General features: G+C 39.7%; 2 protein-coding genes across 4 annotated transcripts; one reads left to right on the top strand and one right to left on the bottom strand.

Moving 5' to 3' along the window:
• Positions 1–12,330: 12,330 nt before the first annotated feature.
• On the top strand, positions 12,331–12,987 carry LOC134585821 (ubiquitin-conjugating enzyme E2 A-like). Its single transcript, XM_063441290.1, has one exon. It carries the CDS (start codon positions 12,426–12,428, stop codon positions 12,855–12,857), a length of 432 nt encoding a protein of 143 aa, XP_063297360.1. The 5' UTR covers positions 12,331–12,425; the 3' UTR covers positions 12,858–12,987.
• Positions 12,988–35,037: 22,050 nt separating this feature from the next.
• On the bottom strand, positions 35,038–59,330 carry DDO (D-aspartate oxidase). Of its 3 annotated transcripts, none has more exons than XM_063441289.1 (5): positions 59,253–59,271; positions 40,443–40,654; positions 37,252–37,360; positions 36,673–36,849; positions 35,038–35,896 (listed from the first exon to the last, which is right to left on the bottom strand). In XM_063441289.1, the coding sequence occupies exons 2-5, from the start codon at positions 40,612–40,614 to the stop codon at positions 35,329–35,331; spliced, it is 1,026 nt and encodes a 341-aa protein (XP_063297359.1). In that variant the 5' UTR covers positions 40,615–40,654; positions 59,253–59,271; the 3' UTR covers positions 35,038–35,328. The 3 variants fall into 3 exon arrangements, with proteins under 3 accessions (XP_063297359.1, XP_063297358.1, XP_063297357.1); XM_063441288.1 differs by having other exon boundaries at positions 35,039–35,896; positions 59,264–59,330; XM_063441287.1 differs by lacking the exon at positions 59,253–59,271 and having other exon boundaries at positions 35,039–35,896; positions 40,443–40,700.
• Between the last annotated feature and the right edge of the window lie 12,759 nt (positions 59,331–72,089).

The raw sequence follows: 72,089 nt of genomic DNA, 5'->3' as shown, positions 1-72,089 counted from the left end.
CCTTTTGTTAATCTTAGTATGTGAGAGGAGTCTTTTATAGAAGATGTTGCTAAGTATACTTTTGTTACTTATGGGCTATAAATTCCAAGAGATGAGCTGTTATTGAGTTGATCCCACTTATAATTGGTCTCCATAGTAGTCTAGTTGGATTTTTATGCAGCATGCACATTTAGTTCCTGGATCACTGTGACATCACAGGAGGCGGAACGCGATACAGTGCTGAGGGACTTTGGTGCTGGAATCAAGTAAGTAAAAAAAAAAGGGGGGGGGGGTTTAACCCTTTATTTGCCAGGGGCACCGGGGCAGAGGAACATTACAGTGTTATGAATACACCTTTGTTCCAGTATTCATTTAAATGAATCCATATTCTTATTGGGGTTCATTTTCTTTTCTGAAAGGGTAGGGGACAACATTGTGGAAATATCTATTTTTCATTTTATTCAATGTTGAAAAAAGTATTTTGTTTTTTATTCTCTTTTCCTCTATGCATTTTTTTTCCCTACAATTTTGTATTTTGTTCTATGAAGTCTAGATTAGTAAGAAACAAACAAACAAACAAACAAACAAACAAACAAACAAAAACTTAAATTTTGTCACTGTCATATGAAAAGAAAACTTCACACCTTAAGAGCATTTTAGGGAAATATATCTGATAATTACCACATGCTTTTAAATCACTACCCTCCTATTGAACTTAATGCACCATGACAAATTTCTTTATGCATGTAACACTCTAAGGTCATTTGAAAAACCTTATTACACCGTTCTGTTGTGTGGCTCGCTCTTTCATCTTGACAAAACATTTTTTTAAACTCCCTACCCTAAAGGGACAGGGGTAACTGAGGGAGATTTATAGAAAAAAAAATTTAATTCTTTCAATAAACATGACCCTCTTTGTCTTTCTAAGATTTGCCCTGAAGGGTTCGTTTTAGATTCACCTCCGATTTATTTATTTATTTATTTGTGATAACAAACAACAATATATGTTATATATCACTCACAATATTTTACTCAAAATTAATATTTAGGATTTTGTCGAAAATTCAAATTTTTGAATCCCATTGGCCAATGCTGTGCAGGTCATGGATTAATGAATAATTGCTAGGGGGTAGATTATTATCTGAAACAGACTACTATAGATATAGACTGAGCACCATTAAGAATCATTCTGTAACTGTGTCAGTCTGTGAATTTAGTCTACTGAATACTTTTACAAACTTCACATATGAAGTAATTTACAAATGAAATTGTGTCATTGTAAAGTTATTTATTTATCTATTTTTAAATGCTCTATAAGTATTTGCGACATTTATCTCGGTAAGAGATAAAATTAGACCATTGTTTAACATTAAAGTTCAAGTTTAATTCTTTGTTTGTTAATTTTTATTAAATTCAGAAAAAAATGTAAAAAAAAAACAAATGTTTGCATAAAATGTGAATTATAAAAAAAATGAAATGTCTATTTTGAAACCTGTAATAAAAAGTTAGCACAGCATTCTGGTGCCTGCCAATCAATAGCGGTGCAGTAACCCCACGTACTGCCACTCTGCTCCCTTCAGCCCGCCTTCCCTTACCTCCGACCCCGTCTGGTGAGCTGGAGTGACATCAGCCTAGAAGGATCAGGCAGAGAAAGAGCTAAGATTAAACTCTTTTTTTTAAATTTGTTTTGAGAGTGTGGGGAGGAGATCCCTATAGACGGATTTATATATTAGGTGCTTTACAGGAACACAGAATTCTAAGGTGCCCACTGCAGAAAAAGGCAGCTAAAGTCAGTTTATAAATGTCTGAACTGGACATTGCAAGCATGAAAACATCTAACAATATATATTTATATTTGACAATTGCATTTGACTATATGTAAGTGTTTCTTTCTGCTTATAATGTATTGTATTTAAATCTGTGAGTATAGTGAATGCATTGCAGATGTGTAAATGCATTCAGGTCAAAGATAATGTTAGAAGTGGTTAGGGTATGAAGCATTGAATCAAGGCATCTCTATGGGGAGCATTCTCCATCTGGGTGCAGCACTGACCCAGATAGCACCTCTAGTGGCCGTCTAAACGACTGCTACTAGAGGTATTTCTAGGTAGTAATACAGTTTACATTAAAATGCCTGGAGGGACATACTATGCTCACCAGAAAAACTGCATTACACTGTAGTTGTTCCAGTGACTATAGTGCCCCTTTAAATCTGTGAGTATAGCGAGTGCAGTCCTGATATTCAAAAGGAGGGTTAAGAGACTTTTGTGCGGAGTGGGATGGTGGAGCAAAATTAACTTATCCAAAAATCCTTGCACTGCCCCTACTTGAACTTACCTTCCCACCAGCCCATGCACACGCCACAAAGTCACATGATAAGTGCTGAAAACAGATGTCCCTTACAGGACATGTGCCATTAGGCAGCTCCGTACTCTGCCGAATGGGAAATCTGGTTCTGGGCAGACCACCACAGAAAGGAGTACTCTAACCAAACTTATATTTTATAAAAACACTGTTTTTATTACTAAGATAAAGCCTTTAAATATAATTTATTCAATATATGTATTATAAAAAAGTATTTTTAAAATAAATTTTCAATATTACATTGCATTCCATAAAATAACATTAATGATTTCACAGGTTTCTCCTTGGATCAACAAGCTACCATAACAATATTAACTATTGCAGCCTGCTTTGTGAAAGGAAAAAAATATCCAGACCTTTTAAAAGGTATCTAGTGAATCTGAAAACAACAACCCCTAGGCTCAGAATTCCACATCTTTATTATTCTTACTGTAAAAAGTGTTTCCTTTGCCCAAGGCAAAATCTCCTGTTTTTAGTTCTCAATGGATGAATTTTGCAGCTTGGCTAATGAACAGGTCACGGAAAAGCTGTATGTATTGTCCATGTGTATAATAATATCTTATCCTTTTTAATCCCTTAAGGACACAGCTTCAGTTGGCTTGTTTTGTACTAAGGCATGCAAGCATTTTTAGAAGAACAACAAGGGCTTTTATTTAATGTGACATATACATATATGCATTCTCAATTATTATAATGGACAAAAAATGATGGGGGTTTAGTTACAATATATGATCATCCTTTTTTGCCTAGGTGAGGTGTTTTTAAATAAAACTATTACAATCTCGAAGATTTGAAATCACTGTTTAGTTAATAAGCGAGTGCGCTGGATTCTGTATTTTTTATATTTTGGCCCCAGCAGCATCCTATAATGTATGCATGTTCAGGTGAGTGCAGCCCTCTTGGTTTATTTTATATATTTGGGAGTCCCAGGCCAACTCCTTGGTTTTGCACCCCTCCCTGTCACAGGTGAGGTGCCTCATTCCAGGACCCTATTTAGTCTTGACTTGCAGAGAGTCCCAGTAAGGAAGTATTTCCCAAGTAAGTGGATTAATCTCATAAGAGCAAGCATTAGGCTGCTACTAGGATAGGACCTGCCGAAATGGGGTACTTTGACGTAGTTGGTAGGCTTATGCAATGTATGATCATATAATGTAACTAAACCCCCATCATTTTTTTGCCTAGGTGAGGTGTTTTTAAATAAAACTATTACAATCTCTAAGATTTGAAATCACTGTTTAGTTAATAAGCGAGTGTGCTGGATTCTGTATTTTGTATATTTTGGTGCCAGCAGCACCCTATAATGTATGCATGTTCAGGTGAGTGCAGCCCTCTTGGTTTCTTTTATATATATATATATATATAGTCTGATAAGGCAAACTCTTTTGACAGAGAATTCTACATCTTTGGTGTCCTTACTGCAAAGAACCTTTTTTTTTCTACTTTAATCGAAAACATTTTGTCTGTTGTATATTCCTGCTATTGAACAGGTTAGAACACAGAGGTTTGTACTGACCCTTTATAAATTTGGACAGTGCTACTATATTCCCCCTGGAAAGCCTTTTTTTTTTCCAAAGAAAACAACTAATGTTTTCTATCCCCCTTACTAATTTTGTAGTTAATCTCACCAGTGATGCAATATTCTTCTTTAAAACTGGTGCCCAAAATTGCACTGCATATTCAAGCTTGGGTCTTACTATTGATTTATAAAGAGGCAAAATTAAATTTTGATTGCATGAATCAATACTCCTTTTAATACACAAAAGCACCTTACTAGCTTTTGCAACAGCGGACCTGCATTACATACTGTTGCCTACTTCGTGATTTTTAATAATTGTTTCCAGGCCCTTTTTCTTTTAATGTTATCCATAACTTAACCGCATTTAATGTATAAGTGGCTTGTAAGTTCCTTATTCCAAAATGCATAACTTTACATTTATCTGTATTGAATCTCAATTGCCACCTACCTGACCTGTCCCCCCATGTATCCAAATCCCTCTGTAGTGCAGTTATATCATGTTCAGACTGTATTTTAATGTCATCTGCAAACACCGACAAATGACTTTCAATGTCCATTTCAAGATCATTATTAAACAGATTAAAGAGAAGTGGACCAGGGACAGAATTTTGTCCAATTTGAAAATTTTCAGTTTACAACTACTCTCTCCACTCCATCTTTAAGCCAGTGTACTATCAAAGAATGTCTAAACAAATTTTTATTACTATTCATTTGAACTTGAAACTTGTTACTGCACACTGCCAAAGTCCCTGAGGAAGTCCTGCAGACGGACGAAACGCCTAGGACCCCTGGTGGTGACTCAGAGATACTACACCCATTGTTTTAAACCTTGATGTAAGTGATTAAATTGTTTTTTATTACACTCCTGATTGTGCACTACAATTTTTATTTTTCTCTCTCTTGAGTACATATACTCCAGCCAACCCAGGGTGATTTGCATACAGATTGAAGAGTGAATCCCTAGAAGGATTTTATACTTAAGGCATTTTAACATCAGTGAAAGTGTGAGTGGCCATTTGCGAACACAGCACTTTAAGTTAATTCATATATACAGTTATACGCTATGGTTTTTGTTTGTTATTGATTTAGCAGATCATCCCCTATTTTTTGCATATATTTTTGTGAAAGACAGTAGGAAGTCTTTGGGGATACCGTTGAAAGCTTCACCTTGTACAGGGAAGTTTTTGTCTGCTTGCACCTTATTTGGCACTGATTGCACCTTTTGGTTTGTGTACACATTTATCTGTGGTTTCAGTTTTGCTAGTTAGCTTTTGTGTGGAACTGTATCAAATGCCTATTGGAACTGTATCAAATGTCTATTGGATCACCCTGATCTCTATTTCTACTAGGATCTTTATAGAACGCAATTAAGTTAGTTTGGCATGTCCTGTCTTTCATAAAACCATGTTGAGCCCTGCTAATGATATTTTTGATCATATGATTTTTTTTTAAATTATCCCTTAACAGCCCTTCAAATAATTTCCCAACCACAGATGTTAAGTTCACTTTTTACATAGCTATTTAACCGTCAATCTCTGCTAAATATTGTAGTAAAATAGTTTTTTTAATGTGCATTTTGCAAATATCAAATGTGCCACTAGGATCAAACCCTGCAAATTATACTCAGCAAACTCTGTTCAATAAACCAATGTATGCCTATTCCACTATCTTGTGAAGTTACAGTGCTATACTGGTTTTTGACAGTACAGTACTGATATCAATGGAGGGTCCCATGAAACAGTTTTTTTTCCTACAGCTGTCACTGGTGTCACCTAGGGAAAATGACAAGCTTGACAGCGGTAGCGCTGCCTTTTCGCCAAGCAAAGGAAAAATACTGAGATAAAACAGTCTGTAATTTGTGTCAGAATATCTCTTGAGTGTGTTGGAATTTAAGTGAAACTCCAACACAGTAAACCTATGGTTCCATATAAAATAATCTATACCAGTTTGCAATTTGGTTGTATCCTTTTTAGAAACCAACACTTTTAATATTTGAAAAATGAATATGATCCAGGGTTGCAAATTAATTTTTAGATGGGGTGGTTTCCCAAATATCCAATCTTGTATTAATAGAATATAATCAAGAGAGAAGAGTTTTGCTGAGCCTGCTCTACTATTGGACCCCCAAATAGCAGAAGTATTCTTGTGACACTCAGTCCTCATAACCTTCTTACGTGTGCCACATCTGCCTTCAACATATTAGAAGGACCGCTTACAACCTTTGTGCAACGTGAACATGTTCTACTGACTACTACTTTCTACTCTCTATCTTTAATTGTAATAAAACCAACTTATTACAATTAGTACATTAAATTTAGTAAATTTCTATATGAAATTGATGCCAACATCTTGTTTTGTAATGCAATCTAAAATTAAAATTTCACAAAAAAACATTCCATTTTTAGATTATAGTATCTTCTTAATTTAATCATCATTAATTGTATTTGTGGCGTGATAACACCTGTATCTGAAGCCATATCAAGTAGGTGGTGTTGCTCTGGCTTTCGCTATATTCTGGAATTGGCAGCAATCATCATTATTTATCTATTCACTTACTGGCATTAAGTGAATCTGTTTGAATTTATGGAAACTGCCCCATCTAGTTGCGTAATGATAAACAAACTTTAATCTAGATTCTAGAACCATAAATTGTTACACACACATATTTGCCCATTTTATGGGAATAGAAATCCATACATTTACTTTCTAACAAAAACTATAAATCGTTTTCATGTTTTCGGTGTGCTAGACAAACAATAATAAATTACAGGCAATCATAATCAAAGACAATTATTCCTGACTTTAAAAAAAGCAAATTACTACTGACCGTTGTTGAGAGTAATGTGCTTCTCTGGGTGTGCATAATTGACCTGGTTTGGCAGCCAACATAATCTTAAGTGGAGGCTGCCTTAGGCGGCAAGCTGCCTTCCCTTTGGAGAAATTGTAATTGTTTAATGAGTATATACTTTACAAAACTAACATCTGCAAAGCTGTGAGCATAAATCTCACAAGTAAAATTGCTGCATAATTACACTGACAAATGTGAATTGCTTTGGCAATTTTTTAAGTCCGGTGTGGGAAAGTATTAAATTTATCTTAGAAAATCTTTCCCTCTACATAGATTGAAAAATGGAGGTTTCCTAGCTAATCCATGTCAGCATCACCAGTGGGTTAAGCTCCTCCCTTTCAGCTTATTAGGACAGGATAAAATGGTTGACCAGAGAATCCCATTTACCCGGCCTATTAAGTGTCACTCCACATTATACTGACTGCCCAGTATATTTTCAGTCTCTCCGTTTTGCAGTTGGTTTTTAATGCTGTCAATTTTTTATTGCTGACAACACTGGAATGGCCAAGTCACAATACATTTTTATGACAATACAAGACTTGTGCCCATGTATCTTCCAAGGGCACAGGATAGGGAATGTTCCTCCATCTTTATTTAAAGATCCTTTATTAATGCCTTCTCACAGCAATGTCTCAGCTGATAATGGTTTTGTTAAAGTGAAACTATAGGGCCAGGAAAAAAAGTGGTTTTCCTGGCACTATAGCGCCCTCTAGTGCCCCCCTCCCACTCCATGGTTTACTATCCCTTCTGTCACTTACCTCAGTCCAGCGCCAATGTGTCACGATTCCGGGAACCCAACACGCTAACAGACACACACACACACAGAAAAGATGCCGTACCGGACCTTAGAGTGGCCGGGCTAAGCACCCACAGAATAGTCAGGAGACAAGCCGAGTCAGGGGAACCAGAAAACAGGATAACGATAAACAAGCCGAGGTCAAAGGGTAGGAGAAAGTCACAGAGTCAGATTAACAAGCCAGAGAGTACGTAACCAGAAATCACAAGTTCAGAATCAATACTATACAGCAAAGACCACAACAGGGCAGGGAGGAACAGGAAAGGTGAGTATAAATACCCTAGGTTAAATTCTGATTGGATAACTTCCAATCAGAATTAACAATCACACGTGGGAGATATCTAAGCCTCCCACTGTGATTGTGGTACTGTTGCTTTAACGCCGGGTCACTCACGTGACCCCGGCGTTTGCATAAATCAACGACCTTCCAGCGTGCAGCGTTATACATGCTGCCGCTGGGAGGCGTGACGGATGCGAGCGGCGAGCGGCGGAGAGGAGACGCCGCTCGCCGACAGGTAGGAGGAGGGGAGACCACGGGCGGCGATGGACTGAGGGTGAGTGCTGCGAGCTGCGAGCAGCCTCCCCTACTAGCCGCCCGCGGACCCCTGACACAATGTCCCTCAGAACTGGTTGGGCTTTGCCTCCACTCTTTCTCCGCCGACGTCAGCCTGCGGCACTGACCTAATGTGCATGCAAGGCAATGGCCGAACTCGCGTGAACTCGTGTGAGAACGTTCAGCGTCTGTTAGGCGACCAAAAGTCACCAGTCAGCCACTAGAGGTGGAGTAAACCCTGAATAGTAATTATTGCATTTTCTCAATAACTGCAATAATTACTATTGCAGGGTTAAGGGGCATGGAATATGCATCCAGACCACGTCAATGAGCTTACGTGGTATAGGTGCGTATAATGTCCCTTTAAGCTTCCAATCTCTTTGTGAATTTTATGTGATTTTACTTTTTTGTGTTAAAATTACTCAAAAAAATAAAATAAAAATATTTGTTTACTTTTAAAGCTCTGGAAAAAAAAACACATACATTTATGGAGCACAGCCTAACAGAATTTTTCATTAAATGAAAACAACAGGCTGTCGTCTGACAAATATCATCATTCACAGAGATAAAACCAGAACTTGCCTTCACACATGCCACACAAAATATGGGATTTTTGCAGCTTTCTTTTTGTATTAGCATAAAAAAAGCTTTTAGCGCCACCTTCTGACTTAGGAGTTAAAAAACTAAGAGCAGTCAACAGTTGTTCATAGACATGTGCAATTCGTTTCGGTCCGAATATGTATTCGGACGAATTTCGGACAATTCGGACATTCGGGTACTTCCGAATGTCAGAATTGCAGTGGTCCCGAAGTTCAGAAATAACCGAATTTGCCGAAGTGCCGAAGTTCCGTAGTGCCGAAGCACAGTATTGCCTAAGTACTAATATACTTACCCAGTGAAAGAAGATGAATGTTACATTGTAAATAATTTTAAATAAAAAGTATACAAACATAGCCAGGATTCAGCTGTAAGCATTTGCAACACTTACAACAATCAAGTAACATACATTCATATAAAATGTAAGTTACTCAGCCAGTCAATGTAATGACAGGAATGAATAAGTAGATAACTCCCCAATTCCCACGGTATTAGGGAGCTATCTACTAAAAGGCTGTAAGACCTAAATTGGTCTTTCAGCCAAATTTACTAATACTAAGTAAAGGTTACTTAGTATTAGTAAATTATGCCCCTACTCACTATACCGCGAGTATGGGCATGTCTATTAAACAGTGAGCAGCCTGTGGCTGCTCACTGTAACAAAAAAAAAGTTCCCCCCTCCCGAGCCCCTGGCCCCCACCCCTGAGCGGTGGGTGGGGGCCCTAAATTATAATAAGGGGGGACCTTATGTCCTCCCCCCTGACCCCCACCCCTGAGCGGCCCTAAATCAGAATAAGTGGGGGGACCTAATGTCCTCCCCCCTGGCCTCCACCCCTGAGCGGTGGGTGGGGGCCCTAAATTATAATAAGGGGGGACCTTATGTCCTCCCCCCTGACCCCCACCCCTGAGCGGTGGGTGGGGCCCTAAATACTAATAAGGGGGGAACCTAATGTCCTCCCCCCGCCCCCACCCCTGAGCGGTGGGTGGGGGCCCTACAGTAAAATAAGGGGGGGACCTAAGGTCCTCCCCCCTGGCCCCCGCCCCTGAGCGGTGGGTGGGGGCCCTAAATACTAATAAGGGGGGGTGACCTAATGTCCTCCCCCGGCCCCCACCCCTGAGCGGTGGGGGCCCTACAGTAAAATAATGGGGAGGACCTAAGGTCCTCCCCCCTGGCCCCCACCCCTGAGCGGCGGGTGGGGGCCCTAAATACTAATAAGGGGGGACCTAATGTCCTCCCCTTGGCCCCCACCCCTGAGCGGCAGATGGGGGCTCTAAATTGAAATAAGGGGGGGACCTAGTGTCCTCCCCCCTGGCCCCCACCCCTCAGTGGCGGGTGGGGGCCCTAAATACTAATAAGGGGGGGACCTAAGGTTCTCCCCCCTGGCCCCTACCCCTGAGCGGCCCCTACCCCTGAGCTCTGCAGGGCAGGGGAAGGCTTATAAAGCCTTGCACCACCCTGCAATTAGGCTCAGAGCACTCTAATTCAGGTAGGTCTCTACATTTACCTGTCACAGCACTCTGATTGGTTGGTTTGAAATCCACCAATCAGAGTGCTCTGTGTCATTTTACACAGCGTGGGAAAGTTCTTTGGAATTTTCCCACGCTGTGTAATTTGACTCATAACTCTCTGATTAGTGGATTAAGTAACCAATCAGAGAGTTATGAGTCAAATTACACAGCGTGGGAAAATTCCAAAGAACTTTCCCACGCTGTGTAAAATGACACAGAGCACTCTGATTAGTGGATTTCAAACCAACCAATCAGAGTGCTGTGACAGGTAAATGTCAGTCTCTTCATTTACCTGTCAGAGCACTCTGATTGGATGGCTTAAACCCACCAATCAGAGTGCTCTGAGCCTAATTGCAGGGCGGGGCAAGGCTTTATAAGCCTTCCCCCGCCCTGCAGAGCTCAGTCTGCGCGGAGCCCTCCATGGGTGAAGATGGATTATTATTTTTTGCGCTCTTTTTTTTTTTTATAATTGCGTCGGTAAGTATGTTTTTTTATTTGTCCTTTTTGGGGGTTGAAAAAAGAAGATTTGACAAGAAAGAAAACATCGAATGGTAAGTTTTATTTTTTACAGGTACTTAGTTAAAGGTCCCCCCCTCATTAGTTTTTAAGGTGAGGGGGGTAGGTAGGGGGATAATTTGTATTGGGGGGAGGGGGTGACTAGGGGTTTGGGGACCCCCTAGTCACCTGGGGGGAACATTTTTTTAGGGCCCCCACCCTCCGCTCAGGGGTGGGGGCCAGGGGGGAGGACCTTAGGTCCCCCCCCCATTAGTATTTAGGGCCCCCACCTGCCGCTCAGGGGTGGGGCCAGGGGGGAGGACATTAGGTCCCCCCCTTATTTTACTGTAGGGCCCCCACCCACCGCTCAGGGGTGGGGGCCATGGGTGAGGACATTAGGTCCCCTGCCTTATTATAATTCAGGGCCCCCACCCACCGCACAGGGTTGCGGGCCATGGGGGAGGACATTAGGTCCCCCCCTTATTCTGATTTAGGGCCCCCACCCGCCGCTCAGGGGTGGGGGTCAGGGAGGAGGACAATAGGTCCCCCCATCATTTTACGTTAGGGCCCCCACCCACCGCTCAGGGGTGGGGGCGGGGGGTTACTATTTATTTATTTTTAAACAGTGAGCAGTCACAGGCCTGCTGTCAGGCGTCTGTTCTGTGCCGGGGGATTGGCCGCCTCCCCCATACACATGGCCCCGTTCAGAGCTAGGCCGCATGGCCGGCCCGGGCGGTATCATGGCTTGTTCGTAAGGGACGGGTTTCCCCATGGTCCCAGTTAGTTTCTGCTTCGTTCTCCGGTCAGCCCGAGCTTCTTTGGATGTTGATTCCATCATTTATTGCTTATTTTTGCTCGTTTGTGCTGGAGCTCTGAGAAAGTGCTGCCGGCCATCTTGGCTTTCAGACCCCACCCCCAGGACATGACTTTTTTAACAGAGGAATTTTCCAAGACAATCAGGATACTTTGGATATTCAGATAATTAGAGAATATTTCACTCAGATACGTGTAAACCAACTCATGTACAACGTGCGAAACTGAAAACTCTGCAGATATCGACTTTCCAATGTGATATCCATTCATACCAAATGTAAAAGCAAATAATATCCTAAAGAATGGTGACAAAGTTGACTGCATTAGTTATAAAATAGAGATTTGCATTGGGGGAAATTTTGTTTTAGATCAATTTTGGGTCTGAAATTCTTAAAATATTGATTCGGATTAATCGAATTTCAATTCAGGAATTTGTTAATTTTTCGAATTTCGGGAAGGCCATTATTCCCTGTGGACAATAAAGGAAGGTGGTAGTCACAGAGTTACCAAGGAATGTACCAATATGGAGTTATCATCTAAACTGCTGGAATATCAAAAGAAAAGCCATTTTCTTAATTTTGATCTTTTAACTGTATAGTAAGTAACTTCTTAATTTTCTATCCCAATGTGGTATTGCCATAAGGATACTAATTAACATACAAAGGGAACTATGTGCTTAGGAGCTCCCTAATTTGGTATCCTTAAATAAAGCAGTCCCACATAATTATACCAACAGGGGGGAGCTCCCGGAAGAGCAGAGCGGTGCCTAGTTCCTGCCGCCGGCCTCGGACAGGTTTCCAGAGGAACACAGGGTTTATTTATATTTCGGGGAAGGCGGGTTCCCGCCTTTGTTTAAGCTTAGCTCCGCGGATGGTTTCCGTTACCAGCCGCCCCCGGCCCCCTATTGATATATTACCGGTTACTGTGACATGTCCACCCAGCCAGACGGCACCTGATGAGGGACTTTAAAAGGCTCCAGGAGGATCCCCCTGCAGGGGTGAGCGGTGCCCCCTCTGAGAATAACATCATGGTCTGGAACGCAGTCATTTTTGGGCCTGAGGGAACACCCTTTGAAGATGGAACTTTTAAACTTACAATAGAATTCACAGAAGAATATCCAAATAAACCACCAACAGTTAGATTTTTGTCCAAAATGTTTCATCCCAATGTTTACGCTGATGGCAGCATATGTCTGGATATTCTTCAAAATCGTTGGAGTCCAACTTATGATGTTTCTTCAATATTAACCTCTATACAGTCATTGCTGGATGAACCAAACCCAAATAGTCCTGCAAACAGCCAGGCAGCTCAGCTGTACCAAGAAAAGAAACGTGAATACGAAAAGAGGGTCTCCGCAATAGTAGAACAGAGTTGGCGTGACTGTTGACCCTTGCCCTTGTTTATGAACACTCTGAACGAGAGGAAAATATATATATGAAGTGTCTGAGTGATCTTCCTCTTGCTAGAATCTTTGCATTTATATTGACCGCAAAATTGGCTGTTGTGCTGTCACCACCTAACCTGGCCCCCGGCTGATGCATTCATTTATATATATATATATTTTTTTCACTTATATTTTTTTTTCTTCTCCACCTCCTACTCCCACCCCCCCACCCCCCTCCCTTCTTGGACACCTGAAATTCATGTTGCAGTCAAATGTACCATATGTGGGTTACTTGCAAAACTTGCATCATTTATATATTGTGTGTATATAATTTGTTTTTAATTTGTTGAGCAGTTAATTTCACACCTCTGATCGTTAAAAAAAAAAATCCCCATAGTTTAACAGGCCATAAAATGTCTGTTTTGTAATAAAATGAACATGAATAATGTGTTTATACAGGATAACAATCTTCTTGAGAAATCCTTTTTACATTTGGAATACAATCTAAAGTACAGAGCCAAGGCGGTATTAGACTTCAATTTTAAATAGCTTTTCCACTTTTTTTTTTTTTCATTTAATCGTCCTCTCTTCTTCAGAGGCAAGGAAGTATAAAGGTTTGGGCTAGACAACACTGTGTCAAGGCTAGTGTTTTATAGTTATTAAACAGTTTATTTTTGCATATCGCAAAGTGTGTGCAGATATGAACTGCTAGAAACATGTCTGTTTAAACCTCCAGAAACAAATTTGTACTGCGAATACATCCGATTTGTCAATCATTGGAACATTGATCAAGGGACTCTCAAATGCATTGCAAGTTGTGACCTGCCCAAAGCATTGCTCTTGTAACATTTTGGTGTGCTGTAGAAATGAAGGGTAAAATGAGTCTACTCGGCTTTTTAGATTCACTGCTTTGTGCCGTTACTAGTAGTGTTGCAAGCCACAAAACAAACTTTTTTTTGTTGTTTTTTTTGAGGATTTTACACATTCTTTATAGGTTTATGCTTTTGCACAAGTAACCCATGTAAAACTGTACATTCTCTAAACTTGTAAATAAAAGTGTATCTACCAAAAAAAAAAAAAAAAATAATAATAATAATTATACCAACAGGGAGTTATCTGCTAAACAGTTGAAAGATCGCAAATTTAAACAGTTGAAAGTTACGCAAAATTCCTCATCTGCTAAATTGCTGAAAGATTAAAATTAAGGAAAGAGCTTTTCTTAAGTTTGATCTTTCAGCTGATAAGTAGAAAGCTATCTAATTTGGAATCGTTAAGTAACCCATGTAAGGATTGCAAGGTAGGGAGTTATCTACTGAACAGCTGAGAGATCAAAAATAAGAAAACCCTTTACTTAATTTTAGTCTTTCAGCTGTTTAATAGATATCTGCCTATATTGGTAAACTTACGTGGGATATTTAAGGATACAAAATTAGAAATCTATCTACTACACAGCTGAAAGTTAAAAATTAAGAGACATTTTCTTAACCCTTTCGGGACGGAGTCAATAGTACACATTCTGATCAAAACAAAATGTAAACAAAAACTGGAATTTGCGCTATTTGTCTGTTCACCCGTAATTCACCTCTTTCATATTAAATGCACCCACACTTATTATATATCATTTTGTTCAGGAGAAACAGGGCTTTCATTTCATATCAAATATTTATATATGAAACATAATTTATTATGAATAAAATAAAAAATGTTGTGAGAAATGTAAATTTTCGAAAACATTTTTTAGTTTCGCCTGACATTTTAGCTGTAAATGTCATAATACTGTTAGCTTTTACTGCAAAACAAAGCACATATTTGGATTCAGCAAAGTCTCACAAGTACAACAGTAGCCCCTGTTAACAGTTTTTACGGTGTTTTGGAAAGTTAAAGGGTCAAATATAGCCCATTCCATTTTTGCATTTTTTTCACATTAAAATTTGCCAGATTAGTAATGTTACCTTTGAGACCATATGGTAGCCCAGGAATGAGAATTACCCCCATGATGGCATACCATTTGCAAAAGTAGACTACCCAAGGTATTGCAAGTGGGGTATGTCCAGTCTTTTGTATGTGTGAAAATGCAGAAAACGTCACTTTTACTAAAAATATCATTGTTCTAATACAAGTTACCATTTTGAAACACTAATATTTGTGTTCAGCGAAGTCTCCCGAGTAAAACAGTACTCCCCATGTACAGGTTTTATGTGTCTTGGAAAGTTACAGAGTTAAATATAGTGCTAGCAATACAAATTCTCTGCACTTTTTGCCTGGGTTGTCAGGCATGTCAAACAAATTTTAACTAATTAAATCACATAATTATGTTAAAATATTACTTAAATATACATGTAGAATTTTAATATATAATATATATACATATATATGTATTTAAAGTTTATGTGTACACTTATGTAGTTATTTATGTAATTATATATATTTATCTGTATATATATATATATATATTTGCAGTTATTTGTATTTTATATATAGATAGATATAGAATGTCATTCTAAGTGTATTTTGTTACCAATATATATATATATTTATTAATAACAAAATACAGTTAGAATGAAATTACATATGTATATATAATTTAGTATTATTATTTTTAAAATATTTTATTTATTTATTTTATTATTTTATTTATTATATATATATATATATATATATATATCTTATATATATGTAACGTCATTCTAAGTGTATTTTAATATTAATATATATACTAATATTAATATTAAAATACACTTTGTATGATGTTACATATATATAATATGTATATATATAAAATATATAATATGTATATATAAAAATACTTTTAATTTCATTTTACACTTGTCTAACAGTAAAATACACTACGTATGACGTTACATATATATATATATATATATTCCAATGTTATAATAACTTACTTTTATTCTGAGAAGTGAATTACATGTGAAGAAAATATCGTAAATCGACGTTTCGACCCCTATAGGGCCTTTTTCAAGATCAATCTTACAGTGTACAACCATGCATATATATAGGTGATTACTAATAGTCACTTACCTAAACGGTGTGTGTGAACAAAGCTGCCGCTCGAAAATCCGAAACCCGGAAGTGATTCGGTGTCACCACGTGACTACGCGTGATGACGCGTGTGCGTCGTTGCCAAGCAACGAGTCTAAACCAAAACATAGCCTCCGATGGAATATATATTCCGCGAGCTGCAAACAGCTCTAGGGGGGCTCAGAAGTGATCCTAAGTGCCAGTGACTGAGTGATACCCGCCAATAGTAATTGGCAAAATCAAACCCTGCTTCCCCATGGAGGATTACGGAAAATCATTATCTAGACTGTCCGAGAGGAGATCGAGGACTACAACCTGTAGTGACATCACACGTGAAGAATTGTTAAAGTGACAGTGCTAATGAAAACATTCTAAAATAAAGAATTAAAAATAAAGACGTCCTACCAAATCCTCCTCAGGCAGTCATACTAAATCTAACTCTAAGAATACTATGGTGCCTATTTTTATATGTGTTGCTGTGTGCATATATAATGCCACTTTGTAAACATATATATTGTATCCTAATACATAAGTGGAGCATATATTACGTGCTAATGTATAGTAACAACTTAATATGCAAATTTTTACCGATAATCAATATTTAAACCATAATCCACTTCTATTATGGGCCTGTTAAATGTGTAATCATAAACACAATTAAACCATACTAGACTCTATGGTATGCCTAATAAATGCCTTTCTTGTTACTTAATTTTATTACTTAAGGTAACGAGTCAATTGTTGATTCAGTTAGTAAATTATAGTACTAGGGACTTAGGTATTAAACCCACTACGTCCGGGTGCTTGTAATCTAATGGATATATAAATAATGATGTTTCAATTCGCATGATAATCACGCAAATCGCTATAGTTACGAAGCTATCAAAAATTATTACTAGACTAGGCATGCCACGAACATCTATATTTCCTGGTTATATTAATAATTTAAGTAATAAAATTAAGTAACAAGAAAGGCATTTATTAGGCATACCATAGAGTCTAGTATGGTTTAATTGTGTTTATGATTACACATTTAACAGGCCCATAATAGAAGTGGATTATGGCTTTATATTGGTTATCAGTATGTACTCTGCAGTACGATATGTGGACACTTAGTGCATAAAGTTGCACGGGCAATACTATATGGTTTAAATATTGATTATCGGTAAAAATTTGCATATTAAGTTGTTACTATACATTAGCACGTAATATATGCTCCACTTATGTATTAGGATACAATATATATGTTTACAAAGTGGCATTATATATGCACACAGCAACACATATAAAAATAGGCACCATAGTATTCTTAGAGTTAGATTTAGTATGACTGCCTGAGGAGGATTTGGTAGGACGTCTTTATTTTTAATTCTTTATTTTAGAATGTTTTCATTAGCACTGTCACTTTAACAATTCTTCACGTGTGATGTCACTACAGGTTGTAGTCCTCGATCTCCTCTCGGACAGTCTAGATAATGATTTTCCGTAATCCTCCATGGGGAAGCAGGGTTTGATTTTGCCAATTACTATTGGCGGGTATCACTCAGTCACTGGCACTTAGGATCACTTCTGAGCCCCCCTAGAGCTGTTTGCAGCTTGCGGAATATATATTCCATCGGAGGCTATGTTTTGGTTTAGACTCGTTGCTTGGCAACGACGCACACGCGTCATCACGCGTAGTCACGTGGTGACACCGAATCACTTCCGGGTTTCGGATTTTCGAGCGGCAGCTTTGTTCACACACACCGTTTAGGTAAGTGACTATTAGTAATCACCTATATATATGCATGGTTGTACACTGTAAGATTGATCTTGAAAAAGGCCCTATAGGGGTCGAAACGTCGATTTACGATATTTTCTTCACATGCAATTCACTTCTCAGAATAAAAGTAAGTTATTGAAAAAAAGTCCTGTGAGTGCACCTTATTATAACATTGGAATATTTATACCTACGCTGAGGTCTGCACCCAGGCAAGAATATTGGAATTTTTTTTGAAAAGGGTGAGTGCCAAGTTTATCTCTTTATATATATATATATATATATATATATATATAAGATGTATGTGTATATATATATTTTATATATACATATATACACATTTAATTTATTTTAAAACATGTTTAATATTTTTTTTTACACTTCCCACCAGCAGGGGGACTGTCTGACATTTCAGACAGTCCTCCTGCTGGCAGATCCAAAGCCAGCTATAGGGGGCCATGTGATCGCTCTTTGAGAGCGATCACATGGCCCCCGGGGGCCTCATTTGCCAGGGGAGGGCTGCCTGGGCTGTCAGGCAGCCCTCCAGAAGAGGATTGTGGCGGACGGGAGTAAATCGGAGCTGCTGGGGGCTTAAGCCGTTACGGCGTTCTATGCCGCCGCAATGGCTTTAAAGCCCATTTAATGCGGGGTTAATATTGATCTTTCAGCTGTTTTGTATAACTCCCTAATTTGGTATCCTTATCAAAACTAATTGATCTATTACATTTAATTTTGGTCTCTATAGATTAGTTTGTTTTGATTCCATTTGTTATTTTTAGATCTGGAAATTAGTTTTGTCTGAAATCCAGACAAAATGAATTGCACACCCCTATTAAAAAAGATAGCTTGGGGGCGTGGCCACGCAACGATCCGAGATGGACGCGTAAGCCACGAGCTCCTGCACCCGAGACACAATATAGCGACTATACCGGCGAACGAACGTTCTTAACGGACCCACCTCAGTGCCCAGCTACCATGGCATACCGCTCGGCTAAAAACCGGCTAAATACCAGACAAAAGCAAGCGGACCTGCAAATCTCCGCTCTCACTTCGCCACGGAAACAAAATCAAGATGGCGCCGGCAGTCCGCCCTCTCCTGCTTCTTGCTCAGACAGGAGCGACAGCACGTCCATCTCCACACGTGCCTCAGCACCAGCCACAGATTCCTCTATACAGAAGATGCTATCTGAGCTAAAAAGCTCTTTGCAGAGCGAATTCTCCAAACTAGCAAGAGACATTAAAGCTGATATCCAGGCAATAGGTGAGCGCACAGCACACTTAGAGGAAAAAACTGACGAAATCATATCTGCACATAACACACTAGCAGATGCTAATACAGACATCAATACTAAACTAGAATTGCTGACAGACAAAGTGGCTGATCATGAGGACAGAGACCGGAGGAGCAATGTCAGAATCAGGGGCATCCCTGAGGATGTCTCCCCACAGGACTTGCCAGCCTTTGCAGCAGACCTCTTCCATGCAGTGTCCCCAGACATATCCCCAGCGGAATTGCTCTTGGACAGGATACACCGTCTCCCGAGGCCACGAAACCTCCCACTAACTTCCCCGCGTGACACTATAGCGAAATTCCACTACTATACGTCCAAGGATAAGATTATGAGAGCCTCACGGCTACTCACAGAATTGCCAGGCGATTTTGCAAAGATAAAGCTGTACACTGATCTCTCTGCCACCACGCTCCTGAAGAGAAAAGCCTTGGCACCTATCACAACAGCTTTGCGGAATGCGAATATCGTATATAGATGGGGATTTCCAGCCAGGTTAATGATAAGAAGAAATGGTGTGGAGAAACATATCCTCACCGTGGAAGAAGGCCACAAGCTACTCAAAGAGTGGAATGTCCCACAACAGATTCAACGCGACACAGCTATACAGAACCCAATGCAGCGCTCCCCAGTACAGATCTCAAGGGACTGGACCACCGTCCCCACAGCCAAATGACTATGCACCCCCTTGACAGACTTGTCTGGAACATGAAAACGTTCTCCGGCCCTGCTCTGCCACCGAGAACGACGCAACATAAACTTTACATTGTGTTATAATCGTAATGACACACTGGGATGCTAACACTGCATATACCCCTTGTGCCACAGCATACCACCTCAGGTCTTATACGTTTTGTTATGTTTTGTAATGTTATATCTGTTATGGAGTGTTACAGAAATTTTATACCAGGGTGACTGACACTGCCTAGACTCCATAGGCTTCTCCCCATATGTGATTACCTGCATATGCCTGGCACCCGATATAACTGCATGAACCCTTTCGACTAACAATATCAGTCTCTTGCAGGTTAATGTAAGACCTCCCCCATTAGGCCAACACCGGCCTTATCTATGCCGTCAATACTCCTTCGCACCCCCCCTGACGGCTTATTGTATATAGTTCAAACGATTTTGACGTTTCTCTGTTTTACCCCCTTACCCCAAGCGTCACACTTCAGGACAAAATGTCTCACACATGTAAAACGCCACACATATGTTCGAAGGCAAAATTGTGTACCCCTACTCTACCCTGCTTACTTTTTTCTTGTCACTCAAAATATTAATACATGGTATCATTCACACCGATTGCTACTGATACTAACCCACTGTACCCAAAAAGTACGAATCGCAACCTGTATTGACATGCCCATCTTGAACAAAAATATGACTGGGAGAACCACAAAAGAGAAATTCATACTGGGTATAGCAACCTCTACCAAGATCGCAAAATGACACTTACGATCTTATCACTAAATGCTAAAGGTCTAAATACGCCCCATAAAAGGCGACTAGCTTTAACGGAGGCTAAAAGAGCAAATGCCTCAGTGGTTTTTTTATCAGGAAACCCACGTTAGATGGGGTCATAGGCCCAAACTTAATACCGCCCTTTTTCCCAATGATTTTCCACCCTGATTAGCAGAGACGTGTCCTTCTCCCTAGTGAAGAAAATAGGAGATAAACAAGGGAGATACCTGATTATTCAATGCTACATTAATAATAATCCATATACCCTGGTGAACATATACGGACCTAATGATAATCAACATGATTTTATTGTAAAGATGTTTAGTCTACTTTCCTTATACAAGTTTGGAGATGTTAGTGTAGGGGGTGATACTAATTTCTTGCTGAATGCCTCCACGGACACCTCAGCACGCCGCCCAGACTACACGAAAACAGCCAAGCAATTAGTGACCTTGACCTCCAAAATTATGCAGACAGTCCTCAGCCATGACTATGTGGACCCCTGGAGAATACTTCACCCCGCTGACATTGATTACACTTTCCATTCCGCAGTACACAACACATACACGAGGATAGACAGATTCTTGGTACCTGCCACACTTTTAGACAAAATCCAAAAAGCCACAATAGGACCCATAACATGGTCGGACCATGCCCCCATCTCGTTGATTATATCGGAACAATATCCATCTAGGGGTCAAGGCACGTGGAAACTCAATGACACGTTGCTTACAAACCAAGACAATGCAAACACTGTACAAAAAGACATAGCTGCCTACGTCACTAACAATCTTCCAGAGGACACAAGCGTAGCAACGGTATGGCAGGCACATAAGGCCGTCATCAGAGGCACACTTATCAAATTAGCTAGCTACCAGCAAAAGCAACGTAAACAGCGATATATCCAACTCATAAATAACATCACTGATCTCACACATAGAAACAAATTGCAACCATCTAGAGACACTCAAAAACAACTACTTATCCTGCAAAAAGATCTCCAGCATTTAGAACTGGAAAAAACTACATATCTTCTACAAAGATATAAACACAAATTCTTCGCTAATGGGAACAAAGCAGGGGCCTTACTAGCAGCACAACTCAGAACCCGTTCCCAACATTCGAAAATTGCGCATTTATTGAATTCCCGGGGAACTAAGATAATGGACCCACAAAAGATAGTAGATGAATTCGCGTCCTACTATAGCTCTTTATATAATCTCGCAGACGACCCTGAAACAGCCCAACCCTCTCCGCATTCCATCATAGACTTTCTTCAATCTATAGATGTCCCCACCCTACAGACCACTGATCTAGCTGCCCTCTGCTCCCCATTCACTGTGGAGGAAGTAGAGAAGACCATTCAGGACTTGCCCAAACATAAAGCACCCGGACCAGACGGGTTTACTAACCTTTACAACCAAACGTTCACTAACCTTCTCTCACCACATCTAACAACCTTTTACAACACATGCTATGCCTCAGGGCGTATACCCAGCGATATGCTCGTAGCCCACATATCGACGCTACCCAAACCGGGCAAACCGCCAACCAGATGTCAAAATTTTAGGCCGATTTCCCTCATCAACACAGATGTCAAATTATACGCTAAACTTTTAGCCAATAGACTTTCCCAAATCCTACCCACATTGATCCATAACGACCAATCTGGGTTTGTCAAGGGTAGACAAGGCTCAGATAACACCAGGAAAGTCCTGAATATCCTTTCACATATGAGCAAATCTCATATCCAGGGACTAGTTTTGGCACTTGATGCAGAAAAGGCCTTTGACAGGGTTAATTGGGAATATATGCGGCTAGTTCTCCACAAATTTGGATTCCCAGACAGCCTCATAGGAGGGATTATGGCCCTGTACAATGACCCGTCGGCTCGAGTGTCCAACTCTGGTTTTCTCTCCAGGTCCTTTAATATTACTAACGGCACTAGACAGGGGTGTCCCCTATTGCCCTTGCTTTTTATCCTGTCTCTAGAACCACTAGCATCAAAAATCAGACAACACGACACAATCACTGGCATTGACATCAAAGACCGCACATTCTGCCTCTCTGTGTTCGCAGATGATATTCTGCTCACGCTGCGTAAACCTGAGGAGTCTGTCCCGGCTCTCATAAGACTGCTCCACCAATTTGGGCAACTGTCTTATTACAAGCTCAATCAGAGCAAAACACAAGCTCTCCCGGTTAACTTGCCTAATACACTGAAAATGCACCTTAAACAAACTTACTCATTTGACTGGAAAACGACCGACCTCATCTACTTAGGGGTTAAACTTGGACCCTCCCCCGAAGACACATTCGACCTTAACCTTAAACCTTTAATCCCACTGTGTAAAACACACATCCAGCAATGGAAAAAAGTGAAACTCTCATGGTTAGGCAGAATAAACACTGTAAAAATGATACTTTTACCTAAAATTTTATACAAATTTAGGATGTTACCGATATATGTCAAGCCACTATTCTACAAGCACCTCCAAACCGTGCTCTCCTCCTTCATATGGGACGCACGTAAACCGCGTTTAGCTATGTCACTGCTCCAGAAGCGGACAGAACAAGGAGGTTTAGGTTTCCCAGATGTGGCCAAGTATCACAAAGCATCTATCTTGGAAGCCGCAATCAACCTCCACTCTCCCAGAGGTACCTTCCAATGGGTAGATATGGAACACGACAATGCCCCGGGAAAATCACTAATACCGATCCTGTGGACACCAAAGCCACTGAGACCACGCACACCACACCTATATCACACCTCAGTCCTCACCATCAGCACTTGGGACAATCTACACCGTGCTAGGGTAGCAGTAACTAAATTCCACCCAAAAGCGCCAATATCAGCGCTACATTCTCTAAACCCAGCACTGACACTAAACACATGGACAAAACAGGGGGTTAAACACATAGGAGATACGTTCCACAACCACCAGCTCATGCCTTTCCCAGACCTCCAGCGAAAATATGGACTAACGAACTCATCCATATTCCAATATCTCCAACTTAAAAGCATAACCACCCACAACGTACTCACACGATCGGACATTGCACTACAAGATACTCACTTGATCGACCCCATATATGACCGATGTTGGCAGAACCCAACTAAGCCTAAGTCGTTATCCCTGTGTTACAACTCATTGTTGGACAGAATAGATGCACTACCTTACCCTTTCGAAAGACAGTGGCTAGCAGAATACAAAGATTCTCCTACGGGAGATGCCTGGCTAAGATCCCTTACCGCACTCAAGGGTATTACCAACTGCCATACCCATGTAGAAGCGCATAAAAAACTGGTTTTCAGGTGGTACATGATGCCCATCAGACTACATAAGATTTACCCCACAGTACCAGCAACCTGCTGGAGATGTGCAAAGGCTGAAGGCACGATGCTACATATCTGGTGGGATTGTCCACTCCTAACTCCACTCTGGAAGCATGTCAATGATACCCTCCAATCCTTTAAAGTCGACAACTTTACCCTAGACCCATCAATATGTTTGTTTTTGCTTCTTCCCTCCTCCCTCACCAAACCTATCAAGCAAGTGGTGATACTCCCCATCTTAGCTGCGAGAAATCTCATAGCCTTAGAGTGGAAAAAAAACACTTGCCCCACTAAACAACAATTGTTGGATAAAATCCATCAGTACTATATCTATGAACGCATGTCAGTAACTTCGCAGACACAACATCGGAAGTTTCAAGACGCTTGGGAACCATGGGCAAACATATATACCAAATTATCATCTAAAACTACCGCCTAGATCCTCTGAGACAGGACACAGTCCGCACGCACGCACGAATTGCAGGGAGGGACCCAGTGCCCCCACCTCTGCAATCAGCCCTACACCCAGACACTCCCATATATATAGCGGGACAAAAGAGGTCTTGAAACCAAAACCAAGTACCCTTCAGCCATACAGACAAAGGGACAAGAGAAGTGTTATTACTACGGAGTGAGAAATAGGCGATGGAGGGTTTCCGTATTTCCATATTTCCTCACCTTTCGATGCTCCTACAAAGGTATCAATGCTGATTGTTTAACCCCTTAAGGACCAACTTCTGGAATAAAAGGGAATCATGACATGTCACACATGTCATGTGTCCTTAAGGGGTTAAACAAATAGGTACACAAAATGTTACAGTGTGACAAGCTAAGTTAGTGACTCTGGTTACTTACCCTCCCTTTCCCCCTTTCCCACCATGACCCCTGGCCTTACCTTCCTGACAAGGCCACCCCTTCCACAAGACAGTTTCCCAATGACATCACAAGAAAACTCGTCTGACTAATGTACAAAGGAATTGAAATGTAATTATTGTATGCATAATCGAAATGGTTTGTACGAAATTGTGTATGTTCAAACGAGCATATTTAAAAAAAAAAAAAAAAGATAGCTTGGCCCACTGTGAAATGTGTGATGATGGTTTATATCAATTGACTTATCAAAATACAGTTATCTTTGCAGAGTACAGAAACGCTGTGCAGTTATTATTGCAAAATTAGCAATATATAAACATATCTAAACTTCTTTAAGAAAAAAACAAGTGTTCTTTATTAAGTTCCAAACATGTCAAATGATTAAAAACAAATGAGAATGGAAGTAACGAGATTTAGTGTAAGGCAAAGCGAATAGTTTTTATAGTAAGAACAATAAGGGTATTGAATTCTCTGCCTGAAGAGGTGATGCTATCAGAGTTTGTACAGATGCTTAAACAGCAAATGGATTAATACTTACAAAAACATAATATTCATGGATATCATTTCTAATTTGTGGAGTAATAGCTTCTTGATCCAAAGAGAGATATGACTGCCATATTAGGGTCGATAAATATGTATTTCCTAGTTTGTTGCAAAATTGGAAGGCACTTTAAACTGTTTTTTATGTGTTTTTGTTTTTTGCCTTCTTTAGAATCAACAGCAAAAACAGGTGTGAGAAAGGCTGAACTTGATAGACGAATGTCTCTTTGCAGCCTTTGGAACATTGATATAATGTGAATGATGAAGGGTGGATAAAAAAAAACACTTTTTACCTTTTTAACAGCCCCCTAATAGTATATTTATATAAATATCAACTAGAAAAAACACTTACATCTTCTATTATTATTATTATTTGCTGGAGGTCAGAGAGTAGAATTGTCACGTCTAAACATTTGTTATGAAGGAACACAACTGCAGATTTCGTATAGTTTGAATATTTATTATAAAAAGTAAAAGGTAAAGACTTTAATTCCAATTTACAGGTACTGTAGCTTTAAGTAGTAAACGATAACTGAAGTCCACAATTACAGGCACTGTAGCTTTAAGTAGTAAATGATAACTGAAGTCCACAGTTACAGGCACTGTAGCTTTAAGTAGTAAACGATAACTGAAGTCCACAATTACAGGCACTGTAGCTTTAAGTAGTAAACGATAACTGAAGTCCACAATTATAGGCACTGTAGCTTTAAGGAGTAAACGATAACTGAAGTCCACAATTATAAGCACTGTAGCTTTAAGGAGTAAACGATAGTAAATTGCAGACACTGAATTAATAAAGAGTCTCTTAGTAGAGTTAACGGTTTAGGTGATAAGTAATTACAATAGCTGTTCCATACTTTAACTGAAGCAAGACAGATGCAGATAACTGATATGCAGTATGAGTTGAAGTTAGCTGTAACGGGATTGTTTTTACCGAAGGACTTTGGAGACAGGTAATAACAGCTTTTAGATGCACCGCTTATCACATTGGTTTTACTTAGCTTCCGGCACATAGAACACTGGTTCCCGAGATCTCCTCAGAGGCGGATGAAGAGTGTTTAATCTTTAGTCGTGGATGAGGAGAGGTGAAGGGAACTTTTGCAGAGTCTTTCAGTCCGGTCTGGTAGTAGAGGCTGTCACAACGAAGTTGTAGCCGGGTTGTGAGTAAGGAACGTAGTTCAATAATCCAGCCTTGATCAGCTGGTGCAGTCAGATTAAATAGGCAGACCGTGTCATACAGGGGTGTGGCTAGGCTCCGTTGGACCAGGAAGTAAGAGGATACCATAGTTAAGGCATTACAGTACCCCCTCTCTAATGAGCAACCTCTGGGTGCTATTGATTTGGCTTAGAAGGGTTATGCTTGTGAAATTTGGAAATCAATTTAGTAGCATGAACAACAGAGGAGTTTTCCCATGTATCTTCATCAACACCATATCCTTTCCATCTGATGAGGTATTGTAAGGAGCCACGATGGATCCTTGAATCCAGTATACTTTGAATTTCGTATTCTTCTTCACCCTGGACCAATATGGGATCAGGAGAAGTAGTGACATTTCTTTGGAAAGGGTCAGGATGATGAGGCTTCAGCAAGGACACATGAAAAACAGGATGTAGCTTTAAAGTAGGTGGAAGTTTCAATTTAACAACATTACGGTTGATAACCGATATTATTGGAAAAGGACCAAGAAAAAGGGAACTTAACTTCTTTGATGGACGGTTTGTAGAGATGTTCTTTGAGGAAAGCCAGACAAGATCACCGATTTCATAAGAGGGTGAAGGTTGTTCCACCAAGAAGTCCATAGAAATGGATTGCCAAGGCTGTTCAGGAATCGGTAATTTCAGTAATTGACCGAATGGTCGATGATGGACATGTTTGGAGCTTTGGCATATAGAACAAGATTTGACATAAGATTCAATAGTTCGGTCTTGACGAGGCCACCAATAGTATCTCTTAAACAGTTCAAGGGTCTTTTTCATACCTGGATGACCTGCCAGAGGAGAATCATGAATAAATTCAAGTACTTTAATTCTGAAAGAGGGAGGTACATAAATCCGGTCTTTAAAATAGTAGAGACTGTTTTTCTTGGATAATTTCATTGATTTAGGAAGTTCAAGAGCATCTTCACTGAGATCTTTAATGTCGTCAATAAGAGAAGATAAGATTCCAATGACTGTAGGAGGAGGAAACTCCAGTTCGGTGTCAGAACAACATGAGGTTTTAGCTGGTTCTTTAGTAGACTGAAGAATTGGAATACGTTGCAAGCATGTTTTCTTGCAATAATCGGAATTAAAGGCAAGAGAGAAGGGAAACCATGAGATTTGAGGGTTGTGGTTCCTTAACCAGTTGATCCCTAATATAATAGGAAAAAATGGTGATGAGACAACATCAAATATAAGACTTTCAGTATGAGTATGATTGATGGTTACTTTTAGAGGGATGGATTCATTAAGTATTGGTCCCGATGAAATGAGGGACCCGTCAATCACTTTAACAGGTACAGAAGTTCTTTTACGAACACAAGGAATTTTATTCTTGGTTACAAAGGCTGAGTCGATGAATACTCCATTTGCACCAGAATCGATGATAGCTTCAGTCATAATTCTTTTATTGTCCCACTGTAATACAAGAACGATAGGGGACATTTGAGTATTTGCTGTAGAGGGAAGTACACTTAGGATGGAAGAGGCATGAGACTGCCTACTGCCTTTTATCCGTTTCAATGAAGGACAATCAGAGACTAAATGAACTTGAGAGGCACAATACATGCAGAGGTTTAATGTACGTCTTCGATTTTTCTCTTCAGGAGTGAGGGGACTTCTTATTATCCCTATTTCCATAGGTTCGATTGGTTCGGATGGGTTGTCAGGAGGCCTTGGAGGATGAAATGATTTTTTCCCAGTTGAAGTTGAGAGAGCCTTTTCGGTCTTTCTTTCTCTAAGCCTTCTGTCAATGTTGATCGATAGATGAATCAGAGCATTCAAAGTAGTAGGGAGTTCTATTCTGGATAGTTCATCTTTTACAGCTTCAGATAAGCCGATTCGAAACTGGTTGCGCAATGCGATGTCATTCCATTGCGTTTCTACTGCCCATCTTTTAAATTCAGCAATATAATCTTCAACGGGTCTATGGTTTTGTAACAAGGTTCTAATTGTTAATTCAGCAGTATTTTGTTTGTATGGATCTTCATAAAGAAGAGACATGGCTTTAAGGAATTCCTCCAGTGAATCTAAGATGGGGTCATCATTGTCCAAAAAGGTATGGGCCCAGGACATAGGTTCACCTCTCAGAAACGAGATAATTGAATAAACCTTAGATCTTTCTGTGGGATAAGATCTAGGTTTTAAAGCAATCAATAATTTGCAGGAATAAAAAAACTCCTTATATTTGGAACGATCACCATGGAATTTTTCAGGGTTACATACAGCAGGATCGCTAGCCGAGTGCAGAACAGTATGAGGAGTATGAGTTTGTAGATCTCTGACATAAGTGAGAATTCTTTCGTTAGTAACTTGCAGGTCTTGCACACCTTGGGCTAGTGTATCAACTCTTTGATTCAGCGTAGTTATAGTAGAATCGAAATCTGCTGGATCCATTACAATGGCTGGATTATTCTGTCACGTCTAAACATTTGTTATGAAGGAACACAACTGCAGATTTCGTATAGTTTGAATATTTATTATAAAAAGTAAAAGGTAAAGACTTTAATTCCAATTTACAGGTACTGTAGCTTTAAGTAGTAAACGATAACTGAAGTCCACAATTACAGGCACTGTAGCTTTAAGTAGTAAATGATAACTGAAGTCCACAGTTACAGGCACTGTAGCTTTAAGTAGTAAACGATAACTGAAGTCCACAATTACAGGCACTGTAGCTTTAAGTAGTAAACGATAACTGAAGTCCACAATTATAGGCACTGTAGCTTTAAGGAGTAAACGATAACTGAAGTCCACAATTATAAGCACTGTAGCTTTAAGGAGTAAACGATAGTAAATTGCAGACACTGAATTAATAAAGAGTCTCTTAGTAGAGTTAACGGTTTAGGTGATAAGTAATTACAATAGCTGTTCCATACTTTAACTGAAGCAAGACAGATGCAGATAACTGATATGCAGTATGAGTTGAAGTTAGCTGTAACGGGATTGTTTTTACCGAAGGACTTTGGAGACAGGTAATAACAGCTTTTAGATGCAACGCTTATCACATTGGTTTTACTTAGCTTCCGGCACATAGAACACTGGTTCCCGAGATCTCCTCAGAGGCGGATGAAGAGTGTTTAATCTTTAGTCGTGGATGAGGAGAGGTGAAGGGAACTTTTGCAGAGTCTTTCAGTCCGGTCTGGTAGTAGAGGCTGTCACAACGAAGTTGTAGCCGGGTTGTGAGTAAGGAACGTAGTTCAATAATCCAGCCTTGATCAGCTGGTGCAGTCAGATTAAATAGGCAGACCGTGTCATACAGGGGTGTGGCTAGGCTCCGTGGAACCAGGAAGTAAGAGGATACCATAGTTAAGGCATTACAAGAATATACACAAAGTGAAAAAACAAACAACTAGCTTGTAACTCAAGCCATGCCATGTTAGCATCCCATCCACCATTTGCACCATGTGGGTGTCTCAGCCTTGTTGAATTTTAACCCCTTAACGCCGTTACGGCGTTCTATGCCGTCTCGGCTTTAAAGGGCAAATCAGGCGATCACATCTGTGGATCTGCCAGCAGGAAGACTGTCTAAAATATCAGAAAGTCCCCCTGCTGGTAGGTAGTGTAAAAAAATAATATTAGACAAGTGTAAAATTAAATTAAAAGTATTTTTATATATATAATATATGAATATATATTATATATATACATATTCTATATATGTAACGTCATACAAAGTGTATTTTAATATTAATATATATATTAATATTAAAATACACTTAGAATGACGTTACATATATATAATATGTATATATATTATATATATAATAGATATATACACATATATTATATTTACACGTATAAGTACAATAATAAATAAATAAAATAATTAAATAAATAAATAAAATATTGAAACAAAATTTAATATAAATTATATATTCATATGTAATTTCATTCTAACTGTATTTTGTTATTAATATATATATATTGGTAACAAAATACACTTAGAATGACATTCTATATATATCTATCTATATATAAAATACAAATAACCGCAAATATATATATATATATATATATATAGATACAGTTGCAAGAAAAAGTATGTGAATGATATGGATTTCTGCACAAATTGGTCATAAAATATGATCTGATCATCATCTAAGTCACAACAATAGACAATCACAGTCTGCTTAAACTAATAACACACAAAGAATGAAATGTTTCCATGTTTTTATTGAACACACCATGTAAACATTCACAGTGCAGGTGGAAAAAGTATGTGAACCCTTGGATTTAATATTTGGTTGAACCTCCTTTGGCAGCAATAACTTCAACCAAACGTTTCCTGTAGTTGCAGATCAGACGTGCACAACGGTCAGGAGTAATTCTTGACCATTCCTCTTTACAGAACTGTTTCAGTTCAGCAATATTCTTGGGATGTCTGGTGTGAATCGCTTTCTTGAGGTCATGCCACAGCATCTAAATTGGGTTGAGGTCAGGACTCCGACTGGGCCACTTCAGAAGGCGTATTTTCTTCTGTTTAAGCCAATCTGTTGTTGATTTACTTCTATGCTTTGGGTCATTGTCCTGTTGCAACACCCATCTTCTGTTGAGCTTCAGCTGGTAGACAGATGTTCTCCTGCAAAATGTCTTGATAAACTTGGGAATTCATTTTTCCTTCGATGATAGCAATCCGTCCAGGCCCTGACGCAGCAAAGCAGCCCTAAACCATGATGCCCCCACCACCATACTTCACAGTTGGGATGAGGTTTTGATGTTGGTGTGCTGTGCCTCTTTTTCGCCACACATAGTGTTGTGTGTTTCTTCCAAACAACTCAACTTTGGTTTCATCTGTCCACAGAATATTTTGCCAGTACTGCTGTGGAACATCCAGGTGCTCTTGTGCAAACTGTAAACGTGCAGCAATGTTTTGTTTGGACAGCAGTGGCTTCCTCTGTGGTATCCTCCCATGAAATCCATTCTTGTTTAGTGTTTTACGTATTGTAGATTCGCTAACAGGGATGTTAGCATTTACCAGTGACTTTTGTAAGTCTTTAGCTGACACTCTAGGATATTTCTTCACCTTATTGAGCAGTCTGCGCTGTGCTCTTGCAGTCATATTTACAGGACGGCCACTCCTAGGGAGAGTAGCAGCAGTTCTGAACTTTCTCCATTTATAGACAATTTGTCTTACCGTGGACTGATGAACAGCAAGGCTTTTGGGGATACTTTTATAACCCTTTCCAGCTTTATGCAAGTCAACAATTCTTAATCGTAGGTCTTCTGAGAGCTCTTTTGTGCGAGGCATCATTCACATCAGGCAATGCTTCTTGTGAAAAGCAAACCCAGAACTGGTGTGTGTTTTTAATAGGGCAGCTGTAACCAACACCTCCAATCTCATCTCATTGATTGGACTCCAGTTGGCTGACATCTCACTCCAATTAGCTCTTGGAGATGTCATTAGTCTAGGGGTTTACATACGTTTCCCACCTGCACTGTGAATGTTTACATGGTGTGTTCAATAAAAACATGGCAACATTTAATTCTTTGTGTGCTGCTAGTTTAAGCAGACTGTGATTGTCTATTGTTGTGACTTAGATGATGATCAGATCATATTTTATGACCAATTTGTGCAGAAATCCATATCATTCCAAAGGGTTCACATATTTTTTCTTGCAACTGTAAATACATATAATTACATAAAAGATTACATTAGTATACACGTAGAATTTAAATACCTATAAATGTATATATATTAAAATTCAACGTGTATATTTAAATAATCTTTTAACATAATTATGTGATTTTATTAATTAAAATTTGATTGACATGCCTGACATCACAGGGAGAAAGTGCAGAGAATTTAATTTGCAAGCACTATATTTGACCCTGTAACTCTCCAAGACACCATAAAACCTGTACATAGGGGGTACTGTTTTACCGGGGAGACTTCGATGAACTGAAATATTAGTGTTTCAAACTGGTAAATTGTATTACAACGATGATATTTTAAGCAAAAGTGAAGTTTTTTGAATTTTTTACAAACGAATGGCACTTTTATGGACTATATTATTGTTGTAATATGTTTTACTGTTTTAAAACACTAATATTTGTATTTAGCGAAGTCTCACGAGAATAACAGTACCCCCCATGTACAGGTTTTATGGTGTTTTGGAAAGTTAGAGAGTCACATATAAGGCTTGCATTTCATTTTTTTTTTTTTCAATATATAGATTTTTATTGTTTTATAAAAAGTAACAATACAGAGTCAACTTAACATACAATGCAGTACAATATTGTTCAGAGTAGTACAAAGTAATACACAGTATATGGTGATAGCATGTGCAGTATCAGTACTGTTTCAGAACGCAAGTACATGACTTTATACATTTACACAACTACATGGGTGCATAATCCGTCTAAAGCATTAAATATATATAAGGATACTCATGTAGAAGTATTGCCATCAATATAACCTTGAAAGCTAGACAATTGGCACAATATTGTAGACATATCTGCTCAAAACCGCCTTCCACTTCTACATCATAAATATTTGCATGACGTACGTATCTAGTACACATTACACAGCAGCAGGAGAGCGAGTATTAATGCAAAATTTAAAAGAATGAAAATCAACTGTGGATATATCTCTGGGACACTTATAAACAAGGTGATCTACCAGCTGATTGGTATTGTGGAGCTATAGAGATTTAAACCAGGTTGTGAACTATGATCTCGAGATTCCCATGAGTAGGATTGTGGCCAGAACAGCCCACACTCTCCTGCTGCTGTATTAAGTAGCTGTGCACCATATACTAATCATGGATAAGAACATATTATAATCAATAGCATAAAAAAAAATACATAAAATAACCATAATAACAGAAAAGGGGAGGGATGGAGGGTGGGAGTGAGCGGTGGTCACAGCTTAACATGTGATATGTTGCGCTACATTAGAGTAGAACATAGTCATCTGTATAATTGTTGTGTATGGGCTTAAAAAGGCATGGGAGAATAATAGAGCAAAGTATAGTAAAGTAAGCCTAAAGTAAGATTGTGAAGAACTAGAGGATAACATGCCGCTAGTGCATCGCAATTACAGTGAAGCCTGAGAATCTATAAAAGACTCCCAATTTTTCCATGTATTCGAAAAGCGTGAGTTATTACCCCCTTTCGCCCACTCGTGTTCATGGTGATATATATCCTGCACCCTGTGTAGAACATCCTTCAATGAGGGAGATATAGCTTCTTTCCAATGGGACGCTAATTTTTGCAGCCACTAGTATGTTTAACACTGCATCTCTGGACGGTATGTCACGTAGATTTGGAATAATATGGAGTAGATAAATTTCCGGAGATAGCGGAAGAGTGATCCTACTTAGTGCCTGAATGGTTGTTTGTATGGCCTTCCAAAAGTGTTGCAAGTTTGGGCAATGCCAAAATATATGTTCTATGGAGCCTAAGTCAGTATTGCAGCGCCAGCAGGTTGGGGGAGATAGGGGGTATATTTTGTGAATCCTGGTTGGAACCAAGTACCATCTCATTAATACTTTAAAGTAGGCTTCCCATAGTGTGACACAATTCGAGGATTTTTTAGTGTACGTAATGGCTTGTTCCCATTCTAAGAGTGTTGGGGAAATCCCCAACGATGTCTCCCACTGTTTCATATAAGGTAGTTTGGGGGAGTCGTGGCTAGCAGACAACAGCAGATAACAGAGGGAAAGAAATTTGCAAGAAGGACGACTCAATTTGGCATGGTAACATTGTGCACCTATATTGCTAAGTGACAGTGGATCAATGAATCCTATCGATTGTGATGTCAAGATATGTTTGACACGTAAATACATGAAAATGTCTCTTGAAGGCAAGCATTTCATTTTTTTGACATTGAAATTTGCCAGATTGGTTATGTTGCCTTTGAGAGTGTATGGTAGCCCAGGCATGAGAATTACCCCCATGATGGCATACCATTTGCAAAAGTATCAAATAAAAAATACAGAAATAAGCGCTCTCTTCTTGAAAGTGAGCTGCAGTTCACCAACAAGGTGTTCCCTCAACCTTGTGAGAAGTGGACAAATATAACAAAAAGGTGAACAGCGCTAATTCCCCTTTTTGTTACATTTGCAAAAGTAGACAACCCGAGGTATTGCAAGTGGGGTATGTCCAGTCTTTCTTAGTAGCCACTTAGTCACAAACACTGGCCAAATATTAGTTTTTTGCTTTTTTCACACAAAAACAAATATGAATGCTAACTTTGGCCAGTGTTTGTGACTAAGTGGCTACTAAAAAAGACTAAACATACCCCACTTTCAATACCTTGGCTTGTCTACTTTTTCAAATGGTATGCCATTATGGGGGTAATTCTCATTCCTGGGCTACCACACCGTCTCAAAGGTAACATTACTAATCTGGCAACTTTCAATTTGAAAATGGAATGTTCTATATTTGACCCTGTAACTTTCCAAAACACCATAAAACCTGTTAATGGGGGGTACTGTTGTACTCGTGAGACATCGCTTATTACAAATATGTGCATTTTTTTGCAATAAAACCTAACAGCATTATAACATTTACAGCTAAAATGTGAGGCGGAACTACAAATTTTTTTAAAAAATTTAAAATTTCTCACAGTTTTTTTATTTATTTATAATAAATTATGTTTCATATCTAATTTTTTTTATTTATCAAGTCATGCATATCAAATGACCGTGACAAAAGACAGGGTGGTCAATTCACAGTTTGTACAATAAAGCACAGTGGGAAAAAACAACATGGAAAATTACGTTGTATACATTGCACAGTAATGGTAAACATATTTGATATGAAATGAAAGCCCTGTTTCTCCTGAACAAAATGATATATAATAAGTGTGGGTGCATATAATATGAAAGAGGGGAATTTCGGGTGAACAGACATATAGCGCAAATTCCAGTTTTTGTTTACGTTTTGTTTTGATCAGAACGTGTACTAATGACTCCGTCCTGAAGGGGTTAATGGAGAAATATACTAATCATGATCATCTTTAAAGTCAAGAACTTATAGTTTTGACTTTGCAATATAGCTGCCTATCAATGGAATTAATTCTTCAACCAGTTTGGTGGCTCTTTTGGCAGTTCCAATATGCACAGAATATCCACTGGCACCATGGCCATAATTGTGCACCATGTGAAGTTTTTGTCCTTTCTTAAAAAGCACCTCTTTCTCAAGTCTCACTGCTGCACGTACTGGCCTTAAGCCGACCATCTCGCGAATCACGCCAACACCCTGAAGAGATGGTTCTAGTTCACTACACCGATCCAGGATTTCTTTTCTGATTTTAGAATCAGGTAAGAGGCTCCAGTCATGTTTCTGTCTCGTTCCACCAAGAGTTGTGTTATTTGTTCCTGGGTATATATAGGTGTTCCCATCTCCATCTCTAATAAAGTGTTTTATCCAGGGTGCGTGGACCTCCAGAACTTGGCCTTTAACAGGATACAATAATATATCACCAGTTAGTTCTCTTGATCCTATGCCTGTGCAGTTCACGATTATATCATATGTGCCATGTAGCTGCCAAACATCATCAACTTTTCTTGCTATTAGTTTTCCACCGTTACTTTTAAACCTGTAACAGAAGAAAGATATGAGAAAGGTTACAAAGGGCTACACCTGTGTTGAGCAAACAATACCTTATCTGATCTGCTCCTCTGGCCTTCCATAGTGCACTTCTGTTGAGCAGTAGTGTACCCAACACCCCCAAAGTAAGAGCATTACATTGGAAGGTACAAAATTGGCAAAAACATTTACTGATTATATCATGTTTTTACAGTTTTGTTATTCTTATTTCAACTATTTGTTGATATGAGTTTAAGGATAGAACTAAACATGAAATATATGCTTTCAGCATAGTATAATATTAATAATTAAGTGTTATATAAAAGAGATTGTATTCAGGCCAACTAGAATTAATAATAATAATAACAACAACAAAGTATTTAACCAGGATAGGTACATTTAGATTACTCTGGTTTCCAAGTACGTCCTGGGAAAGTTACTCTTACCCAATTTAATGGTACTTATTTTATCAACCTCAGAAGGATGAAGGTCTGAGTCAACCCTATCGGGAATTGAACCTTCGACTCCTGAGAATTCCTTTTACTCAGATATAATGTTCCACTGCTTAGAAGATATCTCTTTATATTTTAAAAGAAAATTAACCAATGAGGACCAGGTTGTGAAATAAGTAAAATACGTAAGGGATAATCTCAGTTCTTCCTTTTTACTGTATGCCCTGATATTATAAAAAAAGACCACAAGTCTTGAACAATAGTGGAGCACAGCAGTGCGTCTCTGCATTAAATAAGCATATCATTAAATAAAATACATTGAAAGACAACTAACCTTTTCTCCATCCATGGAAGATAAAGTGTAGACTGGCACTTGAGTGTTGTAAATGTCTGACCAAATGTATGGCGAGGAAACTTTCCCAACTCATTCTCAGTCATCATCCGAAATCCTAGCACAACATCCCACCAAAAGGGGAAGGCTTCTTTAGGCAGTTTCTTGTATACCTGCCACCTTAAGGTAAATCCATGTGATGTTTAATACAGTGCACCCTCTGAGTTTATATACCAAAATACCAAAAAATATCTAGAGAAAAGGGGTGCATTTACATTATTGCAGGCTTATTCAATGTATGACCATATACTGTAACTGAGTCCCCTTTATTTTTGCGTAAGTTAGGTGTTTTAAAAATAGAATACTATAAATTTTTAAGAGCTTTGAAACTGGGCTTTAGTGAGAACATACACACACAAACACATACACATGTACTTCATCATTATAGAGCTGCGGGGTGGTATGATTGCATCAACGTAAAATGTTGAGGAGAAGATTTGATTTAATTAGGCAGGTGGAATGCTAACATGCGCTATTTATTCTATGTATGTAAATATTGATATATTAACAGAACCTGCTTACCCAGAAAGGAAGGATACACCAGCTTCTGTAGCTTCTCCAGAATTAGCAATGTTGAAAAGATAGTCAAAGGTTTCCCGAAACCAGTATTTTTGCTCCTGAAGTGGAGTTTCTTTTGAGAGAACATAAAAGTAATTTTCAAAACATGCATTATTTAACTGACCTTTTATGCAGGTTGAAGATTAGTGGTTCAAAATAATTCATTTATCTGCATTATTGCACATAGCATTTCCCTTTAAATCATAAATACATTTTAATGCATATAATTAATTTACTATTCGTTAGTTGCAGAATTTGACATTACAACTATCAAGATCCACCAATTATTTTTGCCCAGCACTAGCTTCCTTATTAGTGCTGGACAACGTTCAGTCAACATGTCATAGAGAAGCACATCATAGAGAAGCATAAATCTGAATTCCCCTATTCTGTACCCCATAACGCATATGCCATAATAAAAGAGAGATTTACAAAAAGAAATCTGAATCCCAAAGCCTCTTTTTTTTTTTACATTGTTTATTTTTGACATGCTTGAAGGTAACAAAACATTTTTGCGATGCCCCAACAGCATTAGCAAGGTGGATGGATAAACAGAGCAAATCAACGCAAGGCATCAGAAATACAGCAATCCCAAAGCTTCTAATAAAAAAATATTAGTAATAATTTTTTTTAAAAATGAATTCTAATTAAAAACCAAAAACAATACCTACTTTCTGATTGTATTAATAAAAGTGCCGTTTTTAGAATGACCACTAACATCACCCAGGCCAGTTTACCTCAATATAGTTTTAATTCTTGCAGGTTTTCTTTTAGAAACGGCAATGATTACATTGATGGATTAAATACGCCTCTATTGGCTGTCTTCTTGACAGATACTAGAGGTGCTTCAACTGTGTGAGATTTAGTCATGTGACGTTCAACTTTTATGAGGATGTTGAACGTCAAATTCAATGTCTTCCTAGGAGAAGCATTTGATTGGAAGTATGCGCGAAGGGAAGTAAATCTTTATTTTACTAATTTTTATTACACAGGACAGGGGTACTATATAGGGACAGGGGCATTAGAGCGTTTGTATTCTTAACACTATAGGGTTCATTTGGGTATTATTATTCATGTACCCTGATGCCCTTTATAAAGCTGCAAAAAACTGATATTTCCATCTAGGAATAGAGTATGTGTTGAATGACTGAGTAACTGTCCTGGGAGGCAGTCCTAAACACAGGCACTATCACTGGAATTAAACATTTTTATAAAGAAAGAATGTAGAGACAATGTAGTTACACAATAATCACTTCACTAAGATGAAATGGTTATGGTATCTAGAGTGGCTATTTAAGTAGTGCATTATTTATATAGAATTTTAATCTATTGTGGTAGTTATGGGTCACATATTACAAGAAGCACAGCACTGCTTCAAAGTTTAACATTTTCAAAATTAGTAGAAAAAAAAGTTTCAAAAAAGTAACGATCCTACACAAACTGTGCACATCCACATCTTATGGTTACAGCAATCCATGGTCCAAAGACAAATACCGTATATACTCGAGTATAAGCCGAGTTTTTCAGCACATTTTTTGTGCTGAAAAACCCCAACTCGGCTTATACTCTAGTCAGTGTCTGTATTATGGCAATTTACATTGCCATAATACAGACAATGGGGCTGGCAGCGAGCGCTTACCTCTCCTGCAGCTCCTGTCAGCTTCCTCCACCTCCGCGCCGGTCCGTTCAGCACCTCTGTCAGCTCCCAGTGTAAGTCTCGCAAGAGCCGCAGGGTCAAAGTGCGGCTCTCGCGAGACTTATAGTGTGAGCTGACAGAGGTGCTGAACGGACCGGCGCGGAGGAGAAGGGAGCTGACAGGAGCTGCAGGAGAGGTATGTAACAGCTCTGCCAGCCCCCTCCCCCCCACTGAACTACCAATGCCACTGGACCCCCAGGGAAGGAGAGCCCCCATCCCTGCCATGTATCAAGCAGGGAGGGGGGACAAAAAAAAATAATAATAATAAAATAAAATAAAAATAATAATAATAAAAAAATTATAATAATATAACAAAAAAATGTTTAAATAATATTTTAAAAAAAGAATAATAAAAATGCCAACCCCCCACCAAGGCTCTGCAACACAAACACACACTGCATCACACACACACACACTGCATCACATACACACACTGCACTCATACACACACACTGCACTCATACACACACACTGCACTCATATACACACACACTGCATTCATACACACACTGCATTCATACACACACTGCATTCATACATACACACACTGTAAGTAAATATTCAATTAATATAATTTTTTAGGATCTAATTTTATTTAGAAATTTACCAGTAGCTGCTGCATTTCCCAGTCTTATACTCGAGTCAATACGTTTTCCCATTTTTGGGGGGTAAAATTAGGGTCCTCGGCTTATATTCGGGTCGGCTTATACTTGAGTATATACGGTACCACTTCTATCTTAGTGGTCAGCTCAGTAAATGACAAAAGTTATAATAAACATCCCAACACATCAATTAATTCTTCAGGATCAAAGATCACGCTGTCCTCCAACATGTGACAATCAGTGACAGGTAGCAGAGTGACAAGAAAAATACAATAAGTCCATATGACTTCTTTCCTGAAACCTCTGTAGTTCCTAGAGTCTTTGCTAAGTTTTTTATCTCTCACATATTCCAATTTTATTTAATGTTTCAAACCCCTTCTCCAGCATCAATGTAATGAGATGATGGTGCAGGACAAAACCCATGTGGTAATTTACCATTATGTTTTCTGTGTGATAGAAATTAAAATGGTGGCAGTGTGAACTCTGTATTACATGTCCAAAGTTAACCTGCAGATATATCCCAATATAAAATCACTCACATAATTAAAATCCAGTAGGTAGCTAAATATCCATATAAATAATGAAGACTTACCAGTCACACAAATGCATACTTGTCATTAAGGTCAAACTAAGCTCTGATGCCCAGGGAAACTACCATTAAGACAGTTTTTCCTTTCCATCATGTCATATTGAAATGGACACACACAAATATAACTTATAGTTCTCCTAGAACACCAAGGGTTGGTCATGCCTCCTTGATGACAATTGCAATATACTGCAAACTTGACTTCAGACTATAATACGTCATGGCATCCATCGATTGGACTCTGGTATATTGATTAGCCCATTTCACTTACCAGGAAATGTATGCGGAATGAGGCATCCAGCCGCAACGTCCCCAGTTGTATTAGGAGAGAAATTTTCTGAAATAACAGTGACTGAACATTGAGGAAGAGACTCAGATATGCAAACGGCTGTTGATAGGCCGACCAGTCCTCCTCCAATAACTGCAACTCGTGCTTTTTCCATTAAGGTGTTGAAATAAAGCAAGAAATGAATTTATTGTAATCTGTGAAGACACAAAATAACATATCAAGAGCAGAAGGCAAATCAATAGAAATTCAAAAAGTCAAACAGTTAATTTTCATTGCAAGAGCGATGATCAATAAAATGCAACCTAGACATTGCTGGAATTAGAACTTTATGGACCTGGAGCTGAAAAAAATATGTTGGGATAGTGAGAGAAGAATAAATTCGATTTCTATTGTTATAGTAGTTATGGATAAGAACATGAAACCAGGCCTACACACATAGTACAGGCGGAGTACTGGGACGTAGTTAATAAATAGATAAAAAAAAAGACAGTCTTAATTAGAGGGGCAAATTAAAAATTAGATTGGGAGACACTGCGGGGGAGAGGGGACAGAAAAGTATGAGATTGAGAGAAGGTGATACAGAGCAGGAGACTGGGAGAGAGAAAATTAAGAGAGTGGCGAGAAGAAGTGAGAAGAAAAGGTATAGAAAAGAATGTGGAGGAGACACAACAGAAACAAGGAGATACAAGAGATAGTTAGCAAATGTATCAACTTGATTTAAAAAAAATAAAAAAGATGAACAGCAGACTAGGAAATGTGAACCGGGGAAAAAAAGTAAGAAGAGACTGTTAAAGAAAATATAAATAAAAATATTAATTTTAAAATATATATAAAAAATAAAATATTGATGTCTGATCCCCCCACATTCCATCTACAAGGTGCAGTTGGAGTCTCTCACTGACTTTACCTATGTGGTGTATTACCAAACTCTATAAATTATTATGTACGCATACACATATAAACTCTGGTCCGTCTATTTGGTTGTGGTGTCTTAAGGCTATGTTTACATTTTAGATGTAGGTAAAAGACCCACAAATGTCTCCTGAAATTTTGATTAATTTAGACATTTACTCCACACCTGATGGAGAGTTGAACACAAAACCATATTAGTTATTTTATAATTTACTGGTGAATACATGCAATAATCACAAAATGTACATAGTTTTAACTGAAAATTCTTATACATGAATGTGAGTGGGAAAGATGTAGGGGGGGGAAATGTATGTTTGCCAAATAGAACAAATAGCATACATTGTCACTTTATTCTTTATGCCATCTTCACTCAAGGAAATCTAATTTCCCTATATTCTTAATGACAAAAAGCAAAAAAAAAAAAAAAAGCATCAAAGATGGAGAGAGAGAAGAGAAAAATAAAATAGACTGAATGCTACCATGACACAGTTTGGCAGCGTGCAATCTATAGAAAACTGTTGCTATTCAAAAATCAAAAATCAACTTGAGGCTATATTTGTTGGGAACCAAATAAAAAAAAAATGCTTTTTTTTTTTTTTTTTTTTTTTTTAATTCTTTATTTTTGAAGTGCGCACAGTGATAACAATTGCTAATGAGGTACCCCAAAGGCAATCCTCTAGCTCGTTAGGTACAATTCGAACATAGGGGTAGACATGAGATCTTGCACACAATTTTTTTTTTTTAGGTAAGGAGATAAACTGGAATGATGAACTTTGCTTAGAGAGTTTGAAGAGCACAACAAATGAACAACGTTTAGATTTTAGTCTAGTACATGTCGAGTGTTCGTTAAGGTTTAAAACAAGCTTATCGATTAACTGTATGCTTACAAGCTTTGTAAAATTAGTAGTCGTTTTACATATTCTACGCTAAACATGCATTTGATAAAGTTACTGATAAATGAGCAACGTCAGTTAGATTATGTAGATTGTGCTTGGGTAACATTATTGAGAGTAACAATAGTTTCACCAGTATCAATAGCTTATCTAAGAAGGATTACACAGGTAAGTTAAAGTGAATAGGGTATGCATAAATTTTTAAATGGGACAGGTAGCGATAATTAAGAGGTCTAACATGTAGGTGTAACGATTTGTTAGCGTTTAAACAGGTTTAGGTGAATCAAGAATGTGCTTCAATTGAAATAGCTGTTTACACGTTATATACAGACTCCACGACAGCGTGTTTAACGATGTGCTAAGGTTAGACAGTGGCTTAAGTGCTTGTACATTTTATGTAGTGATAACAAGCCTGGCTAGACAGTGAAATCGTTAGGTTAAAGTAAAACAAAATAAAATATAACTTAGTCAACGTTTAACAGTACAAGATTAGTTATACCAACATAGGTGTGGAGTGGCTGTACGATTTGCAGTGTATCAGTAGTTGGTTTATGTGTGATGTGCATATAGGTTGCACTGATCTTGTGTAGACTGTTATGCAATAGCAAGCTATCAACATAGGATGAAGTCCGCCTTCGCGTTAGTGTTATGGTAGTGTGCTCGTCGTGGGCTAAGAGTTATTAAACTTTAAGACAAAAGCAAAGCATTCTAATATAGGGACATTCTAGTTATTTAACTATATTATGCATGCAGGAGCATCAGTCGGTACATCGGAGCAACCAGGCTGGCATATAAACGTCACGGTTGTGTCGAGCAATGTGGTAAGCCAGCCGTGAGTGTTGACAATGGACCCTCAGCGTTATGTCCCTGGCAGGTATCCCTGGAATCTAGCGGTAAGTCCAGCATCAGGATCAGCCGATCCCTGTTAACGGCAGTGATGCCAGTTGTTTAGGTAAGTTCATTATAGAGTGGGAGGTAATATATGGCAACAGCGTGAAGGTAAGGGACTCTTTGCAGGTACAGCGGTCGCTCAGCCACCCCTTTAATCTACTGTAAGTCCCAGTTGCGGGAATGGGTACTCGGTCAGCCGATTCCCTTCAGCGGTAGCACAAGCGTGGGGATGTCCCGGAGGTTGGCGTTGGAAGCCTTCTTAGGGGTGTCTTTGCTGTGGGATTCGGCTTCTTCGGTAGGCTGTGGGGTAGACTCTTGAATTCCGACCCGGTTAGAGACTGTGGTCATAAGGGGCAGATGTGTGCCGTGCTGGTCTCTGAGGCCTGGGTCCGCTGATGTATTTGTATGTGGGGCTTGTTTGGGAGTGTGGGGGCGGGTGATTATGCCCGAGCCTCTCGGCGCCTTTTCCTGCCTTGTCTGTCGCTTGCCTCTGTGTAGCTGGTGAACTGCTCTAGGGGGCTGAGGCCGGGGATCATAGTGGCGGCGCCGGGCCGCAGGGCGGATCAGCTTAGCCACTGCTCTTACCGCTTGATTATAAGACATTCCCCGTTTGCACAGCGTCGTCCAGAAGCTTGTACACAGCCTATCAAATGTCTCCAGTGCCTGCGTTGGCAGTCGGGAGCTTGTTCCGTTTGGATTGGGCCTTTGCTGGGCCGCCATCTTGGCTGCGTCTCCTTGGGGTAATACCCCTGCCTGCTGCATGGTCAGTAAGCCCTCAGAGTGGCCAGTGGGGACCGGGATATCCCCCACCGGTCCAAAGGGGGGGGGGTAGGGTGCTTGCTGCGTCGCTTGGGAGCTCTGAGGTCGGGGCGAACGGGCGCTATGCCCAGGTATCAGCTCAGGTAGGCCGCACCCGGTTTTCAGTGCCCCTGGCCCCTACGGGCGACAGGGTGGTATGCCTAGCTTCTGTGGTGCACCCCCAACGTGGGTAGTGCACCCTGGTGCTTCTTCGGGCCTCAAGGCCGGCGTTATTCGCCTTTTTCCCGCCCGCCGGACAGGAGCTCACGGAACCCACGTCCACTCCGTCTTGCGGTCAGGCTCCGCCCCCCCCAAAAAAATGCTTTTAATGTTTACCAACAGAAAGTTACACTATCACATCTCTCCAGTGTGATCAAATATAAGCCTCACGTTGGCCACAATTCACTTAAACTATGAATTTTTTAATTATTAATCCAGCATCAAAAAAAATAAAATAAAACATAGCTGGCAGTGCAGGCGTGCTAAACTAATAAAAACAAAAAATATTTGAAATTTGGCCCACCTGACTGTAATTAATGAATTTAGAGGCTTATCCTTAATATGAAAAAAAACATATATATATATATATATATATATATATATATATATATATATATATATATATAAAAAACAATACATACTAAGGTCCTCTTTAAACTGGAGTGTTACGAGATAATGGTGAGACAGATAAAATATAGAAACAAAAGAAAAACAAACATACATACATACAGATGTAGAGGACAACAAACATTATGGGAGTTATTAATTACTGGGGACCCCCAATTGATCAGTATTTCCCTCCCTCATCTGTTCCCTAAGCGCTTTCACGTCTGCCTCCAATCTCTCAGTCTGTCTCTTTAGGTCCCAGTAGTCTCTATTCCCTTCTTTATTCCTCCAATTATCCCAATTCCGTCTATTAGTCTGATGCTCATCCCATCTATGGTTCCTTCTCCAATTATTCTCCCAATAACTGTTCCTGTTGTTTCTCTGTTTTTCTTGCCAACTGTGATTTTTGCAGTTATTCTCTCTCCTTTTTAGCCTCTCCCATGTATTATTATTATTCCAATTATTATTGATTACCTTAGGCCCCTCCCATCTATTTTTCCAATTATCTCGCATTACATTGCTTCTTTTAGCACTGTCCCTATTCCTATGGTCCCTCTGTGGATCTCTCCATCTTTTGTCAAAGTCCTGTTTTGGTCTCCAGTTCTCATTATCTCTCTTGTTCTGGGGTGCATCCCACCTCTGGCTTCTCCATTTACCATCTAAATCTCTACCAGAGTCAACCTTGAATGTTCTTATGACTGAAACAGAGAAGGCCTGTTCTGAGGAAGGATGCTTAATCCACCAATTGTCAGCTCTAGTTAGTACAATTTCTAAGTCTGCTAGTGTTGGATCAAAAAGCCTGACAAATTCTTGACACTCCCAGGGAAGGGCTTCCATTACTTTAGCAATGTGTTCTGGTGAGCCCAAGACCAGAGGCTGTTGAGGTTGGCGTAGCGTATACCAGAACAATATCCTTTGAGCTACCTCTCTAGGACCATCTGCTGGCCTCATCATAATATTAGCTATTTCTTTCTCTATGCTGACTAGATAGAAATTTGTTGCAGCAATTCTTCCTGCCTGATCAGACACACTGTTATTAAATCCGAATAGTCTGCTAGCCAAAGGACCCATAGCATATTCTAACAGTTCTGTCCATTCTTCTAAGTTAAGACCTCCTTTTTTTGCTCTATTTGCTCCCCTCATAAACCAATGTGTAAAGGTGTTAAAGTCGTCAGTTGGCATGGTTCCCCACCATTTCTGGAAATTATCTTTGTCTGTGATTGACATAGTCCTTGTCTGTCTAGAGAAGCTAGTAGGCATTTCTCTTACATTAAAATGTTCAGTTATTATTATAGGGGCTTGTGGGACACAGTTAAGAATTGACATATTTCCCTTGTGTTTTGTTCCCAGCACTGGTTCTTTACTTTCTGATATAAAATACGACTGGTCTGGGCATACTCTAGGAATCTCCTTATCCCATTTATTTCTGTTTTCTTTAATTTTCATTTTATATTCCATGACTAGGTCTTGGAGTTCAGTGATCTTAGCACTATATGCATCTCTCTGTTGTTCTATTTCCTTTAATTCCTTCTCCAACCCCTCGATCATTTTGTTTGTTCTTAGGGCAGCTATTTTAAAACAATCTCTTTCATCAAGAGCATCTTCCATTTTATTAGTGGTTACTAAATTAGCTTGCTGCAATTCGAGTACCATGCTTGCCAAACCCCTTATTGCAGCAACAACCGCTTGTGCCACCAAGCTTTTCCTTTTCTTAATATGGCACTTTGTATTAGTAACAATCTGTGTCAAAACATCCATGAAACCTTCATATTTTCCACAATTGGGGCCTGCTGGTTCTGGAAGCTCATATGGTCCATCATGTTTGTCAATGTCATTCTTGAAGTACTCTAGTACTTCTACAGAAAAATACTTAGTACCTAGAAATGACATTTTAAAACTGAGCTCTCCCTGAGTCTTTAACCCCTTAAGGACTGGACTTTTTTTGCGATGTTGTACATTTGCGACCAGGCATCTATTTACACTTTTGTGGTGTTTGTGTTTAGCTGTAATTTTCCGCTCTCTCATTTACTGTTCCTATACAAATTATATATTGTTTTTTTCAGGACAAAAGGGGCTTTCTTTACATACCATTATTTATATAATCTCATGTAATTTAATTTTAAAAAAATGAAAAAATATGATGAAAAATTGAAAAAAATACATGTTTTTTGACTTTTATGTGAAAAATCTTTTACTCATCTACAAAAGCGAATGAAAAAAACTGCTAAATAGATTCAAAATTTTGTCCTGAGTTTAAAAATACCCAGTGTTTACATGCTTTTTGCTATTTTTTTGCATGTTATAGGGCTATAAGTACATGTAGGATATTGCGGTTTCAAAACATACATTTTTAAAATGTATCAATAGTGACATTGTAACACTATTATCTGTCATAAATCGCTGAATAACACCCCACATGTACATATTTTTTTTAAAGCAGACAACCCAGGGTATTCAATATGGGGTATGTCCAGACTTTTTTAGTAGCCACTTAGTCGCAAACACTGGCCAAAGTTAGCGTTCATATTTGTTTGTGTGTGAAAAAAGTAAAAAACTAAATTGAACGCTAATTTTGGCCAGTGTTTGTGACTAAGTGGTTACTAAAAAAGACTGGACATACCCCATTTGCAATACCTTGGGTTGTCTTCTTTTGCAAATGGTATGCCATCATGGGGGTAATTCTCATTCCTGGGCTACCATACGCTCTCAAAGGCAACGTAACCAACCTGGCCATTTTCAATGTAAAAATATTTGACCCATATATTTGACCCTGTAACTTTCAAAAACGCTATAAAACCTGTACATGGGGGGTACTTTTATACTCAGGAGACTTTGCTGAACACAAACATTAGTGTTTCAAAACTGGAAAATGTATCACAACAATTATATCATCAGTAAAAGTGCTGTTTGTGTGTGAAAAATGCAAAAAAAGTCACTTTCACTGACAATATCATCGCTGTGATATGTTTTACTGTTTTGAATCACTAATATTTGTGTTCAGCAAAGTCTCCCGAGTAAAACAGAACCCCCCATGTACAGGTTTTAGGGTGTCGTAGAACGTTACAGGGTAAAATACAGTGCTAGCAAATTAAATTCTCTGCAATTTCGGCGTGGGTTGGCAGGCAGGTCCCTCAAATTGCAATTAATAAAATTACTTAATTATGTAAAAATATTACATAAATACGCACGTAGAATTTAAATATATATGCATATTTATATATTTGAAGTCTACATGTATATTTATATAATTATTTATGTAATTTTGTATATGGACATATGAATAGTTCGTATTCTTTTTATTTATTTATATATACATAGATATATATACAATTTCATTCTAAGTGTATTTTGATATAAATATATATATATTAATATCAAAATACAGTTAGAATAAAATTTCGTATAGATATATAATTTTTTTTAAAATTTTTATTATTATTTTTATTTTTTTAATTTAATTTAATTTACTTATTATTTGTATTTTATAATAATATATATATACAATATATATAGTTATTATATATATTATATATATATGTGTGTAATTTAATAATACGTGTATTTTTATATTAATATATGTACATATTAATATAAAAATAAACTTAGCATGACATTATATATATGATATATAGACATATATTATATAGGTATAATATATGTCTATATATCATATATATATATATACACATATATAATATTTTTTTTTTTATTCACTATAACTTTAATTTTTTTTTGATTTTACACTGGCAGGGAGACTGCCTGTCAGCACAGACAGTCCCCCTGCAGGCAGATACTTGGACACCTATTGTGACCATGTGGTCGCCCTGTTGGGCGATCACATGGCCACAGGGGTCCTAATCCGCCATGGGGAGACTGTCTGGGCTGCAGGCAGTCTCCCCACAACGGGAGCAACGCCGATCGCCGCCGGGGGAACGACGGCGATCGGGTAAGTACCTCTTAAATTTAGGACGGTTCAGGACCGTCGTCGGTCGGCAACGCAAAAATGCCGATGACGGTCCTGAACCGTCTAGCGTCGTTAAGGGGTTAATAGAAATAGAATAGCAGACTAAGTAAAAAAAAACAACAAGCTTTTAACAATAGGATTAATTTAAAAAAAAAAAAAACTGAAACTGGCTCCAAAGAGATTGAACCATTTGAGAAACTTAATTACATTAACCTATTCAAACAAACTCTTGTCTTTTAAGAAAAAAACTTCACAGTCTCAATACAACAAATGCCCACAGATAGCAAAACACAAAACCACCCTTCTGCCTTTGTTTAAGGGGAGCGGGTGGGGGGTTTACAAATAAACAGAATGATTTAACCCCTTAAGGACCGCTGACGGTTCAGGACCGTCAGCGGTAAAACGTGCGTTTGGACCGCTGACGGTCCTGAACCGTCATAACGGTTTTGGGCAACTTACCTGATCGCCGTCGGTCCCACGGCGGCGATCAGCTCTCCTCCCGGTCCAGGGGGACTGCCTGTCTGCCCGGGCAGTCCCCCCTCGGCAGATCAGGACCCCACGGCCATGTGATCACTCGATCACATGACCGCAATAGGGGTCTGTGTATCTGCCTGCAGGGGGACTGTCTGTGCTGACAGGCAGTCTCCCTGCATATGTAAAATCATAAAATAAAGTGTAAAACAAAAAAATCAGTGTAAAAAAAATAATAATATGTATATATATATATATGATATATATACATGTATTATATCTATATATACCTATATATAATATATGTATATATATCATATATAATGTCACACTAAGTGTATTTTTATATTTATATATACGTATATTAATATAAAAATACACTTATATTTAAATTACACACGAATATATACAATATATATAATAACTATATATATGGTATATATATATTATTATAAAATACAAATAATATGTTAATAAAAATAAATAACAAAAAATAAAAATAATTTTTAATAATTAAAAAAAATTATATATATATATATTCAATTTTATTCTAACAGTATTTTGATATTGATATATATATATATTTATATCAAAATACACTTAGAATGTAATGACATATATATCTATGTATAAATAAATAAATAAAAATAATACGAAATATACATATGTCCACATCCATAATTACATAAATAATTTCATAAATATACACGTAGACGTCAAATATATAAATATGTATATATATTAAAATTTGACGTGCATATTTATGTAATATTTTTACCTAATTAAGTAATTTTAATGATTGCAATTTGAGGGACCTGCCTGCCAACCCAGGCCAAAAGTCCAGATAATTTAATTTGCTAGCACTGTGTTTAAATAACAAACAGAAAATAGTGCGTAGGCGCTTCACTGAAATTTTTACAGTTCTGTATATAATAAAGATATACAATAAATGGTGTAACCGGTAATCTAGTGCTTCCCCAATGCACTACATTTACATAAGACAAAAAGAAACATTTACCAGTATATACACCTCCCCAATGTGATCACAGCAAAATTTTTTTGTAATATTACCAATATAGGACCAATATGGGACTGGACTGTAATGCAAACAGCGTGGAACTGGACTTGGGTATAAACTACAATAGAAAAACAATAAAAAACAACAACATAGTGTAAACTGTATAATAAAAAATGTGTAGTAGGTAAGTATGTGACTCTCACTCACATTCTCCAGAGCCGTACCAGGCTCTGTAAAACAGGCTCAGGGGTGCCAGTACTGGCTAACGATCCAGGTGATCCAGATAGATGCGACTCCAGAATTTGGATGCAAAATATATTTATTGTATAAAATTATTTTAAAAAGGTATAGGCACTAATGGGCACTATGGGGGTGGAACCCAAAACAGACAATAGTATATATAGCAAAATTGGAGTTCCACTTACCCCTATCTTTTAGCAGCCCAGAGTGTCAAAAATACACATAAAATAACAAATATAAATATGCAGAAGATTGAAGCAGACGCGTTTCGGCTCACAGCCTTCCTCCAGTGCTTCCGAATATATAACTTGTATGGGAACCGTAAATGAGAGAGCGGAAAATTACAGCTAAACACAAACACCACAAAAGTGTTAAAACTGCTCTGGTCCTTAACGTACAAACATCGCAAAAACAGGCCGGTCCTTAAAGGACCACTCCAGGCACCCGGACCACTTCAGCTTAATGAGGTGGTCTGGGTGCCAGGTCCTTCTAGGGTTAACCCATTTTTTCATAAACATAGCAGTTTCAGAGAAACTGCTATGTTTATGAATGGGTTAAGCCTTCCCCCTATGTCCTCTAGTGGCTGTCTCATTGACAGCCACTAGAGGCGCTTGCGTGCTTCTCACTGTGATTTTCACAGTGAGAGCACGCCAGCGTCCATAGGAAAGCATTATGAATGCTTTCCTATGTGACCGGCTGAATGCGCGCGCAGCTCTTGCCGCGCGTGCGCATTCAGCCGACGGGGAGGAGAAGAGGAGGATCGGAGGAGGAGAGCAGAAGGAGATCTCTCCGCCCAGCGCTGGAAAAAGGTAAGATTTAACCCCTTTCCCCTTTCCAGAGCCGGGCGGGAGGGGGTCCCTGAGGGTGGGGGCACCCTCAGGGCACTCTAGTGCCAGGAAAACGAGTATGCTTTCCTGGCACTAGAGTGGTCCTTTAAGGGGTTAAAGGAAGATATGGGAACTGGAAAATACCTGACTGTAACTTCAGCACAATGATTCCCAACCATATAACAATCTAACATAGGCACCTTTACTTCATAATATTTACCCCAAATACAAACTGTTCATTTTCTATTAAACACACTCCAGTATAAAAATGGAAATGGTAACCTGGCTAAACAATAGCCACCACACTGTATTAGCCCCAATACCTTTATCATGTAAACACAATGCTCCTACCCAGAATTCAATGGTTCAAACAGACAAAAGAGAACCAAAAAAACAAACAGTTTGCTATTTAAACTTAGAATGCAGTGAAGCCACAAAATGTACAAAATGTAACATCTAAAAACAATTACAATATATTCAGTTTAGTTCTAGTTAGTTGCAACAGGAGAGAGACAATACAGCACATGGGCTCTTAAAAATGGCCGAAACATCAATAATACCAATGCAGTGCAAATATTCAATCTTCCCCTTTAATCACCAATAATTTAAAACTGTGCAGAAACAAAATTAAACTATAAATGCTACAATTTGCAACAAAATACGTTCTGTCAGTCATAATGCACAAACATTATGCTCCTATCCTGAATTCAATTATTCAAACACACAAAAGATAACAACAAAAAAAGTTTGCTATTTAAACTTAGAATGCAGTGAAGCCTCAAAATGTAACATCTCAGAAAACAATTAGAATAGATTAAGTTTCATTCTAGTTAGTTGCAGCAAGAGAGAGACAATACAGCACATGGGGACAAAACGAGAACAACAAGGTGGACCCACACCCCACAAACAAACAGGGAGACCCCAACGGCCACCCAATGGGCAGAAAAACAAAAAAACAAAAACCTGACAGGCCCAGGCCAGGAATGGACATCGGAGACCTCTGGCGCCAGGCCTACAGCATCCACGAGCCTAAGATGGCGTCCCTCCATGGCGGTTGCTCCGACGGAGCATCGGAGGAGGAGGAAAATGACCACTCACCGCAGTGGTCATTTTCCTCCTCCTCCGATGCTCCATCGGTGGTTACTAAATTAGCTTGCTGCATTTCGAGTACCATGCTTGCCAAACCTCCTATTGCAGCAACAACCGCTTGTGCCACCAAGCTTTTCCTTTTCTTAATATGGCACTTTTTTTTAGTAACAATCTGTGTCAAAACATCCATGAAACCTTCATATTTTCCACAATTGGGGCCTGCTGGTTCTGTCAGTGAGTGTGTGTATGTCTCTCAGTAAGTGTCTGTGTGTTTGTCAGTGAGTGAGTGTGTATGCATGTTAGTGAGTCTGTGTGTATGTCAGTGAGTGTCTGTGTCTGTCAGTGATTGAGTGTATGTCTGTCAGTGAGTTTCTGTGTGTGTGTGTCTGTCAGTGAGTGTATGTGTGCCAGCGTTTGTGTGTCTGTCAGTGAGTGACATGAAGGGGCAAAATGGATCTTTGCCTAGGACGGCAGATATCCTTGCACTGGCCCTGCACACAGACAAGCTCACTCACTAGCAGGCATACACACATACACACACACACACACAAGCTCATTTACACACACACACACACACACACAGACAAGCTCACTCACTAGCAGGCACACACACACACACACACACACAGACAAGCTCACTCACTAGCAGGCACACACACACAGACACAGACAAGCTCACTCACTAGCAGGCACACACACACACACACACACAGACAGACAAGCTCACTCACTAGCAGGCACACACACACAATTAAGGTTAATTGTGCTGGGAGACTGACAGGACTGATCAGGGCTGTCAGACCGGCCCCAGGTGCCGCGGCCCACCGGGAATTTTCCCGGTATCCCGGTGGGCCAATCCGGCACTGGAGATGACTAATGGTGACACATCCACCCCCATGCCACCCCATGTCCTCCTGGATATCCCTCCCCTCACTGCAGGGGTAGTGATGTTACCAGAGGAAGATCAGTCTCAAGGGAGAGCTTGGTCTTGGCATCACAAGTACATTTCTTCTTCTTTAAAGTTTGATTGGGGCTCAGCAAACAGTGTTCTATAAAATCACTTGGGATTAGTCGCTAAAGTTCGAATGGCCCCTGTTCTGAATGGGGCAAAACCATCCAGCTGCATACAGGGCTAATTGGACTGTACAATTAGGACATTTTTGCGCTATTTAACAATGTCTGGATTTTACAATTCATGCCCCAAAAGGGCCCAAAATTTGTCCCGATATTAGCTGGACTGAACACTGCTGGACAGCTGAATTGCAGACCTGAATGATTTAATTCCAGGCCTGGTTGCTTATGGGTAGCAGGTGGTGGCTCTAAAAATTATACAATTGTCGGTGAACCCTCAAATGGTGGCATGACCAACCCCTACCAAGCCCCCTAGCCACCAACCATTAAAATTACATTTCCCTAACTACTTCCCTTACCCTAATTTTAGTGTGGGGGGGGGGGGGGCAATAAAACCAATATGTGTGTGGGGTGGGGGGGGGGGGCGGTATACTTAGAAGTCTTCTTTCTTCTAACTCTTCTTCGCTTCATCCCCCCCAAAAAGACCAAATTAAAATTCATAGTTCCTGATAAAACTAATACCGCCCCACCCTCCAAAAAAAAAAAGATTTCCTACAAAAAACAAAACAAACAAAAACACAAAAGCAAATAATAGACTCACCACAGATTGTACTCTCAGAGTGGATAAAGCCCTTAAAAAGGTTTTCACTTACTATGTAAGCTGTTGCATCACATTAGAAAATGTACAATGCTATGCAACATCAGTAAGAGCGGTCTGATTGGTTGACTTGTAAACCTACAAGACTATATGTAGCAGATAGGAAAAACATAGTCAAGAAAAAAGTTACAAAGTACACTTCAGGCTCTATTCTTCAGTGCCTATGGTACAAAGTAACAAAGTAAACAATGCCTGTCATGTACTGGGGAAGGTGGGAGTGTAAATCAGAGTAGCTTGTCTGGTAGGTGTGTCAAAGGGGGATCTAATACTTTACAAATAATGAAAACATACACTAGAGGCCCCCTGTAACTAAAGAATCTCAAACCTACAACACTCAGAGGATTCAACTCAAAAAAGACCCTAGTCTGTGAGGGTTAACAGTAAGACGTAGGTGAGCCATATGAGCAGGAAGGAAAGGCCCCAAAGGGTAGAGTAAGCTGTTATAATTCAATTGTTTTCTTTCCTTGTGAGACTTTTGCACCAGACCTATTTCTGCTTTTGTGCCAAATAAGTTGTACTATTAGTGTTTACCTGTGGCGCACCCCTTCCCTTTTCTTTTGTTCTTCTAATTCAATTGATGAATTGGGAGCCTGGAAGAGCCTAATCTAAGTGAAACGTGCGCTTGGGCACTAAACCTAGTGTGTGGTGGTCTCCTTTATTTCTGGACAGGGTCAGGATGATGCTATTCTTGGCGATTTTCATTACTCACATGATGGCTTTGACTCCACTGTTTTTCTTTTAGCTTTTGTTTTTACTATTTTTGTATGCTAGCTTGACCCCTTATTAAAAGTATTTTGAGAGGGGTGGCAGTATTAGCGGGGGTCTCCTTGATTGCACAGATTAGTGCTGTACTTAACTTAATTAACTTTAATATATCATTTCTAGTTTCTATCCTAGTTACGGACAGTTGTGAGTTCACAGATTAAAAGATATACCCTTCTGATGCCTAGTTTTCTAGTTATTTAGAGGGACACTATAGTCACCAGAACAACTATAGCTTATTGAATTTGTTCTGGTGAGTAGAATCATTACCTTCAGGCTTTTTGCTGTAAACACTGTCTTTTCAGAGAAAATGCAGTGTTTACATTATAGCCTAGGGATAACTTCACTGGCCACTCCTCCGATGGCTGTTAGAGATCCTTCCTGGGTCATGGCTGCCTAAAATGCATCCAAACATTCAGTATCTCCTCCCTCTGTATGCAGACACTGAACTTTCCTCATAGAGATTCATTGATTCAATTCATCTCTATAAGGAGATGCTGATTGGCCAGGGCTGTGTTTCAATCATGCTGGCTCTGCCCCTGATCTGCCTCTTTGTCAGTCTCAGGCAATCCTATGGGGAAGCATTGTGATTGGATCAGGCTACCACTTCTGCTGATGTCAGCAGGCAGTGGGCAGGTCTAAAAGAAACAGGGACAAAGCATGCAGCTGCAGACTTGAATGCAAGTAAGATTTTACTATATTTAGGGAGGCATGAGGGGACTAGGGTGGCTAGATGGTGGTTTTAACCCTATAGGGTCAGGAATGCATGTTTGTGTTCCTGACCCTATAGTGCTCCTTTAAGAACAAATATATGCATTTGTATCTGGTCTTGTTTGGATACATGTTTAGGATGATCTGATAGTTTGGAAATTTGACGGTTCTTCCTCCATTCAGCCTAGTTATTTATACGCTGCGGAATATGTTGGTGTTTTATAAATGCCAGTAATAAATTAATAAAATACCAATGCAGTATATATCCCGCGTTTCTCCTTTATTTCTTTATTTGGTTTTTGACTAGACATTCTTTCTATTGATCATTTATTATTAGGGGTGTTTCCTACATTCTATTACATCATTATGTTTTTATAGCCCTTTACACTTTTAAATAATTCAATGAAAGTAGTTTGAAACTATTTAGGGCTGAATCTATCTGTATTTTTCTGTTATTATTTACCTTTAACCGCTTAAGGACCAAACTTCTGGAATAAAAGGGAATCATGACACGTCACACATGTCATGTGTCCTTAAGGCAGGGTTTCCCAAACTTTTATGGGCCGAGACCCACTTTTGAAAACGGTAATTTTTTGAGACCCACTTGCTTTTAATGCATATTTTAAAAAATGAATAAACCTGGCACATCATGACAGCTTTAAAGGCATAAAACGGGCACATCATGGCAATCAGTTATAGAGGCATACAATTGGCACATCATGGAATTCATCTTTAAAAGCATACAATTGGCACACCATGACAATCAGCTTTAGAGGCATAACATTGGCACACCATGGCAATCCTTTTTAGATGCATAAAATTGCCACATCATGGCAATCGGCTTTAGAAGCATAAACTAGGCACACCATGGCAATCAGCTTTAAAAGCATATAATTGGCACACCATGACAATCCGATTTAGAAGCATAAACTAGGCACACCATGGCAATCAGTTTTTGATGCAAAGAAACGGCACATCATGGCAATCAGCTTTAGAAGCATAAACTTGCCACATCATGCAATCAGCTTTAGATGCATACAATTGGCACACCAGGACAATCCGCTTGAGATGCATAAAATTGGCACACCATGGTAACCCGCTTTAGATGCATAAAAATGGCACACCATGGCAATCAGCTTTAGAAGCATGAACTAGGCACACCATGGCAATCAGTTTTAGATGCATAAAATTGTCACATCATGGCAATCCGCTTTAGATGCATACAATTGGCACACCGTGGCAATCAGCTTTAGATGCTTAGAATTGGCACATCATGGCAATCAGCTTTAGATGCATACAATTGGCACACCATGACAATCAGCTTTAGATGCATAGAATTGGCACACCGTGGCAATCAGGTTTACAAGCATAAACTAGGCACATCATGGCAATCAGCTTTAGGGGCATGCACTTGGCACACTATGGAAATCAGTTTTAGATGCATAAAAGTGGCATACCATGGCAGTTTTAGAGACATACAATTGGCACACCATGGCAAGCCGCTTTAGATGGATACAATTGGCACACCATGGCAATCCGCTTTAGATGGATACAATTGGCACACCATGGCAATCCACTTTAGATGGATACAATTGGCACACCATGGCATTCAGCTTGAGATGCATAAACTTGACTCATGGCAATCAGTTTTAGATGCACAAACTTGGCACATTATGGCAACCAGTTTTACATGCATAAACCTGGCATATCAAGGCAGATTGAGAGGCATCGTTTTGGTATATCATGGCAGTTTTAGAGGCAGAATATTGGCATATCATGGCATTTTTAGAGGCATAATTCTGGGATTTGGCAGTTTTAGAGGCCTAATTTTGGTATATCATGGCAGTTTTAGTGGCAGAAACTTGGCATATCATGGCAATCTGTTTTAGAGGCATACAACTAGTTACCCACAGACTCAGGCAGAATCAGAAGCACTGTGTCCCTCTCTTTCATCCAGACATCTCACGTTGAGTATCCCAGTGGTAGATCCCCATCTGTCGGAGAACTCCAACAATGCTATGCCAGCTGAGGATCTACTATTTGCCCACCGTTGCAGGGTTGTATTTGTGAGCAGTGTTTGAGTGTTTGAATGTAAGCATGTTTTTTTTGTATGAAGTATATGTGTTGATGTATGGGTGTATTTGTATGTACTGTTGACATTGGACATTGGTGTACTTGTGTGTAGTGCTTGCGTCTGAATGCAAGGGTATTTGTATGTGGTGATGCATTTTAAATGCAGATATGCTTTAATGTGTAGTGTTGTAGTTTGAATGAAGGGCTGTTTATATATAATTTTAGTGTGTGTGTGTGTTAGTGTGTGTTGCGTTTGACTGCAGTGCATGTGTAGTGGATGCAGTGTGTGTATATTGTGTATTTAAAAATATATACAATGTGTGTTTGATTGTAAGCATGGAGTATGTGTGTGAATATACATGTTTGAATGCAGGTATGCATTTGTGTGTAGTGTATACACTTCCACACACACACATACAGTAACACACACGCATGCAAATACCCAGACTGACAAAGCAATACACATGCAGACACACACAATGACATGTTACTCACACTGACACAGATACACAGACACTCATGTACATAGACACACAAATACAGACACACACAGGGTAGGTGAGGGTGACAGTGTGGGGGGGGGAGAGAGAGTGACAGTGTTGTGAGGGTGATAGTGTGGGGGGGAGGTGAGGGTGACAGGGTGGGGAGGGATGAGGTCAGGGTGACAGGGTGGGGGGGGATGAGGGTGACAGTGTGGGGGGGATGAGGGTGACAGTGTGGGGGGGGGGATGAGGGTGATAGTGTGGGTGGTTGAGGGTGACAATGTGGAGGGAGGTGAGGGTGATAGTGTGTGGGGGTGGGTGAGGGTGAAAATGTGGGGGGGAGGTGAGGGTGACATTGTGGGGGGGAGGCGAGGGTGATAGTGTGGGGGGGGTAAGGGTGACAGTGTGGGGGGGAGGTGAGGGTGATAGTGTGGGGAGGTGAGGGTGACCGTGTAGGGGGGAGGTGATCGTGACAGTATGTAGGAGGTGAGGGTGAAAGCCATTCAAATACATTTTTCTGCAGTCCCTGGTGATCCAGTGGTCTCTTCTCCTTCCTTCCTCCCTGGTGGTCCGGTGGCTCTTGCTGTCCTGTCTGCAGCTTCCCCTCCGCCGCGGGCAGACCATGCAGACATGAGTAGTCTCAGAGCGTTACCGCGGTAATCCGCGGAGGGGAAGCTGCAGACCGGAAGGTGTACAAGGATTTCTCCCCGTTTCAGAGGAGCCCTGAACCCAGCGGCACATATTGCAAGCCGCTGGGCACCCTCTTGGTGTCTCCCTGCGTGGGTCAGTGCGACCCACCAGAAATCAGCCGGCGACCCACAGTTTGGGAAACCGTGCCTTAAGGGGTTAAAGTAGACATACCACTTTTCTGAATATAACAATTATTAATTTCCCCATTCCTGTAAACGTTATTGATCTGTTTACCGAGGTAAATTGTGCCGTAAGCGCTTGGCATTCCGTCTATAATGCTGTGCATGGGCATTTACTTGCGTGTCAGGAAAAAACAAACAAAAAAAAAAACAACTTATATGTGGCAGTTTAACTATAAAAAAACATTTTTTTAACTGTAAAACTAACTAAACCAATTATCATATATATATATGCTTTTGATACTACACATAGGAAAACACTACTGAATTTCTGTGTGCAATGAACAGTCTATAAATATACTCTCTTGCAGCTGACACACACAAAGCATTCTGGAGAAAGTCAAACAGGCATGGAGTAATTAGCAGTAACACAGCAGCCAGCACGGTAAACAATTCACATTTATCAGGATACATGTTTTCTCATAATTATAGAAAAATTCTAAACAGCAAAGGTTACCTCATACTTACACAATGCTCTGTGCAGCAGCTCTGTAAATCGATGAGAAGCAGCCTGTAATATGAGAAGAATACGGTGACTTGTATTTAACCATGAGTCATGTTGGAAGGAGGGGCATAGTCACATTAGATAACAAAGCATCCACAAGGTCAATAATAGATGGATATAATCTATATGAGGTTTTGTACTCTACCTAAAGATCAGGTCACGTAGACCGAGAAATGTATTAAAAAGAGAATGACACTCAATTCATTCATTTTTTTTGTTATAACTTTAATTTCTTTCAGACCAAGACTATTCTGAGCAAACATATTTATACCAAAAACACACATATTTATTCCTAGTCTGACTAGATTGTAGGCCGGGTTATTACGTTATTTTTATTGCTCTCTAATTGACACTGGCAAGTTGAACAATAAATCTGTCATAACGTTTAAAAGGAATAATACTCTTGTGGCTGGTTAGCTACCTTTTCCCCAGAACTTACTTCACTATTAATGCTGGGCATTGTTCATTCAAATGCTTCTTATAGAAAATCAGTGAATACAAAACTTTTCATTGAGATTGGTGGTTTTATTGTGACTTAGGGATTCAGAAAAAATAAATAAAAGATCATACTTTAGGGCTATATCAGGGGTATTTTATTGTTAAAGGGACGTTATACTAACCAAAACGACTATAGCTTAACCCCTTCAGGACGGAGTCAATAGTGATCAAAACAAAACGTGAACAAAAACTGGAATTTGCGCTATATGTCTGTTCAGCCGTAGTTCCCCTCTTTCAAATTATATGCACCCACACTTATTATATATCATTTTGTTCAGGAGAAACAGGGCTTTAATCTATCATTAACTATTCATATATGGAACATAATTTATTATGAATAAAATAAAAAAAATGTGAGAAAATAAGATTTTTTTTTAAATTTGCATTTCCGTCTGACATTTTAACTGTGAATGTCATAACACTGTTAGGTTTTACTGCAAAAAAATGCACATATTTGTAATCAGCGATGTCTCACAAGTACAACAGTACTCCCCATTAACCGGTTTTATATTGTTTTGGAAAGTTACAGGGTCAAATATAGAACATTCCATTTTCAAATTGAAATTTTCCAGATTAGTAATGTTACCTTTGAGACGGTGTGGTAGCCCAGGAATGAGAATTACTCCCATAATGGCATAGCATTTGAAAAAGTAGACAAGCCAAGGTATTGAAAGTAGGGTATGTTTAGTCTTTTTTAGTAGCCACTTAGTCACAAACACTGGCCAAAGTTAGCGTTCATATTTGTTTTTGTGTGAAAAAAGCAAAAAACGAATATTTGGCCAGTGTTTGTGACTAAGTGGCTACTAAGAAAGACTGGACATACCCCACTTGCAATACCTTGGGTTGTCTACTTTTGCAAATGGTATGCCATCATGGGGGTAATTCTCATTCCTGGGCTACCATACGCTCTCAAAGGCAACATAACCAATCTGGCAAATTTCAATGTGAAAAAAATGAAATGCAAGCCTTGTTGTTGCTTCTTCCTGCTTCTTGCTGTTACTTTATCCTCATTCTGGCCTGTGTTAATAGTTTGACTTGGTAATCTCAGCACTTCTTCATCTGTATAGTATCCATTTTCAGTTATTAGCTATTTCTTTCTCTATGCTGAGTAGATAGAAATTTGTTGCAGCAATTCTTCCTGCCTGATCAGACACACTGTTATTAAATCCAAATAGTCTGCTAGCCAAAGGACTCATAGCATATTCTAACAGTTCTGTCCATTCTTCTAAGTTAAGACCTCCTTTTTTGCTCTATTTGCTCCCCTCATAAACCAATGTGTAAAGGTGTTAAAGTCGTCAGTTGGCATACTTCCCCACCATTTCTGGAAATTATCTTTGTCTGTGATTGACATAGTCCTCGTCTGCCTAGAGAAGCTAGTAGGCATTTCTCTTACATTAAAATGTTCAGTTATTATTATAGGGGCTTGTGGGACACAATTTACAATTGGCACATTCCCCTTGTGTTTTGTTCCCAGCTCTGGTTCTTTACTTTCAGATATAAAATAAGACTGGCCTTGGCATACTCTAGGAATCTCCTTATCCAATTTATTTGTGTTTTCTTTCATTTTCATTTTATATTCCATGACTAGGTCTTGGAGTTCAGTGATCTTAGACTATATGCATCTCTCTGTTGTTCTATTTCCTTTAATTCCTTCTCCAACCCCTCGATCATTTTGTTTGTTCTTAGGGCAGCTATTTTAAAACAATCTCTTTCATCAAGAGCATCTTCCATTTTATTAGTGGTTACTAAATTAGCTTGCTGCAATTCGAGTACCATGCTTGCCAAACCCCCTATTGCAGCAACAACCGCTTGTGCCACCAAGCTTTTCCTTTTCTTAATATGGCACTTTGTATTAGTAACAATCTGTGTCAAAACATCCATGAAACCTTCATATTTTCCACAATTGGGGCCTGCTGGTTCTGGAAGCTCATATGATCTATCATGTTTGTCAATGTCATTCTTGAAGTACTCTAGTACTTCTACAGAAAAATACTTAGTACCTAGAAATGACATTTTAAAACTGAGCTCTCCCTGAGTCTTTAACAATGGGATTAATTTAAAAAAACTAAAACTGGCGAGATTAAACCATTTGAGAAACTTAATTACATTAACCTATTCAAACAAACTCTTGTCTTTTAAGAAAAAAAAAACTTCACAGTCTCAATACAACAAATGCCCACAGATAGCAAAACACAAAACCACCCTTCTGCTTTTAAGTGCAGACTGTTCATTTTCTATTAAACACACTCCAGTATAAAAATGGAAATGGTAACCTGGCTAAACAATAGCCACCACACTGTATTAGCCCCAATACCTTTATCATGTAAACACAATGCTCCTACCCAGAATTCAATGGTTCAAACAGACAAAAGAGAACCAAAAAAACAAACAGTTTGCTATTTAAACTTAGAATGCAGTGAAGCCACAAAATGTACAAAATGTAACATCTAAAAACAATTACAATATATTCAGTTTAGTTCTAGTTAGTTGCAACAGGAGAGAGACAATACAGCACATGGGCTATTAAAAATGGCCGAAACATCAATAATACCAATGCAGTGCAAATATTCAATCTTCCCCTTTAATCACCAATAATTTAAAACTGTGCAGAAACTAAATTAAACTATAAATGCTACAATTTGCAACAAAATACGTTCTGTCAGTCATAATGCACAAACATTATGCTCCTATCCTGAATGTAATTATTCAAACAGACAAAAGATAACAACAAAAAAAAGTTTGCTATTTAAACTTAGAATGCAGTGAAGCCTCAAGAAAAGAACGTAAGGAGTAGTTGTTGGCGGAGATGGGCGGGCGGATCGTTACGTAGGTGCGTACGTGCGCCTTCACGGACCAGGAAGTGGGGCAACGAAGCAAGTGAGGCAGCGAGGACGCCAGGCAGAACGGCGCTGAAAAAATTGATGGCAGCGAGGCAAAGATCCTGTTATGCGGCTGAGCAGCTGAAGGTCTTTCAAAGCTGCAACAAAGCTGCTACAAAGCTGCTACAAAGTTGCCACAAAGCTGCTACAAGAACCGATACTACAACCCTCAGCTTGAAGGTATTTACGTCTGGTAAATGGAAGACTGATTTGGCAGCGTTCAGATGGGAATGAATGCGGTCCCAGCGTGCATTAAACAATACCTGTGAGTAAAAATTATATTTCTCCTTTTATCTGACATTGACCTCTATCCCACACTCGATAAATAAGAGATAACTTAAAGGGACAGTTACTTGAGATCTGGAGGTGCAGTGAAGAGGAAAGGGAGAGGAGAAAGGGGAGAGAGAGAGAAAGGGGGAAATGGGAGAGTCCAGAACCCCTTTTAAACAAGAAAGTCCGGAGGAGTAAATGCTATAAAAAAGAAAAAGAAAAGAGAGAATATCTGTGTTAAAGAAATATACAATAGCTTACTTCTGCGGTGCAAAGTTTAAATTAAGAGTCCTATCATTATATATGGCTCCTAAAAAAGAGAAAGCGCAAAATATGGAGAAAAATAAGGCAACAATCGGTATATTTTACTCACCTAAAACGGCATATACAGATTCAGAGAGGCAACGAAAATCTATACCCTTAGAAAATGCTCAGCTCTCTGCACACCAAAAATCAAATATATCAGAGGATGATTTTCCACACCTGCCGGAAAACTCACAGGGACTGACGCAACAACTCTTAATGCAAATGCTGGACAACCTTCATAAAAATATCAAAGCGGATATTGAAAATAACACTAAAGATATTAGATCGGAAATTGCCATCCTCTCTGAGAAATTTTCAAATCAGGCAATTATACTACAAAAAGTACAAGAGGAATATGAACAAATTAAATCATATAACTTACAGCTAGAGAAGAGACTGCATGATATTGAGACTAAATAAATAAATAAAATAAATAAAAATGCCTACTATCCTGGTCCAGGGTCCTGTGACGGCAGCAGGGTTAAATATGAAGACTGTATACAGAACTTCATATTATGGAATGTTGTAATAGTAAGTTGGAGGTTGAGCTTCTCCAGGAGGTTCAAGAATATAGGGCTGACTGGAGAAGGTATGAGTGGATTTGTGTGTTGGATGCTACCTGAAGGGAGGTTAGAGGGGAAGAGGCTGATGGAGCTGCAGCTCCAGGCCCATGGAATAGGCCCATTGATTTAAATAAAATAAAAATAAAAAATACTCTTAGGGATTCCACCTGGCTTTTATTTTATTGGCACAGCCAGTATTTGAGGCTGCCTGGCTGGTTCCAATATTACAGTGATACTGGCAATACAAATGCTGGTATTTTTCTCAGTATAAACAAGAGATTACTATGCAATACCAGCACTAGCCAGTAGGGGTCGCTGTGTATGGAGAGAGGCAGGGATAGGAAGTTCCAGCATATCCCTCCCTGCCTATCTCTAATCACTGATCCGCAGGGGAGCAGCTACAGGGAGTCCAGACAGCAGCTCCCACCCTGCAGAGACAGCCTACAGCTCAGGGAAGTAAGGGATGGGGGGAAAGGCTGCAAGGAGACATACACTGAGACACTAAGGGACATTGGGAGACATTATGACACAGAGACACATGGGGACACAGAGTCCCCATGTCTCTCAGTGTCCCCATGTCTCCCAGCCAGTGTCCCTGGCGTCTCAGTGACCCCTAGTCTCCCAGTGCCCCCAGTCTGCCAGTGTCTCACTGTCCCCATGTCTCCTAGTGCCTCCATGTCTCCCAGTGCCTCAAGTGTCTCAATGTCCCCATGTCTCCAAGCTAGTGTCCCTAGTGTCTGTGGCCCTGGTGTCTCAGTGTCCCCATGTCTCCCAGTGCCCCCATGTCTCAATGTCCCCATGTCCCCCAGCCAGTGTCTCTAGTGTCTGTGTCCCTGGTGTCTGTGTCCCCATCTCTTCAAGTATCCCCTATTTTCCCAATGTTCCCATGTGTCCCAGCCAGAGTCCCCTAGTCTCCCAGTGTCACTGGTGTCTCCATGTCCCTAGGTCCCCCCCGTGTCCCCAGGTCTCCCCGTCTTCCTAGTGTCCTAGTGACATAGGGACCTTGGGATACATGGGGACACAGGGAGACATGGGGCATTGATACACTGTGATACATAGGATCACTGGGAGACGTGGGGACACGACACTAGGGACACTGGGAGACATGGGGCACTAAGACACTGATACATAGGAACACTGAGACCTGGCTGTGACAGACCCCTTTTTGAGTAACCAAGAACCCTCTCAGAGAATTGCCTTTTTGTTTTACTTGGATTATTGTGGGCTTCGGGTATCTCTGGATCTGTACGGTATACGCAGCCACGTGGGGAGAACAATGGGTCGCGGCCATTTTGACCGCACGAACTAATGCCCGAACACTCCCTAACTTTGCACACAACGATTCTCCACCTTGTCGGTGACCTACATCCATGCTGTTCGACAGATCCAGAGTACCGAACTAGAGACATCGGATCCACGAGAGAGTTTTCGTTTATGTTATGTGGTTCCAGAGTAAATGGTGCGAACGTGTATCTAGCGAACGGCCCAACCGATCTGGGGGATTTTCACGTATAATGTTCCCCTAGATCTCCGTTCCCTAATACACGTAGCACATTGTATTTTCGTTATATATTGTGTGTGTTATTAACCGTTGTAATAACCGTGAAATATTCTGTCCGGTACAGTGGGAGGGATTCCCACTGTAAATGTATTATCTCCTCCGGATACGGGGAGGAGTTGTTGTACGGCATAAAAGCCCGAGCTGCAGAATAAAGACTATTCCTACTTTTGACCCTCAACACAGAGTCTCGTCTCGTGCTTGGAGGGGATGGTTATTATGCTGATTCGTATTCTCTTGGAACGTGTTTTGTTATAGCTGACTTCGTCTTGGGGGAAAAGAACACCTTCTCAGCGGCGTAAAACCCCTACTACTCCGGGGTGCCGCTACACTGGCGTAATCGACACATGGGGGCACTGGGAGACATAGGGGCATTGGGAGGTATCCATCTATACAGCAGAATCAAACTAAGTCATTTTTTTGGTGATTTTACAGCATTTTCTCTTATGTCACTCCTTGTGATTTACATCATGTGATGTCACCCATACATATTTAATTATGCAAATTAGCAAGGCCGGTATGTTTTTCCAAGAAAGTTGGCAACCCTAACTACTTTTCACATACTCTTACTTAAGTATGGAAACTTAAGAGGGATGCATGGGAACAAAACTTGTGTGAACTGGCTGACAATGAATATAGTTAAAGGGACACTATAGTCACCAGAACAACTACAATTTATTGAATTTGTTCTTTGAGTAGAATCATTACCGTCAGGCTTTTTGCTGTAAACACTGTATTTTCAGAGAAAATGCAGTGTTTACATTACAGACTAGCGATAACTTCACTGGCCACTCCTTAGATGGCTGTTAGAGATCCTTCCTGGGTCATGGCTGCCTAAAATGCATCCAAACATTCAGTATCTCCTCCCTCTGCATGCAGACACTGAACTTTCCTCATAGAGATTCATTGATTCAATTCATCTCTATGAGAAGATGCTGATTGGCCAGGGCTGTGTTTGAATCATGCTGGCTCTGCCCCTGATCTGCCTCTTTGTCAGTCTCAGCCAATCCTATGAAGCACTGTGATTGGATCAGGCCACCACTTCTAATGATGTCAGCAGACTGCTTGTTTTTCTGAGCCTAACAGCATGCAGAGTTACAGCTTCAGGCTTGAATACAGTAAGATTTTGCTATATTAATGGAGGCATGAGGGGCCCAGGGGGGCTAGATGGTGGTGTTAACACTATAGGGTCATGAATTCATGTTTGTGTTCCTGACCCTATAGTGATCCTTTAAGGTAATGCAGACGCTGGTCTCTCTAACACTGTGGCATGTTCCCTTTCACTACATACAGCTTTTCTCTGTCCCAGACTATATACCAGGAGCTTCTACCTGCTAGTAAGAAGGTAAGGAGACAAGTGGACCAGCGAGTGCTAGGGGACAGTCCCTAGAAAGCGTTGAGCGAGCGCATCATTAGATGCATTTATGCCAAGCTCGGGTGCTGTCTGCATAGTATGCCCTTAGTTGGCCAGCTGCATGATTGGCAGGCAGCCTGACATGCATTCATGCCAGGCTGGCCTAATTCTTTGGGCAGACATGTCCTCTTTTTGGGCATGTTCGCCCCTTTTGGCAGGTGATTTGTGTCAGTGGCACACCCTTTTACCGTGCCCATTGACTTCCTGCTTGACTGGACACTGCTGTTAGGGGTTATGGATTTGCTTGAAAGATGAAAACATAAATTAGTGAGAGATTAGCCTAGGGCAGGGATAGGCAACCTTCGGCACTCCAGATGTTGTGGACTACATCCCCCATAATGCTCTTACACCCGTAATACTGGCAAAGCATCATGGAAGGTGTAGTCCAAAACATCTGGAGTGCCGAAGGTTGCCTATGCCTGGCCTAGGGTATGTGTTTTCTTATAGCTGCTGTTTTCTTTCTCTCCAGCACCATCTCCATCAGATACATGACGCTTGGGAGTGTTTTACTGTTTTTGGTGGATATGATCCTGTAATTAGGCCCATCATAATTGTCAGCACCAGGCCCACTGGGCTCTTAATCTGGCCCTGGGAAGAGGGTGTGGGGAGAGTTGCGGTAGGATGTCATTAAATATATTATCTATTAACGCAAGGGGCTTAAATTCAGGACAGAAAAGAGGCTATCTGTATAAATTATTGATTGACAGTGAAACAGATATTGGTTTTGTTCAAGAGACACACTGGGTTAATTCTACGTCCAAATTATGGAACTACAAAAAATTTCCAGTAGTCCATAGATCTAATTTGGCAGGAAAGAATAAGAAAAGAGGGGTGGCAATTTTTTTTCAAGTAGCTTGAAATATGAGCTGATACATGAGGAGGCGGACCCTGGTGGTAGGTTTCTTATAGTGATAGTTTGAATCAATGATATTTTGTACACCTTAGTAAATATTTTTTTTTTCTATTTCTAAAAGTTTTTATTATATTAATGTTAGAATTTTTTTTTATTAGATTTTCAAATATTTTATACAGTATCAACAATTGTCACTGCGTTTGATCCATGACATGTGTTAGAAGCATTGTTTGTACAGAATAATAGACAGGTATTAAGATATCACTCACAAAGTGTCATGTTCCGAATTTAACCAAATGTCCCATCGGGTTGTCAGAATACTCAGTACTGTCTATGTTAAGCAACTTCGATATAGAACAAGTCTTTAAGTATTAAACGTAGATTTAAGTTGAGGAAATTCTGGTCGAAGCGTTGTACCGCTAATTAAACATATTATAAACTTAAAGGAAAACCAAAGAAGTGGAGCAACTTGATACAAGATGTGCAATTTGTTCTGTAACGTGACAATGGCCCGGGGCCCGAGTAGAACTTTTTTTTTTTTTTGCAGTTTTATCAATGATACCATTACAATTCTTAAATAGAGTGGTTCATTCGGTCTACACGACAGGGTATCAGATGTTTGTATTTGCACACTGAACATTTCGGCATTTTGTATGGTCCATGGTCAAGCATTTGTGGGGTGTGGTCTGTGTATGGCCTGCACTTCGTGGTTCGGTCATCAGATAGAGTTATTTCTTAGGAACTGGATCCAAGGGTCCCCTATGTGAGTGTATTCCTGGTATTGATATGTTAGTGAGTAGCATGTTTCTTTCAGGTTTCTAATAGTTTCCACCTTTTGTAGCCATTCCCGTGTAGTGGGTGCATGTGGTTGTTTCCAAAGGGCCGGGATGAGTTGATTGGTCGCTGTGATGAGATGTATCAACAGTGTTTTCTCGTGTTTGTGCATTCCTGGGGGTGGAAGTAGAAAAATGTATGTGTCTGGGTGTAGTGGGATGTTTTTCCTGAGGATCTTGTATAGTACCCCTGAGATACGCGTCCAGTATTTGCGGATCTCCGGACAAGTCCACCATATGTGTGTGGTCGTGCTTTTAGTTTGCTGGCATCTCCAGCATCTGTCTACGTTGGTGGGGAAGAGATGGTGAAGTTTCGACGGTGTATAGTGCCACCTGGCTATCCGTTTATAGTTACTTTCTTGTGCTATCGTATTTCTAGAGGTTTTGTGTATTTGTCTGAAAATCTGTTTCCATTTGTTTTTGGGTATCTCTATCTGTAATTCTCTTTCCCAAGTGGTGGTATACGTTGGTAAGTTGTGGGTAGTTGTTGCTTGGATAGTAGTGTACATTAGTGAGATGTGTTTCTTTTTGAGGTCCTGATTGGAGCAGTGGTGTTCAAATGCCGTCTGTGATCGGCTCTGGCCCTGTGCTAGTGGTCCCGAGTGTATGAAGTGCTTTAGTTGGTTGTACTGGAATACTTGTATCCCAGTTGGGGATTCGATAAGGTCGTGTATTAGTTTGAGCTGCTGTTCCCCAGAATCATCTAGTATGTCTTTCAGCGTAAGGTATGTGTTTGTGTGAAAGGGTTTTAGAGCCTTGCCATCTGCCCCTGGTTGAAAGAGTGGGTTATGTGAGATCGGGTAGAGTGGGGACGGGTAAGGTGAGATTTGCTCATGTGGCTTGAGGGTCTCCCAAATGCGCAAAGTGGGGGTGATCGTGGGATGCGGGCCCTTTATCAGTAGTGGTTGTCCTGTTTTATGCCATGGTATTGTGTATATGGGTGCCCGGAAGAAAGTATCTTCGTTGGTTACCCATTGTTTTAAAGTGTTGGTGTTTGACCAATCATAGAGTCTGGTTAAGTGGACCGCCTTATAGTATCTGCTTATATCGGATAGGCCTAGGCCCCCCTCCTCTTTCGGACGTGTGAGTAGCGTATGTGCTAATCGAGGGCTCTTGTGGGACCAGATGAAGATCGTGAATAATTTGCGAATTGTGCTGAACCATGCCTTCGGTACTGTTATGGGAAGTACTTGAAGTATATATAGGATCCTAGGCAAGACATTCATCTTTAGGATGTATAGCCTGCAAAACCATCCAAATTGAGGCTTATTCCAGGCTGTAAGATCTGATTGGATTGCTTTTTGGAGGTTTGGGAAGTTGCTTTCAAATAGACATGCTGTATCCCTGGTAATGTGTATTCCGAAATATATTATGCTTTGAGGGGCCCATGTAAATTGATACTCATGTTTCAGTGTTGCTGCGGTGTGTGGATGCACGTTTATTGGAAGGATTTCACATTTAGTGAGATTTGCCTTAAAGTTGGATATGTTACTGTATGTATTCATTTCTTCCATCAGGTGAGGGAGTGAGTCTAGCGGGTGCGAGATTGAGAAGAGCATATCGTCCGCAAACGCGGCTATTTTATGGTCTTGTTGTCCCGCCTGAATGCCTCTAATGTTGTTGTTGTTTCGTATGCCCTGAAGGAATGGTTCTAAGACAATAACAAAGAGGAGGGGGGAGAGGGGGCACCCCTGCCTGGTGCCGTTTGAGATTGGTACGCTATCTGAGAGTTGCCCATTAACTCTAATGTTGGCTGTGGGGTTTGAGTAGATTGCTTTAATCCATTTTTGCCAGTTGGGGCCGAAACCTAGGAATTGGAGCGTGTGTAGCATTAAGGTCCAATCCACTCTGTCAAATGCCTTTTCCGCATCTATGGACAAGAGCAGACTGGATTCTTCCGAGCGTGTAGCTTGGTGCACTAAGTTACTGATTTTCGTGGTATTATTTTTCGCTTCCCTACCGGGCACGAAGCCTGATTGGTCTTCATGTATTATCCCCGGCAGCAGGGGGCGAAGCCTGTTGGCTAGGATCTTAGTAAAAAGTTTGAGATCCACGTTTATCAAGGATATCGGTCTATAACCACCGCACTGGGTTAGGTCTTTGCACGGTTTCGGGATAAGTGTGATTGTAGCGTTCAGTGCTTGGGGGGGAAGTGAGGAGCCTTGAAGAAGGGAGTTAAAAGATTTTGTAAAATGTGCGGTGAGAGTGGTGGCGTATGTTTTGTAGTATTTTGTTGTGAATCCATCTGGGCTGGACTCTTTCCTATCAGGAGGTTTTTAATCGCGTTTCGGCATTCTTCTGTTGTGATTGGGTGTTCTAGGGATTTGCTCAAATTGTTCAGTAGTGTAGTATGTATTCTGCTTGCAAGGAAACTTTGAATGTCCCGGGACAGTGGGGGGGCTTGTCGTAAGTTGTATAGGGAGTGGTAGTATTCCTGAAAAGCTGTGGCTATGTCTGTTACGAGGTGGGATATGTTCCCCTTTTTATCCCTTATGGATGGTATGAAAGTGTTTTCTCTCTGTTTTTTAAGTGCGTTGGCTAATAAACGCCCGCTCTTCCCTCCTTGTGCATAGTACAGGCTACGTGTCTTCGCTATGGTGTATTTCGTGCGGACGTTTAAAATGGTGTTGAGTTCTGTTCGTTTCTCTAAAAGTCTTTTGTATAGGGATAGCGTGTCGTTCTGGGCATGGGCTTCTTCTAGTTCTCTAATATCTTTGGTTAGTTGCGCAACTTGTGTCTCTCGTTGTTTTTTGTGTCTGGAGGCTATTTGTATTACTGTTCCTCTGATGGCACTTTTATGCGCTTCCCAAATGATGGGGTATGGTGTTTCTGCCCTATTGTTTGTTTCAAAGTAGTGAACTAAGTGTTCATCTATTTGAGTTTGTATTACTGGATCGTTAAGTAGATTGTCATTTAGTTTCCACTGTGTCCTAGTGGGGTGTAGGGTGGGGATTGTTATCGACAATGACAGTGGGGCATGGTCTGACCATGTTATAGGGGCATAATTACATGTCTCGATAAGGTTCAGGAATCTGTGTGGAGTAAAGAGCATATCTATTCTTGAGTATGTTTTCGATGAGTGTGAGTAAAATGAGTAGTTTCTGCTATTGGGGTGGGTTACCCGCCAAGTGTCGTATAGTTGGTATGTGTCCAGAAGTTTTTGTATTTGGGTCCTCGTTGAGGTCTGGTAGGATTGGGCTTGAGAGGTGGTGTCCAGAGTCCCGTCTAGTGAGACATTGAGGTCCCCACCTAGTATTAGTAGGCCCTCTGTAAATGTTTCTAATTTGTGAAGTATTTTACGTAGAGTGGGGGCTTGCTTCCTATTTGGGAGGTATACATTGGCTAGGGTTGTAGTGGTGTTCCCTATTTGTCCTTTTAGAAAAATGAATCTACCTCCCTCATCTGAGTAATGTTCTTTGTACGTGAAGGGTAGTTGTGAGGAGAGTAGGATCGCAACTCCCCTTGATTTTGAGCCACTATAGTTACTGAAGTAGCCGTTGGTGTAGTGTTTTGATCTGAGAGTGGGGGCCGAGTCTTCACGGAAGTGTGTTTCTTGTATATAAATTATGTCTGCTTTTTGCCTGTGATAATCTGTGAGTGCTTTGTGACGTTTCT

Source organism: Pelobates fuscus, chromosome 2, assembly GCF_036172605.1.
Source record: "Pelobates fuscus isolate aPelFus1 chromosome 2, aPelFus1.pri, whole genome shotgun sequence".
In the NCBI taxonomy this organism is placed as follows: Eukaryota; Metazoa; Chordata; class Amphibia; order Anura; family Pelobatidae; genus Pelobates; species Pelobates fuscus.
The sequence above is the reverse complement of the archived record's forward strand: the minus strand, read 5'-3'. Positions and strand labels throughout refer to the sequence as shown.

Coding starts and splice junctions, on each gene's coding strand:
- DDO (XM_063441288.1), bottom strand. CDS start 40,614: ATGGAAAAAGCACGAGTTGCAGTTATTGGAGGAGGACTGGTCGGCCTA. Junction 37,361..40,442: donor CATTCCGCATACATTTCCTG/GTAAGTGAAATG, acceptor TTCTCTCAAAAG/AAACTCCACTTCAGGAGCAA. Junction 36,850..37,251: donor GGTGTATCCTTCCTTTCTGG/GTAAGCAGGTTC, acceptor ATTTACCTTAAG/GTGGCAGGTATACAAGAAAC.
- LOC134585821 (XM_063441290.1), top strand. CDS start 12,426: ATGAGGGACTTTAAAAGGCTCCAGGAGGATCCCCCTGCAGGGGTGAGC.